This window comes from Sarcophilus harrisii, chromosome 2, assembly GCF_902635505.1.
Source record: "Sarcophilus harrisii chromosome 2, mSarHar1.11, whole genome shotgun sequence".
NCBI lineage: Eukaryota > Metazoa > Chordata > Mammalia > Dasyuromorphia > Dasyuridae > Sarcophilus > Sarcophilus harrisii.
In genome coordinates, this window is record NC_045427.1 from 479,574,118 (window position 1) to 479,633,284 (window position 59,167).

Here is a 59,167-nt window from a genome sequence, read left to right on the forward strand (position 1 = left end):
CTTCCTCCCTTTTTCTTTCCCATCTCCCTCCTTCCCCTCTCAAGAGACAGCTGGGATGGAGGGCGGCCATGTGAGTACCCCAACAATCTCATCCCTCCTGAGGAGGGCTGGAGCTAGGTCTTACTCTCCAGAAACCACCTCCCCCAGATCTGCCTCCTCTCCTCCCCCTTTCCAGCCTCTTTCCTGTCCAGCAGCTGCCAGGAAAAAACCTCAGGAAGAACAAATACCGTCTGGGGCCAGGTGGCAGCCCGGGCTGACAGGAATCAGGGAGGGAAATCAGTCTGTGGCAGTGAAGATCCCCTTATTCCCCTACCAACCCCCAGCTGAAGAGGCCCCGGAGCCAGCCCCCAGAGAATCTCTGGCCTGGGGTGAGTGGCTGTTCTGACAAGGGAGGTGGGAGGGCAGGGTTGGAGCAGTGGTCAGGGTTCAGTGGCAGAAAGGAAATATGTTTGTATGGGTGCCTTCTGGATTCCAGGAGCAAGTAGACAGCCTCCGAGATCCTTTTGCCCAAGGACAGTTACAGAGGAAAAACAGAGGCGTAATTGACTCTGGGATGATAGCTCTGGCTGGACTTGACAATGATCTCCTTTACATTTAAAGGAATTATTTCCGCAGATTTTGAAGATGAAGCCCCCCAAATGGAAAAGGAATCCTCTTTTCCTCTTCTCTTTCTCAAGTCTCCCTATCTTTCCATTTCTCATTCATCCCTCCTGGGGTTTTGCCTCTCTTTATCTTTCTTTATGCATGGCCTATATCAGACAGGTAGAAAGAAGCCTTAGTCAGGCCACAATCATGTAGGTAATGGGAGGGAATGAAGGAGAGCCCAGAAGTGAAATCTAGAGAGAAAGAAAGGCAGGAATCTGGTGGCCTGGGGCCAGGATGTTTAGGTTTTATAGCATCTTTGTCATACAAATCATAACATTACAAAAAAAATTAAAGCTAAGACAAGTAGCTAGGCAAGGTGGAAAAGTGATGATTTGGGAGCCACAAAGCTAACTTTCTTACTTATGAAACTTCCCTTGGTCTCAGTTTTCCCATATTTAAAAGGAAGGGGTCAGACCAAATGGCTTCTGAGTCAGCTCCAGATCCATGATCTGATTCTATAGAAAGGATCTTAAATATCATGTGATCCAACCCCGATATTCTACAACCAAGGAAACAGAGGACCAAAGAGATAAAGTCGTTTGCTCAAAGCCACACAAAGAATTAGTGACTGAAGAGGTTCTAAATTCAGAAAGTCTTTTCACTTCTAGTCTGATGCTGTTTCTTCTCTATGTAACTTCTATGACTTTGACCTTTTCTTCATATGAATCTCACCTTCCCTTTGGGAAGAAATTGATAATATTAATGACTATCATTTATATGGCATTTTAAAGTTTACAAAGAATTTACACATTTTACCTCATTTTATCCTCAAAACAACCCTGAAAGGTAGGTGCTATCACTCTTCCCCACTCTACAGGGTCACACAATTAGTGTTTGAAGGAAGATTTGAACTTAGGCCTTTCTTTCTGATTTTAGGTCTAACACTATTCACTGTCACCTACTGTAAATAATTTTTTAAAAATTTCATAATGTCTATGCTGGGACACAAGTATTGGTAGGAGCTTTCTCCCAGCTCCTAACTTTCCTTTTGAGAGGTATCAGGAATTCAGATTGGGAGGTGGGATTAGGGATAAAAGAATGAGAAAGAAAGACAGTGAGACACATACACACACAAAGAGAGAAAAAAATACACAAAGAAACAGAGAGAGAGAGAGAGAGAGATTCTCAATCCTTGCTATTTTTTGGATCATGCTTATATGAAATCAAATTTGCAGGGATACTGAGAAATTATCTTTCACTTGTGTCTCTCCCCCTCCACCCCAAAGAAAAGTCTATTTATTCCTATGCTTTCTACTGTGTTTTTTTTTTTTTTTTTTTTTTTTTTTTGAAACAGAAATGGGTGCTGGATTTTGTCAAAAGCTTTTTCTATACAGGTCGATGTAATAATATCATGTTTGCTATTACTATTCTCCTATGTTGATCATTTTTATATGTTGATAATGTTGATAATTTTTAAATATTTAAAAATCCATTTTTTTTCACTGAACAAAAATCTCTCCCTCTCACCTCCTTTTCTTATTGACAAAAAGAAAAAAGAATCAGAAAAGCTTGTTACAAACCTGCAGAATCAAGCAAAACAAATTCCAACATTGGCCATGTACCAAAATGTCTTAATCTGCACTCTTAAGTCCATCACTTCTCTGTCAGGACACGGGGTGGGCATGATGAAACTCATTGTGGAATTGTGATTGGTCATTGTGTTGATTTCAGTTCTTTAAGTTTTTGGATAAATTGTTCTTGTTCTTCATTCTGAATCAGTTTGTACACATCTCAGGTTTCTCTGACACCTTGCCCTTTGTCACTTCTTAAAGCACAATAATATTCCATTTCATCCTTTTATCATAATTTGTTTAGCCTTTTCCCACTAGCTAGACAACTCTTTAGTTTCCGGTTGTTTGCCACCACAGTTACTATAAACATTTTCATACATATGGATCCTTTTTTCCCCTTTGATCTATTTGGGGGTATAGGTCTAGTAATAGTATCACTGGGTCAGTTTGATAACCTTGGCTGCATAATACCAGATTCCATGCCTCTTCTGTTAAATTAATCTTTAAATCAATCTCTTTCCTTACAAATCTCTTGAAGAGGGAATTTTCCCAAAGTCCCAAATTTCTCTATGGAAACTGAGACCATCTATTCTCACTCAATGTTCTTAGTTTAGTTATATCTTGAGCTTAGGGCAGGTAGCTTTGGGAGCTTGCTTTTTCAGCCTTAGGTGAATTCTTCCAGGGCATCAGAATCTTTGGTCTAGATCTCTGCCAGACTCAGGGCTTCCCTATCCAGCCCCAACCTCATTTGCCAGCATTAGGCAGCGACCTCCATCTATTAGCGTTGGGGTAGAAGCAATGCTAGGATAATTGTGTTCATTCATAGGATCAGAGAAGTTTCTGGATGGAAAAGGCTTTGAAAGGTCATCCTGTCCATCCTTCTGTCTCTACTCTCAGATGGATAATAGAGATGGAATTAAGCTTTGGTTTTGTTTTAAGTGCAAGGGAATGAGCCTTTTCTCATAAGGCAATAAAACATTTGTTTCATGATCTGAGAGAACCTGTTCTTTTCAGAATAAGGGAGGAAGTAGCCCTGCCTTTATCCCTGAGGTCTTTTCCTAAACTCCCTGGGGGGGATCCTGCCCCAGATTTCCTCCCCAGGTGTCTAATCTGCCTTTCTTGCAGTAAGGCATAGGGACTCAAATCTCATAATATGAATATCTGAATCCTTTGTACTGTAGAGGTACCCTGCCCGCACCCTCATCCCAACTGCATCTTTGCCTTCATCTTCTCCTTCTCAATCAGGGGTCTGGGACATTGGAACTGGGCCCTGGGAGCTGGCCTGGTAGTGAGCAGGGGCCTCCGGCAGCTCGGGAGTTCTCCAGGCCTCCCTCCCTCCCTCTCCCCCACCCCCCACCCCTTCCCCTTTGTCTCCTGCTTTGTGATGGTAAGAGTTACTCCTAAATCTGCTCCATGACACTGTTATTGTTCCGCTAGGCACAGAGTTTCTAAACTTTTCCCCCGGGGTCAAGAATGTGGCCAGTTCTCGGTTCCCGGCAGCTCCTCTGCGACTCTGGGTGGCTGGAGGTGGGGCCGGGGCCTCACCCCTGGCTGAGGTGGGGGGCGGGGGTCAGCCAGGGAACAAAACCCTTTGAAATGCCTCCCCTCCATCACTGCCAACATTGTCTGCTGCCCGCGGGGGGCCTGGCACGGCCCCTCCGGGGCTCCGGCCCCCAGCTTGGACCGGGCCTGCAGGCCAGCATCTGGGAATGGACAGAAGGTTATTGTCCTGCCCTCAGGCCCTTTGTGCTGCCCAGTTCCAGCTGTCTAGATTGGGACTGGGAGACTGACCCAAGGGAGGGGGAAGGGGAGGACAGCTAACTGGGGAAAGAACATGGATCGTTGCATCCTGTGGGGTCGTTCCTAGACCCTGTGATTCCACCCCGCGCTGGGATCACAGGCCTGGCCCTCGCCCTCCTCCCCAAAGGAGCTGGGGGATCGAGTGGGACACAATCCTGGGCAGTTCTGAGTATAGTTCTGAAACGGGCGGACTACTCTAGCTTTTGGGTGATAGCCAAAAGGACCCCAGAGTTTAGACTCCCTTGTCTCCTCGATTCATTCCACTGTAGGCAGGACCCTAGTTCTTGGCGGCCTTGAGACCTTCTTAGCTCTATTTCCCTTGGTGTTTCCCCAGGTTCTGACCTGCCTTTCCCCAGCAACTATGGGGCATGTGCCCTGGAGGTGGGAGACGGTTCTTGGGACCTTCCCTCATGGAGAGCGCCTCCCTGTGTTCCAGGACACCATCTAACAGCCTCTACTCTTGGGGCTGGCCTGGCTTGACCCAGAGGAGAGGCCTGTGCTCTCTAACTCTGGATCTCTTCCAACTGTTGGCTCTGCTCCCTGGACCTGCTCCTGAGCCCCTCTTGACAGTCCGGGCATTTCTCCAACTGATTCAGGGTGGTGCCGTGTTGGGTAATCCAACATCTTCTGTCTCTTTAAGGGCACTGGGTAGTTTCCACCACTTCTCCCTCCTGCCCATTAGTGCCACCTGTGATGGTCTCTTTGCTCTGCCAGGCAGGGTTTTGTGGAGAAAAAGTGTATTTTGCCTCTGCCGGTCACTCTCAGCACTGCCCGCTGCTGGGGGAAAGGGGAGAGGCGCCAGGGTCCCCTGAGGACAATCCCTCTGATAGAGGAGAGAACACTTGGGGGGCAGCCTGGAGCGGTGCCCCCATCACCTTTGTTACTGCCAGGTTGGGGGAGGTGTAGAGACAGGGAGCAACTCTTCTTAGAGGAGCTAAAACAGTCCCTGGGGATGTGTTTGCAGACCCAGAGGATGGAGGTAGAGTTGGGGGAGTGGATTTTGGAACTGGAGGAGTTAACACTGCTACTGGGCCGGGCACTGAATGGGGCTGCCACGCTGCAGCAGCGAGAAAATGACTTTAGCAGAGTTGGACCCGGCAGGGCTGGCCAGAACTGCTTCCTAATGGGCAAAACAGCTGGCTTCCCAGGGAAAACAGCTGGCTGAATCCCAGTCTCCTGAGAACAGAGGCTCAACTTCTCCCTCAGAGTTCTCTGTTGCTAGGGTCCCTAAAAGATGAGGGGGAACAGAGTGCAGGGGTAAGAGAAAAGTGAGGAAAACCCGGGAAATAGGGGGCAGGAGCAATGGGACATTTCTGGAACAGGTGCCCAGATGTCCAGGGCTTTGGTGCAAGAATGAACCTGGCTGGGATTCCAGGGTGTTGGTCTCCCTTCAGGCAGGGGAGGAGATGGGAGCGAGTGGGCTCTGCCTCCACCCTGCCTTGGGTCCTCCCAGGACAGAACAGAACAGATTTCTAGTTGCCATCTCTTGATCAAATCCAACTCACTTAGGGTTGGCTGGGATGCATGGGCTGAAGCTTAAGGACATGAGAGGGAGCCCAGCATTGATCCTCAGGGCAGAGCCTGGGTCCCCTTGTCTGAGAGGAAATTGGAGGAGATCAAGGAGATCAGAAAGGCCTTGGGGAGGGAAGAAAAGGAAAACAGAGAAGGAGAAAGAAGAGACAACTGCCTGGTAAGAATGTATTTTCTTCATCTCCGTCCCTCTCTCCAGAGAGACCCCTAGCTTGGCCTTGTTCTTTTTCTGGATTCACTAAGGAGGTGCCCCCCCCACCTCTGGCCCAGCTGGTACCCCTGCACGGAGGTGCTCTTGTCCCTTGGCAAAATCCCAGTGTTCAATAGGCAGCAAAGCAGAAGCGAGAGGGGGACCAACTCTCCCCTCACCCAGATATCTAGTTCCAGAGTAAAACGAGGCTGTATTTGACTGGATGGGGCAGGTGGTCCAGATTTGGGGCAAGAACCACCCTCCCCAGCTTGTAGCCATCAAACCAGGGGTCTGAATTTGGGGTCCATTGCATGTGCTTGTGGTAGGTATTTTCTAAATGATCTTTTCCTCAGGTATCCCCGAAGCTGCAGCCTCCCCAACTCGATCACCACATTGCTGGCCTCCTGGGCCCTGCTCCATCTGCCTCACTCTTCCTCTCCCTCCCAGGCTTCAGAATACACACACACACAAACGAACAAAGCAAGCAAACAGACAAAAAAGCACCACTTTGATTGGGTCCTGGCCGTACCCAGAGCTCTACTACCTGAAAAAAAAAGGGCAGCCTCAGCCTGGGTCATCGGAACCTGTATCTGGTAGCGGGGAAAAAGGAGCCTGAGCTTGGGAAGAGCCCGGGCCTGAGACCCGAGGGCCCGACAAGCTATCTTATTTTTCCCAGTGGCTTCTGCTCCTTCCTAGGCTCCCGGGATGCAGTCCCGGGTGGGAGGGATGGAAGGAGCCTGGGCTGGCCAAGTTGTGGACACTACCGCCACCTCCTGGTCGCTGTGGAAACAGCTTTCCAGGGATGGTGGAGATATACCAAAGAGGAATGGGTCCTTGGTTCTTGGCTTTCTCAAATCAGGTCAGGGGGAGTTAATTTCCAAGGCTTGACTTGCCTAATTTGGCCTCCCTACACTTGGGGGTCCCTAAGGAAAATATGCATGAATTGGGAAATGTTGGTTACTTATCAGTTGTATGATATTGGGCAATTATCCCACCAATTTGCATTTATGAAGAACCTACCTTGTGCTAGACGCAGAGACAAAAGTGGAACAATTCTCCAACATTAAGGAGATCATAAATCTATATAGAATATAGAGAAGTAGATGATACAAAACATGTAAATATAACTGTGACAGTAGTTCTCAAACTTTTGTTCTCAGTATCTTAATACTATTAAAAATTATTGAAGAGCTGTCCAAAGAGCTTTTGTTTATGTGGGTCATATTATTTATAGATATTCACAATATTAGAAATAAGAACTAATTTTGAACTTGTAGACTCTGAAAAGCTTTCAGAGACCCCCAGGATTCTTTGGATCACACTGAGAAACCCTGGTTGTAGGATGAAGAAGCACTCTAAGGCCGGTGATCAAGGAAGGCCTGACTGGGGATGAAGCAAAAGTAAGGCTGAAGGTCAGGAGGAGGCTTGCAATGAGCCTTGAAAAAAGCTAGAAGTTCTAAGAGGTGGAAGTGAGGAGGGAGAGCATATTTCAGGGATAGAATCCAGCTAAAGCAAATGGATGGTTTGGTGAAACGGTGTACCTGGTGAAGGGGAGCCTTGGCCAATAAGTCTGGAAATATAGGTTGGATTCAGCTGGTGAAGAGCTCTACATGCCAAAAAGGAGCCTAAATTTTATCCTAGAGGCAATAGGGAGACTCTGCGAGCAAGGGAATGACACGATCAGCCTCTCTGGACTTCAGTGTCTTCAAGTTTAAATGAAGGAAGTTGAACTAAATAGCTTCTGTGGTCTTTTCCAGTTCTAAATCTGTGATCCTCTGACAAAATGTAAGCCTTCTGTTAGCTTACTGACTCAAGTTCCAATGCTTTGAAATGTGTTTGGATTGGACCTTGGTAGAACTATGTTTATTTCTGCAACCTTAGTTTGCTGAATTAGATCAGATTCTAAGCAGTATTGTCTGGCTTTTTTTAATCTTATTTAAGAAAATACATTGTTTTTAAAATGACTTCTGGGCAAACTGTGCCACTGATCACAAATACGCCTACTTTCCTTCCTTTAAATCTCAGGGACAAGAAACATCTTACTGAATAGTTTTCTGGATTTGTGTGAATAACCAAATGGTGTGTTTCTAGAAAATGTTCTCCAATTTTGACACTACTCATATTTAGCTTTGCCTTCCCTTTAGGGATCCAAGGTTCTATCTGTGTATCTACTAGCCTGGATATTTTGCCCAAAGATGATCCTATAGCCCTGGCCAATTCTTTTGGAAGGACTGGGCAGATGGGGGAAGTTGGATATATCTCCAGGAAGCTAACTATTATTTATGGGTCCAAGAATGAAGAGGTAAGGAATAGGAACAATAGATGACTCCAGGTCCACCTTACTGCCTCAAAGAATTAGATTGGTATTAGGGCAATAAGGCTATTTTTCTCAAAAAGAGCATAGGATGGTGAGACTTTAATCTCAACCAGTCTAACACCATTTTTCAGTTGAGGAAGCTCATAAATGAAATAAGTGGTTTAGTTGGAATTTTAACCTAGGTTCTCTGACTTCCAATCCTGTACTTTTTCCATTGACCCATAATGCCTTACAACAGTACACCTAAAAACTGATGTCATAAGTAAGTTGATTGACTAGATTAGATGGCCTTGTCTGGCTCCTGAAGTGGAACAAATGATAGAGGCTATTATTGACAGGATGAGGACTCTTCAGGCAGCATTTTATAGGATTAACACCAAATGATTCCCTAATTGTTTAGATTGTAAGTCATGTTTCTCTATATTAAACAATGAGCTTCCTGAAGGCAAGGATCAATTTTTTTTCAGAGAATGGTTTGGCTATAGGAGAAAGAAAATTGGATTCACAAGCAAGAGTGGAAGATTTAAATTCCCAAACTTTTTTTTTTTTTGGTTATTGTCGATGCCAATAAAAATTTCTTTTTTCTTATATTTAAAATAATTTCATTGGTATATTTTATTTTTATTTTTTAAATGTATTTCTGAATATATGCCTCCTCCTTCCCCCATTCAGCTAGCTATTCTTTATAACCAGAGAGCCATTTCCAGTCATCCTGATTTATATCTTGCACTGGACCCAGATGATTCTGGAGGAGAAAGTGAGATGGTGACTTTGTGTAGCCTTCCTGGCTTAAATCCAACTCACTTAAATGTCATGGCATTACCTCCCTGATGCCATGGTCCTCTTTGAGAACAAAGGACAAACAACCACCATTACTACTTTTTAACTAAAAATTCAAAAGGATGAGGGGAAGCAGCCACTATTTGATAGTATGTGCAATATTCTACTCTGAATGTTCCCACTCTGCCAATACATACCCAAAGGGGGAATGTGCATTTTATTAATTCTAATCAAGATTGATCATAATTACAGTGTCAGTTTCAGATTTGTTGTTGTTTCATTTGTTGTGATTGTCAGATCATGAAATCATGTCTAACTCTTTGTGACCCTATAGATCACAGCAAGCCTTTCTATACTCTGCTTCTAATCCATACATTTACATTATTGTAATCATTGTCTATTTTTTTATCAGTTCTACTTATTTCACTTTGCATTTGTTGATTAAATCTTCTAATACTTTTCCAGCTCTGACACTTAATAGCTGTGTGACTGTGGGCAAGTCAGTACATCTTTGAGTCCCACTTTCTTCATTTATAAAATAAGGATAATACCATAGTATCTGCCTCACAGGGAGATTGTTGGAAAATTCAATTTAACATATACTTATTAAGTACTTACGATGTGCAGGGCACTGTCATAAACAAACAAAACCTGCCCTCAAGGAGCTTACATTCTACAGAAATCTGGTAGTATGCCAATTAACTGGGACAAAGTAAAATAAATTTATGGATGCACTGTATGGTAAGCTTTGCAACTTTTTATATCTTAAAATAAAAACTTTGAATATACTATATCTCTTTTTGTGTAATTACTTGCTTTATTATTGCATTCACAGGATTTTGACATATAATCTTTAATTCTTCATCATGAAACCACATTTTTCCTGAGGCCCATAGGTTTTCAATGGTGTTTAAATGAGGTGAGTTCCCAGACCACTGAAATACTGATCTCCATATCATCTTATGATATATCACATTGTGTAAGTCTATATTCCAATATTCCATTTCCATTTGGGAATTTCTGTAATTTGGGAACATTTTTGGTTATACATGCATGCATATATATATATATAAATACATACATGCATGTGTGTATGCATCAGAGCTCATCATTTCCCCAAGAGAAACAAGATTTACAGACTGAAAATTTAAAAAAAAATCTCCCAAACATTTTTTGATGAAGATATCCTGATCTTACTGCCTCATATGGATGTCTTCTAACAAGAATTCTGGAATAGTCTTGAATAAAAAAGTGAGTTTCAATAGTAAAAATTGTCTTTTTCTAATCTTCAGTGTTCCAGAGTTCATACTGTCTTGCCCACAACTAGTATTTTTATCTTCACAGCAACAATTAGCAACTATATTTTATTGGTTATATCACTATTTTTCCAATTTTAAGAAAACTATTATCATTGTAGAGTTATCTATAACAATCCCTCAAGCTGCCAGCTCCTTCTAAAATTGGCTTATTTTCTAGGAATTAATTAGGCTGCTTTGCTGCTATAATTTGTCTGTTATTAATATGTTATTCATTTTCAACAGCCTCCCACTCTTTTTGTACTTTGGTGTGATTGACTTGCTTCTACATGGGGTTGAATGATCCTTGAAATGACTTCCCCAGACTATTGTCAGCAAGATGGTGCAGCTAATAGAGTACTGAATCTGAATTCAGGAAGACCTGAATTCAAATTTTAACTCAGACATTTATAGGCTGGGTAACTGGACAACTGCTATTTCTCTCAGTTTCCACTTCTCAGGGGTTGTTGTGAAGAATAAGTAAGAAAATATATACCAAATGCTTGTGCAGTACCTGACATATAGTAGCTGCTATATAAAAATACTTAATCGCTGTTATACTAATGTGTGCTCTTCAAGATCTAAAACTTTTGTATGTTTCTTTTTAGTAATATGTGTGTGTACATATTTATATATATATATGTATATTCTTGATCCACAAAATTAAAAAATGCAATGAAAGAGAGGAATGAAACACCTATGTATAACATGAAATCTAACACTTAACTGTCATACAATTAAAGTGGGGAAACCAGTTCAAAACAGTTTAATCTAGTCAGTATCAGACATTCTGAGTCAATGAAAGCATTTAATACAATACAGTATAATTACTAAATGAAACTATATCAAAATCTTGTTTGTTGTAATTAGTACCTTGCTCCACAGATCAGTAGGTTTTTGGGTCATGTTTGTGAAGAAGAGGATAAGGAATAAAGCCAAATTGGTTTCATTTAGTACAATGTATTAAATGCTTTCACTGACTCTTTGGAGATATTAAGACCAATTTCTTCATTTTTCTAGATGAGGAAACTGCACCAGACACAGGTTAAATGAATCATCCAGGATCATACAACTGGTATTTATCTGAGGAAGAATTTTAACTCATATCTTCCTCACTCCACGTCTAGCACTTTGCCAAATTGTTCTGCTTGTCTCCAAAGAGTAGAACAGGGAGCAACAAGTAGAAATTTCAGAGGTAACTTTAGATTCTGTGTCAGGAGGAACTCTGGAACAATTAGAGCTGTCCAAAAAGGAAAGGGGGAGTTTCTCAAGGAAGTGGTTTTCCTTTCTTTGAAGGGATTCAGGCAGAAGCTTGGAAATACTTGATAGGTATGTTATAAACAGGGATCCCCTTGTATAGATTGGACTAGTGGCTAAGTTCTCTTCCATCTCTCAAATTCTATGACTCTGCGGATTGTGATTTTGTGCTCTCCAAACATTCCCCACCTGTTTCCACTTGGCAGTCTCTCTTCCCATCTTTGTTCATTTATTTCTTGCCTCTCTTTCCAGTCCTGCTCCTCCTTGGAGCTCCCTTTGCTCTGTTGTGATTCTTTGATCATACTTATGACAGATTGCCTTCTATTATAGAGATTTGTGGTTTTGTCCCCAAGTTAGTTCAACAAATATGCATTGAGAACTCAAGAAAATCCCTGTCCTTAAGGGGTTTATAATCTAAAGAACACAGCTAGTTTTTGAGGACTAGGTGATTTGTCATTATGTTCCTGGATAGCATTTAGTACAGTGTCATACACACAGTAGATTAGTAAATATTTGATGAATATAGAGAATGATGCTAAATAGGACAAGGAGGAAAAATTATTTTTTAAAAGAAGGACTTTTTTTTAAATAACTTTTTATTGACAGAACACATACATGGGTAATTTTTTGTTTTGTTTTATTTAATAGCCTTTTATTTACAGGTTAAATGCATGGGTAACTTTACAGCTTTAACAATTGCCAAACCTCTTGTTCCAATTTTTCATCTCTTACCCCCCACCCCCTCCCCTAGATGGCAGGATGACCAGTAGATGTTAAATATATTAAAATATAAATTAGATACACAATAAGTATACATGACCAAAACGTTATTTTGCTGTATAAAAAGAATCAGACTCTGAAATATTGTACAATTAGCTTGCGAAGGAAATCAAAAATGCAGGTGGGCATAAATATAGGGATTGGGAATTCAATGTAATGGTTTTTAGTCATCTCCCAGAGTTCTTTCTCTGGGGGTAGCTGGTTCAGTTCATTCCTGCTCCATTGGAAATGATTTGGTTGATCTCATTGCTGAGGATGGCCAGGTCCATCAGAACTGGTCATCATATAGTATTGTTGTTGAAGTATATAATGATCTCCCTGGTCCTGCTCATTTCACTCAGCATCAGTTCGTGTAAGTCTCTCCAGGCCTTTCTGAAATCATCCTGTTGGTCATTTCTTTTTTGTTTTGTTTTATTTAATAGCCTTTTATTTACAGGTTAAATGCATGGGTAACTTTACAGCTTTAACAATTGCCAAACCTCTTGTTCCAATTTTTCATCTCTTACCCCCCACCCCCTCCCCTAGATGGCAGGATGACCAGTAGATGTTAAATATATTAAAATATAAATTAGATACACAATAAGTATACATGACCAAAACGTTATTTTGCTGTATAAAAAGAATCAGACTCTGAAATATTGTACAATTAGCTTGCGAAGGAAATCAAAAATGCAGGTGGGCATAAATATAGGGATTGGGAATTCAATGTAATGGTTTTTAGTCATCTCCCAGAGTTCTTTCTCTGGGGGTAGCTGGTTCAGTTCATTCCTGCTCCATTGGAAATGATTTGGTTGATCTCATTGCTGAGGATGGCCAGGTCCATCAGAACTGGTCATCATATAGTATTGTTGTTGAAGTATATAATGATCTCCCTGGTCCTGCTCATTTCACTCAGCATCAGTTCGTGTAAGTCTCTCCAGGCCTTTCTGAAATCATCCTGTTGGTCATTTCTTACAGAACAGTAATATTCCATAATATTCATATACCACAATTTATTCAGCCATTCTCCAACTGATGGACATCCATTCAGTTTCCAGTTTCTAGCCACTACAAAAAGGGCTGCCACAAACATTCGTGCACATACAGGTCCCTTTCCCTTCTTTATAATCTCTTTGGGATATAATCCCAGTAGTAACACTGCTGGATCAAAGGGTATGCACAGTTTGATAACTTTTTGAGCATAGTTCCAAACTACTCTCCAAAATGGTTGGATTCGTTCACAACTCCACCAACAATGCATCAATGTCCCAGTTTTCCCGCATCCCCTCCAACAATCATCATTATTTTTTCCTGTCATCTTAGCCAATCTGACAGGTGTGTAGTGGTATCTTAGAGTTGTCTTAATTTGCATTTCTCTGATTAATAATGACTTGGAGCATCTTTTCATATGACTAGAAATAGTTTCAATTTCTTCATCTGAGAATTGTCTGTTCATATCCTTTGACCATTTTTCAATTGGAGAATGGCACATGGGTAATTTTTTTACAAAATTATCCTTTGCATTCCCTTCTGTTCCAACTTTTCCCTTCTCTCCCTCCACCCCCTCCCCTAGATGGCAGGCAGTCTTATACATGTTGAATATGTTATAGTATATCCTAGATACAATATATGTGTGCAGAACCAAATAGTTCTCTTGTTGCACAAGAAGAATTGGATTTAGAAGGTTAAAAATAAACTGAGAAGAAAAACAAAAATGCATGTAGTCCACATTCATTTCCCAGTGTTCCTTCTCTGGGTGTAGCTGATTCTGTCCATCATTGATCAGTTGGAACTGAATTAGATCTTCTCTTTGTCGAAGAAATCCACTTCCATCAGAATACATCCTCATACAGTATTGTTGTTAAAGTGTATAATGATCTCCTCGTTCTGCTCATTTCACTCAGCATCAGTTCATGTAAGTCTTTCCAAACCTCTCTGTATTCATCCTGTTGCTCGTTTCTTATAGAACAATAATATTCCATAACATTCATATACCATAATTTATTCAGCCATTTTCCAATTGATGGGCATCCATTTATTTTCCAGTTTTTAGCCACTACAAACAGGGCTGCCACAAACATTTTGGCACATACAGGTCTCTTTCCCTTCTTTAGTGTCTCTTTGAGATATAAGCCCAGTAGTAGTACTGCTGGATCAATAACTTTTTGGGCATAATTCCAGATTGCTCTCCAGAATGGTTGGATTCGTTCACAACTCCACCAACAATGCATCTGTATCCCAGTTTTCCCGCATCCCCTCCAACATAAGAAGGAAAACTTAAATAAGAGTGTTTGACAGCTCGGAAGCTGCATTTAGGAGTAGAGTCCTTACAAGAGAATAATAAAGACTCTCTCTCCTAGTACTTTACCTTGGAAAGAGCGGGCTCAATTCTTAAGCAGTATCGAAGTCCCTTTTAGCTCTAGGCTCCCTTACTTTTGGTACCACAATTTGTATGTTTATTTCCCAGTAGGAGGACACTCTTGCAGATCTTTGCTATCATCAAAAGAGCTGCTATCAATATTTTTGTACATTCTCCTCTTCTTTGATTTCTTTGAGGATAAGGATCTAGCAGTGGCATTGCTAGGTCAAAGAGTATGCCCACTTTAGTAATTTTCTGGGCATAGTTCCAAATGGCTTCTAGGTCTGTGCATTTTAAATGGATCCACTGGAGGATTGAGTCTAATGGTATGTGAATTGTGTTTGTTAGGTATTATATGTAGATAAATTTCTTCCTGGAAAGCCAGTGCTTAGCATAGTACCTGGCACAAAATAGGTGCTTAATCAATGTTTATTGATTGATTGATCAAAAATTAATATATGTGTCTCAACCTTTCTTAGATAAAGTGAGTTTAGAAGAAAGATTGAGATCTTTTGGCAGTGAGTGATAAAACAGAGCACAGATGACTTAATGTCCCTTATTAGTTTCGGGGGGGGAGAAGAGGGAAGAAAACTGAAGAAACAGGTTTAGGGGGCAAAATAAACAGATAGCTGATCTTCTGATCAGAAAAGATTCAGACTGGGCTTATTGGTGAGTTACTTTATGACTACCCATCTAGCTTGTATCCCAACCATTCTACTGAATCTTTTTTTAAAGATCATTAATAGTCTTCTCAATACCACATTCTCCTCTCTCTGATTCTTCTTGACCTTGCTACAACATTGGACACTGTGGACCACTCCATCCTGGATAAATTTTCTTCCTTTTGACTCTGTCACTTTATTCTAAAGGTGATATAGTGGATAGATCCAGAGTCATAAAGACCTGAGTTCAAATTTATTCTCAGATACTTATTAGCTATGTGACTTCAGGCAAGTCACATAATATGTTTGCTTCAGTTTCCTCAACTGCAAAATGGTGATAATGACCTCGCTACTCTATGAGGTAATGCTGTTGTAAAGTTCAAATGAGATAATATTTGGAAAAAGCACTGGCATATTAATAATAATAATGATAAACTAACATTTACATAGTTCTTACTATGTATGGTCTAAGTGCTATATAAATGCTTATTCCCTACCCATTCATAGGTTTCCTTCTGAATCCTCCTTCTCAGTCTCTTTTTGCTGGCTCCTCATGCTCCTCTCATCCCTTAAACATGGGTGTTTTCCAAGCCTGTTGCAGGTACCTCCTTTTTTTCTCTCTCTCTATTATTTTCTCTCTATTCTCTCTATTTTCTCTCTATTATTTTCTCTCTCTCTATGGCTCCTATTATCACCTCTGTGAAATTGCCTCCCAAATCTATATTTCTATCCCAACCTCCCTCAAAGACTTTATTCTTTAATTTCCAGTTGCCCTATGGATATCCCTATTTCAATGTCGGTCTGGACCCTATACACATCTAAACATCTAAAACTGAGTTCATGATTCCATTCTCTCCCTCATCTCATCTCCCTGAATCTGTCCCTTCCCTCTAACTTCTTTATTTCTGTTAATGATATTACCATTTCTTAGCATTTCAGGCTTGTAACCTTAGAGTCATATTTCACTCTTCCCTCTCCATCACCCCACACATATGTAGATCTGCCAAAGCCTTTGCTCTAAAATATATCTTGAGACCCAGCCCCTTCCCTCCACTCCTACTGAAACCATCCTAGTCTGGATCATTTTTTCTTTCTAACTTGCTGTAATAGGTTTTGAACTGGTCTCCCTTCCCTCAGTCCTTTCTCCAATCATTCCTTAAGCTGCAATTTTCCTAATGCATTCCTATAAATTATGCTACTCCAAATCTTCAGTAGGTCCTTTTGGGGGTATACAGGATATATGGGATGTTCAGAGAGAACTAGCCCTTTTGCTGTGAGGGCTTGCTGAGCCCTTCTGAGGGCTTCTCATCTACCTGTCACCCAGTTCTTACCTGTGGCTCCAAAAAAACAGTATGCCCAGGAGCCACATCTCATTAACCATCTCAGCACACAGGCTAAACCAGATTGAGAGTAACCAACTGGCCTCAAACCTATTAGTTAATTAAAGGGATGTCTATCCCAAGGAAGAAGACTTCCCTAGTGGAATGGGTGGACCAGAACAATTCGTCCAATGTCCAGAGAGACAGTTGAACTCTCAAGTCCTGTGGAGGGTTTAGAGCTTGGTCAAACACAGAAGATGCCAAATTCATCTACTACATCCTGGAGCTTTGCTGGTCAGTTTGACTTTACCACCGGACTTCAATAACTCTGGAAGAAAGAATTATTAGGCTGAAAACTTTGTGCAACTCTGCCTCACTTAAATACAAGTCACAGACAAGTCAAGATATCATCCATGATGTCATTGCTCCTCTTCAAAAATGAAGGGGGAACAACAGCTACTTTTGCTTTGTCAAAGAAAATGTAAGCTACTGAATTTCTTTCAATGTCTTTCAAAGTCAACAACAATCAGTTTATCTATGTGACTTTCTTATGTTACTCTCTGAGTATCAACCAGCCAACTAACCAACATTTATTTAAGGCAGCTAAGTGGCACAGTGGATAGAATGCCAGGAAGACCTGAATTCAAATTTGACCTCAGATATTTACTAGCAGTGTGATCTTGGACAAGTTTGCTTCAGTTTCTTAATCTGTAAAAGGAATTGGAGAAAGAAATGACAAACCATTCTATTATCTTTGCCAAGAAAACCCCCAACAGAGTCATAAAGAGTCAGACAAGATTGAACAACAACAACAACAACAACAACAATGTGCCATTTATTGTTTTAAGTATGAGGAATAAAAATAAAAGCCTGACATTAAGGAACTCCCATTCTAATGGGGGAAATAATATGGAAATAATGAGGGACCTATAAGAAAAACTTTCTATTGCTGACCTGAACTCTTCTCCATGCCCCTTTCTTGTTTTCATTTTCCCACTCCTATCTTCAGTCCCTTTCATAATTCTTTTCATTTTAGGGCTTCAGTCAAGCAATATGACCTCACCTGATCCTCTCCTAGACCCATCAAAATTGAACAGGAGAACATAAGAAGCAGGATGGATGGAACAAACAACTGGAAACCAGAATTCCTGGACCTGCCACCACCTCCCCAAAGCCTCAGACCTTATGACTGGGTAAGTCCGTTTCCAGGCAGCCACATGTCTATCACATTTTCTTCTCTCTACCTCCCTGCAGTGACCAAGAATGACAAGAGATAAAGGTACTTGGAGCCAGATGGTGTGGGGGAGTAAATCTTGAAGTATGGGGCTTTAATGAGTCTGCTCTGTCTCCATTCCTCTTCACTTTCCACCAACCAATGGCCTTCATTTACTTCCCTCTGTTCAGCCTTCCTGCACCATGTCCCCAAAATTCCATAAAGGAGAATCTGAATGCAGTATTCCTTGAAGTAGAAAAAAGATTTGCGGAAGACAAAAGAGGGAGATCTTTCTTTTTTGGAAGGCAGAGAGTATCCCAGTCAGAACTTTCCTTCAGAAACCAGATCTCCGGGGAAATGGGTACTCAATTGTGGGGGAAATTTTCACATCCTGGCTCTCTCCTAATGTGGAGAATTTAGAGCAAGATATTTTAAGGATTTTAGACGTCCCTCCTTGAATTTTAAATGTAGCATAGGGGAGTGGGGGGAAAAACAGCACTGAATTTAGAACCAAAGATGTAGGTTCAGATGGGACCTCTGATATCTGTTGCCAGTGTGACCTTAAGTCACTTGACCTCACTAGCCTTCAATTTCCTCATCTGTAAAATATCTGTAAGATAATGCCTAATATACCCTTTTAGTTCTAAATACTGGGATCTTTTGCCTTGAGTAGCATCGAGGCTACTGTTTTCCTTTAAAAGAGCAATAGTATTGATCATGAAATCAATAAAAATTATTGACTATTACAGCAGGAAATTCAATTCAATTAAATCTAACAAGCATTTATTAAATACCTTACTACTATGTGCCAGGCACTTCACTGGAAGCTGGGGGACAAAGAAACAAAAGTGAAAAGACACCCTGTCCTCAAGGAATTTATATTCTAGTGGGGGAAATGGATATACAGATAAATACTGAACATATACAAAGTAAATACAAAATTATTTGGGGGTAGGGATTTAGCAATTGAGAAAAGCAGGAAGGATTTTGGTAGAAGCTAAGCCTTTAAGGAAGCTAGGGATGACATGAGACAGAAAATGAGGAGCCTAAGCCTTCAAGAAAGATGAATCAGCACATCCAAAACCCTGGAGATAGATAGGAGATGGAATCTTGTGCATAGGACACAATTAGTAGAGCTGTTTGGCTGGAACTAAGTGTGTAGAAAGAGGAGTAGTATGAAAAAAAATCTGACAAAAAAAGAATATGAAGGGGTTTACATCCAAAATAAAAGAATTAATATGGTTAATGGAACCATCTGAAGCTTTTTGAGCAGGGAAGCAACGCGATTAGAACTGTACTTTAAAACATTTAAATTTTTTTCAATTACATATAAAAATAAATTTTAACATTAATTTAAAAACTTTTGAGTTCTAAATTCTCTTCTTCCCTCCCCTTCTCCTTCATTGATAAAACAAGCAATTTGATATAGAGATATATGGGTTGCTCAGGGAGATCAAGCACCTCTGATATGAAGGCTGCTGAACCTTTTCCAGGCTTTCCATTTTTGGTATCTTCCTGCCACCATTCTCATCTGTGGCTCCAAGATACTGTAATATACTCAGTGGTCACACCCTGGTAAATCTTTTTGAAAAGATGTACAGCATCTGGGTTAAAGCAGGTTGAGGGTAACCATTGGTGAGTTAGGGAGGTGTCTACCCGCAAGCAAGTAAAGACTTCCATCAGCAAATGTGAAAAATTTGTTCCAATGAGCCATGAAAGCAGAAACAAGAGCTATGGAGCTCTTAGAGCTCGGTTAGCCATTCAAGATAATAAGGTCATCCAGTGCATCTCCAGTCATTGCCAGCCCTCTTGACTTTTGTCTTGCCTCTGGACTAATTAGGAAATGAGAGCTAATAAGGGTCTGAAGTAGGGGAAGTGGCTAGTGAGACATATTGAAAAAATAAAGTTCACAAAATTTGACAGTGGATTGGATAGGGAGGGAGAGGAAAGGAGAAGGAATAATATAGAATGACCCCAGGGTTTCCAAGCTGGGTAGTTGGAGGATAGTTGTGGGTTCAACAGATGCAGGGAAAATAGGAAGAAGTTTGAGGAGAAAGATAATGATTGAGAAAATTTGGAGATCATTTAATCCAATCTTTTCTCCTCCCTGCCCTCAAATAAGAAAACTGAGACTCAGAAGATCTGAGTTCAAATTCTAGCTCATCTACATGATGTCAACTTGGGTAAGTTTCCTCATCTGTGAAATGCAGATAATAAGGATAATCATTTAAACTATTTTAAATTAACACAAGACTTATTACCCACCTCATAGGCTTGTGATCAAAAGCCATTTATACATTTAAAAATTATTCTATATCAACGTGAGGTGTCACTATTTACAATGAGTCTAGAACAAAACCAGGCCTAGAAAAACCAAGATTTCCTAACTCCCAGACCAAGGTTCTTTCCCAACCTGTTGGTAAGGCACCAATGCAATTGAGCAAGTATTCATTAAATACCTATTATATACTAGGCATTAGGAATATTTTTTTAAATGGTAAACAATTTATTTTCAAAACATATACATAATTTTCAACATTCATCCTTGCAAAACCTTGTGTTCCAAATTTTTTCCCTTCCCTTCTCCCCGCTCTGTCCCCTAGATGGCAAGTAATCCAATATATTTTAAACATGTGCAATTCTTCTATATGTACTTCCACAATTATCATGTTGCACAAGAAAAATCAGATCAAAAAAGGAAAAAAATGAGAAAGAAAACAAAATGCAAGCAAACAACAACAAAAGAGGTGAAAAAACTATGTTGTGATCCATACTCAGTCCCCAAAGTTCTCTGTTTGGGTGCAGATGGTTCTCTTCATCACAAGACCATTGCATCTGGCCTGAATCACTTCATTCAAACAATTCATTTTTTAAAATTTATAAATAGCTCTCTATTTTTTCCAAATACATGCCGACACAGTTTTCAACACTGTTCTTTGTGTTCCAAGTTTTTCTCCCTCTTTCTTCCCTCCCTTTTCCCTTGATAGTAAGCAATCTAGTAATATAGGCCCAGTAATGAAACTGTTTAGATTAAAGGGTATGCACAGTTTGACAGCCCTTTGGGCATAGCTCCAAATTGCTCTCCAGAATGGTTAGATCAGTTCACAACTCCATCAACAATGTATTAATGTCCCAATTCCCGTATGTCCCTCCAACATTTATCATTATCTTTTTCCTGTCACCTTAGCTAATCTGAGAGTTATATATTGGTACCTTAGAGTTATATTAATTTGCATTTCTCTAATCAATACAGATTTAGAGCATTTTTTCACATGACTAAAAATGGCTTTCATTTCTTCATCTGAAAATTGTCTGTTCATATTCTTTGACCATTTATCAACTGGAGAATGGAAGCCAGAAATTCTAATGTTGGCAGTGAGGAAGATGGGCATTCTAGGCATGGGGGACAGCTTGTGCAAAGGAATAAAGTAGAAGGTAGAAGAGAATGCCAAATCTGGGGAATAGCAAACAACCCAGTTTGGCTGCAATTCAGAGTATAAAGGGGAATAATTTGAAATAAGTCTAGAAAAGTATAAGCTGGAGCCTGATAACAAAGGATTTAAAATAGCAAGGGAGAGACTTCTAGAGATAATAGGGAGCCATTATAGGTTATTGAACAGGAGAATTATATGGTTAAACTTGTGCTCTAGGAATATTATGTTGTATCTATGCAGAGGATATATTGTAGAAAGACTGGAGGGCAGGAATTCAATTGGCAAGTTGTTACAGTGGTTAAGGGAGAGAAGTTAGGATATCCTGAATCAGAGCGGTAGCCTTATGAACAGAAAAGGTGTGAGGATGGCAGTAATGACCATAGATGACACAGGAGTGTATTCAGGAGGAGGCACAAGCCTGAATACCAGGACCATTGCATGTGCAGTTTATGGTGATGATGATGATAAAAGTGACATCCATCAATTAATACATGTTTATTAAATGCCTGCAGTGTACAAAGTATTTTGTTAGTTTCTGGAGAAGATCTAGAGTTTAGTAGACTCAGTCCTTATCCTGAACAAGTTTAATCCAAGTGGGGTGATAAAACACAGATTACCAGAATATACTCTAATCCATGAACAATATATTAGATAGCGATAGGGACAGGACCTGTGATTTTATGAGTGTAAGGTTACAAAATAAAGTGATAAATAATAAAATTGTATGGAGGAAAGTCACTACCAATTATGTTTATCTATCAAAGAAGGTTTCCTGGAGGTGATGCTGTTTAAGCTGAATTTTAAAGAATGGAAGATTACTTCATGGAGACATAAGAAACAGGCATAGAATATCATTCAGTTCAATTTACTTGTAATGAGAATTGAGTAGATAAGACTTATGTGAGCCATGTCTATCTATAGGGTGCTGGATGCAGAATAGAGTGCTGGGGTGGGAGTAGGGAGTAGGGAGGCTTGCCTAGGTCTCCTACTAGCTGTAAGGTTCTTTAAAGCTGCTTTATTTCTCTGAGCCTCAGTTTCCTTATCTGTTAACTGGAGAGAATAGTATCAGTTACTGCACAGGGTTGTCCTGAGGATCAAGAGATAATATATGCACAGTTTAGCTATTATTATTAATAGTATTGTAAAAAATTATATTATGATTACATATTATTAATTATATAATGCAATATATTAAATATTATTATTATAAAGGTAAGCTGGAGGGTTTTGAATATAAGGCTCAAAAAACCCTCCAAACTTTGAATTTTCCTTAGTAGGCACCAAAGGCTATTTAGTAGGAAAATGCCAACACCTGATCCATGCATGAGAAAGATCCTTCTGCCATGGGGGTGGAGAGGAGAGCATAGAAGCAGCATAACCTGTTAGAACAAGAGATTGGGAAGAGAATTTAAAAGATCATTGAGTCGAAGCTCCTCCTTTTACAATCAGAACAAGAGAGATTGTGAGGCCTAGAGGTACACAGCTATTAGCAAGTGTCTGAAGTGGGATTTAAACCTAAAACTTCCCTGACTCTCTCCTCTAGCGGTCAGCCCCCGGCATTGGGATACGTCACCAAATTATTGCAATAAACCAGACTGGTGTAACCAGGGCCCATCTATCTATGGCCCACGGAGGGAGTGGTGGTGGCAAGAAGGAGAGAGAAGAAAGGGCAGAGATGGAATTAACGGGACGTGCTGAATGTGTGAGAAGTGAGGAAAAGGGGGGAAATCAAAGGTAATTCCAAGGTTACAAATACCGGAGAATTTGTGAGTTAAGGAAACGAAGAAAGAATAGGTTTGGGGAAAAGATAAAGTTTGGTTTTGAATTGTTGCAGGTTGAAGGACTGTGGGACATCACAATCGGTGTGTTCTTATCCTTGGTGGAGATGCTGGCCTGAAGCTCAGAAGGACCACAATGAGGAAGAAAGAACGGGTAATCCTCCGGACATCGCCATCCCATCTGAGGACCACAGACTTTGGGGGGGAGAAGGATTAGAGGAATAAAAAGGTGAGATTTACCTTGCCAACCCTTTATTCCCTTCCCTTTAGTCTCCTCGCCTGCCACTTCCTTTACGGCCCCCCTCCTTTCAAGATCCTCCTGCCTCGAACTGGTGGGGGAATCCCCTGTCTGCCCCAGGGGCAAGCCTCTTTTCCTGCCTCCCCCCACGCCCCTTCTCATTACGGGAGGAAGGAGAGCCTGGGAGCCCCGCAGCTGCCAAATTCCACTCTCTCATTTCCTGCCTTTTTAGTCTTTAACCAGGAGATGGCGTGAAGAGGGCTGAGGAAGAGGGGCTGGGGAGAATTCTGGCAAAGTTTGCTCAGGATGCCCGCGTAGCAGCTGGCGTTTTCCTTCTCCAGGGGATCAGAAGGAAGTTGCCTCAGTTTCTCTCATCTGTAACAAACAGCTAGCTGTTCTCCAAGGCTCTCTCACGCTGCCCTCGGTCCCACAGCCTCTGCCTCTAACGCCCCATGCCTGAGAATCGCCCACTCCCGCTCCCCCTCCGCACCGCTCCATCAGCTCACGCCCTGGCTCCCCGCCGGACCCAGCGTCTGCAGCCCGGAGGCCGGGCAAGGAGGGGCCTGGCGGGGCGGCTCAGCGAGAGCCACATCCCCGAGACCGGCTCTGCCACGCCCCAAGGTCAAGGCCCAGGGCGGGGCCTCTGAGCCCCGGCTGCGCGAAGGCTTAGGTTCTCTGGGACATTTAGGTCCAAGAAAGGCCAGAGATGCTTTGGAGGCGGGAGGGGCTGGGAAACCCGTTCCCTCTAGACCGGTCTTCCCAGCCCCGGGACTCGCCCCTCCCCCAGACGCTCCTCCCCTGATCCCGCCCCCGGGTTCCCCCTTGCTTCCAGCCGCGGTTTCCCCCCTTTCCCCGGCTCTGCTCGGCCCCCAGCCTGGCTCGGCTCCCCGAGCCCCGGGGGCCAACGCTGCTCTTGTGGCCGGTTTTGCCATGCGCCCGCCGCCCTCTGCTCTCCTGTTTCTGCTGCTGCAGCTGCTCGGGGGCAGGCCCTCCTGGGGGTCCTCGGAGCCCCCGCTTCCAGCCGTGGTCATCGCCGTGCTGGCTCGCAACGCCGGATACTCCCTGCCATACTACCTCGGGGCTCTGGAGCGGCTGGACTACCCCCGGGCCCGCCTTGCCCTCTGGTGAGAGACCCCGGGGAGCCTCCCTGCCCCCAACTCACAGTCCCTCCTTTAGCTCTCCTCCAGAGCTTGTTTTCTCAGGACACTATCGCCCGTGTCGTGGAACCGTCGCTCTGTGCCCCATCCCCAGTCCTGGAGGTTCTTCAGACCACGGGGCTCCCCACCATTCCCCACTTCCCACCCCAGTTGGGCCTGGGCCCCGGGACCCTGCGCCTGAGCTGGCGTCTCCACCATCTTCTTGGCCGCCTCTCTTCCCCCTTTCTGGGAATTTTCTCCTTCACCCTCACCCCTTTCCTTTCCCCCTCACTCTCGTGGCGTTCCCTACCTACTCATTAAAGCCCTTTCTTTATATCCACCCAGATGTGGATCCATCCTCTCTTCTTTTCCCTTACAAGCACTTCCATTCCCTCCTTTCTCATTCCAGCCTTATTTGCTCTCCCAGGACCTGTGGTTGGATCTGGTCGAGTAGAGGGGGTACAGCTGACTGCTTGCTGTCTTTCCCCAACTGGACTTGGTTAGACTTGTGGAAAAGAAGCTATGGGATTTCCTCAGGCTGCTGGCATCTTGAGCTCTAGACAACTCTGGTGGAGAATTTTACCCCTTTTCCACATCTTCTCTGAATATGGGATCTGATCAAGTCCAATGCCATTTTTACCACACCTTCTCGTCTCATACAATTTCTCCTTTTGGGGATGGCGCGAGATACCTGCCCTTACTTTAAAGATCTGGGTCAAAAGGAAGGGGATCAAAGGATATCCCAGTTAGGTTAGGTTAATTTCTCAGGCTCTCCCATAGAGAAATACTCTGAGCCCTGAAACAGCCGAGGGAGGGTAGCAGAGGACACACCCTGGAACCCAGAGGGCCTCCCCTCCCCCTTCTATGGAAATCGGTGAAGGGACAAGACCTGGTGGGGAAGGGAGGGCTGGATTGGACAGGGTGAAATGACTGACTCCCCCTGTAACCTCCTGCCCTTGGCCGGTGAGGGGTGGTGTGGACTGGTGACCAAGTGAGGTCTCCCACAATTCCCACAATTTTGGGCCCAGAGAGTTGGTCCCCACCCCTAGCTTAGAATGACACGTTTGCTCTCAAGTCTGCTCTTTAAAGGAACAGGAACATTTATAACCCGGGGTTTTGTTTAAATTTGCCCCATTCCCCTCAGTAGAGAGAAGCTAAAGTCTTCCCTAACTCTAATGCCATCTTTAACTTACCACAGTGCTTTTATTGTTAATTGTTTAAAACTGCTTTGTCCTCTTTCCCTATGAGTTTGGGAGCTTGTGACAAGGGGATCCGTGGAAGTGGTCATTCTTCCCTGTTTCTAGATCTGGAGACTGTGACCCAAGTTACCACTGAATCAGGGGCCAGCTCTCTGTCTCACTGCTCAAGAATCTCTCCCTTGCCTCCCCACATCTCCCACTCCTTGAACTTCTGGAAATCTTTCACTAAGTATGAGATCATTTAAAACTCATCAACCAAGGAGAGCAATACTGTCCCTTTTGTAGCAGATAGGGAAACTGAGTCCCAGAGAGGGAAAGTGATATGATTACTTTTTAAGTTTGTGAAAGAGTTGTGAAAGAGCTGATGCCCAAACTCATTTCTTTCCACTGTATCTCTAGATGGAGGCAGTGTTTTACTTGGGAGAGAGTCCAAGGTTTGGACTTAGATGACTTGGGGTCACATTTAGGCTTTACCATGTAATACCTCTATAATTAGGGCTAGTCAATAGTTCTCTCTGAGCTGTTTCCTTAATTGCAAACAGGATTCTATATATATGTTTATTCCCCCCCCCCCAGACACAATTTAGTTAGCTCAGATGACTTAACTTCTGAGCCAGAATTTGCAATTTTTTTGTGCCCAAGATAAACTGCATGAAACTTTGTTTCAAGTGAGGGAAGTTGAAGCAGAGGCTCTGGAGGCATCGTGAAGCAGCTGCTGAGGAAGTCACTTTGGGGATGGAATAAAGATCAAAGCAGCTAGCTTAAGGATACCTCTAAAGGTGTCATCATCTCATGGCTTTCTATTTTGTTATTTTATTTTATATCACCTATATTTCCCAATAGAGGGTTTCCTGAAAGTCTTGGTGCAGATTTAAACTAGTAGAGCTTAAGTTATTAGGATTTGTACCTACACTAAGATTTTTGGGATAGGCTCTATATTCCTCCTTCCAGAAAGCTCAATCATATACCCAAAAATAAAAAGTTCATCAAAACTAACCAAAGTATCACAAAAGTTTGATGTTATATACAGTGCTCCACATCCATAGCCTTCTACCTCTACAACCTCTACAAATCAGGGGAGGAGGTACATAGTTTTATGTCTTTTTAGTGGCAAAACTTGGGTTTTGTATAGCATTCAGTTCTGATTATTTTGTTGTTCTTTTTATATACATTACACATATAGTTTTCCTGGTTCTATTTATTTCACTTTGCAGTTTATATATAGCTTTCCCCCTATAAATTGAAATATTTTCAATGCAGCTACGTGGCCCAAAAGATAAGAGCATCAGCCCAAGAGTCAGGAGGACCTAAATTCAAATCCAGCATCAGACAATTCCTAGCTAGGTAATCTGGGGCAAGTCACTATTTGCCTCAGTTTACTCTTCTGTAAATAAGCTGGAGAAGGAAATGGCAAATCATTCCAGTATCATTAGTAAGAAAACCCAAAATGGTCTTATGGAAAACTGAATATGAATGAACAGCAATGATTATTTTACAAATTAGATGATAAGCTGAATTTTTTTAACTATTGCTGAAGGACTGAAAGTTTTGTCAGTGCCCTTGAACAAAGTGTCTCTAGCTGTGCCTTGGTTAGAGCTCTTCTCAGATATCCTTGCCTTGAAAACAGTCAGTCCTTGTGTGGAATATAACTGGACAGGTCTGGCACAGGATATGGGATTCAGTCCTCATTTGAGGAGTTCGGGTTGCTGTCTAATCTTTCTCACCGAGCCAGCTCTATACCTGTGCCCAGATCACAGGTCACTCAGTCTTTTCCCTTCCTCATGACGACTCTGACCACAGGTGTGCCACAGATCATAATGTGGACAATACGACAGAGATACTTCAAGAGTGGCTGACTGCTGTGGGTAAGGACTATGCAGAAGTGGTGTGGCGACCTGAAGGCGAGCCAAGGTAGGTGGAGTTGGGGATCAGAGATTCAGTTCAAATTAATTGAATTTAACTTTGTGCTAGGTTAGGAATACAAAGACAAAATAGGAATACAAAGACAAATACAAAAATGAAACTCTTGTACCTGCTTATTTTACTGGTGGATACAACTGGTATTCAAGAATCAGCAAAACAATTTAGGGAAAGAGCATTCATAAATGAAAAAAAAAAACAGAAAAAGATTATATAGAAAAACCTATGGCCAAGCCCCATGGTGTGCTGTATCTGAACTAAGGAACTAAGAGGAAGCTCAGGATTCTAAGAGGCAGAGAGGTAAGAAGGGAGAACATTCCAGATATGGAGAGCAAGCCTGTGTGAAGATGTAGTCGTGGGAGGTAGAATATCCATTGTAAGGAAAACATTAAGTCAAGGGAATGGCTGTTAGAAAGCTTAACTGGAATGTAAGCATGTATGAAGGGAAGTAATATAGAATGAATTTGCAAACATGGAATATGGAATGGGAATTAATATGGACCCAGGGGAAGGGATGTAAGACAATGTCATTTGTAGTTCACAGGAAGAGTCTGAGAGCTCTTTCTGTATGAAAGCCTATTCTGAACTAAAGACAGTTGTGAAAGGAGCTGGGCTTTAGGATAGGTCAGCCCTAACAAAAATATAAGTTGAAAAGCTTAACTTTTCCATCCCCAGCCTTGGTTATAGGTCTTTTCCCCACTCCATCTACCTCTAATTAATAAAAAGTATTTCCTTTTAGCAAGCTTATGGTCCATTAAGGTCCCTGAATCATTTCTCCAGGAATTTTAGTTTACTTACCTCTCCCTAGTGTCCAAGTTTTCTTCATTTTTCTTCTAAAACTGATGGGCTTGGACTTGATGATCCTAAGTCCTTTTTTAGTTATGATAATTTGAAATTCCTTCCTATTTTTATTATCAGGGACTTTCCAGGTGGTACAGTCAATAGAGCTCCTGGGTCTGAAATAAGGAGGATCTGAATTCCAATCCAGCCTCAGACACTAGCTATATGATCCTGGGCAAGTCACTTAACCCTATTTGTTTCAATTTCTATTCTATAAAATGAGATGGAGAAAGAAATGGCAAGCTATTCTAATTTTGCCAAGAAAACCCCAAATGGGATCAACAACAACCAAATAAGGAGACAGTAGTGTTGAGTGTAATTCATCCCAGAAGACAGATGGTTTAGAGGTTAGTAGGCTGGACTTAATCTGGGGACTCTGTTCCTTACCTAACTTTTTATCTTACCAAGCTCTCATATATTAGGCACTGTTTAATGAATGAATGATTTCTCTTCCTAACCCAAACTCAGGGCATGGAAGGGCATGACAGGCTCCAGTGAATTTATTTGTACTAATCTACCAATGACTTCTAGAAAGTAAAGTGAGTCTCTTACAAATTAAAATTTGCATTTTAATACAATTCCAAATCTTAAACTAAAGGGATGAGAGACAACTCTCTTGCTCAAGGTCATATAGTTGGTAAGTAGGAAAATTATAACTCTAGACCCCAGGTCCTTGGACTCCCAGATCAGCAATCCCAAGGAGTGATAAGGCCACTTTCCCTGAGGCAGTGTTCTGGTTTTTGATCTTTGACCTGATTTGATCTTTGGTACAGGTTGTACCCAGATGAAGAGAGTCCCAAACAGTGGACCAAGGAACGCCACCAGTTCCTCATGGAGCTGAAACAAGAAGCTTTGGACTTTGCACGAGCTTGGGGAGCTGATTATATCCTGGTAAGAGAGTCTCCATCATTTATCCTGACCATTTGGCCTACAAAATTTCAGGGATGCCACTCAGTTTCAATGGGTCATATCCCTGATCCAGTCACTCTATCACTTCCCCAGAGCATACCAGAAACTCCAAGAAAGGTCCTGTATCTACTCTGGGCCCCAGAGGAACTGGTAGGGATATTCCTTGGTTGGCCCTGCCAGAGACTGACTGGTCCATGACTAATCCTGTCTTGTTCACCCCTAGTTTGCAGACACGGACAATATCCTAACCAACAATCAAACCTTGAAGTTCCTGATTGGGGAGGGTCTACCAGTTGTAGCCCCTATGCTGGACTCCCAGACTTATTACTCCAACTTCTGGTGTGGGATCACCCCACAGGTGAGGTCCTAAACCTAATATGTTTTGAGACTCAGGAGCAAACTTCTAACCTGATTTGAATGGAGTTGGGGTATTGAGACTGGAGTAGATTCTTCCAAGAAAGTGTCTAGTCATAATGGCAAGGGTGGATGATATGGAAATGTAGAACCTGATGGGGGAAAGGGGAAGAGCCTGGCAACCCCCCAACATTCCTGGTCCCCCTTTTCCCCCTTAGGGTTATTACCGAAGAACAACAGATTACTTTCCTACCAAAAATCGACAGCGTCAGGGCTGTTTCCAAGTGCCCATGGTACACTCTGCCTTCTTGCTAGCCCTTCGGGGCAAGGGAGTTGACCAACTGGCCTTCCATCCTCCCCATCCCAACTATACATGGCCCTTTGATGACATTATCGTTTTTGCTTATTCTTGCCAGGCTGCAGGTGAGTGATTGGGCTTGGAATCATGGAATGTTAGATCTAGATGAGAACCTAGAACAGAATGTCAAAGCTAGAAGGAGCCTAGAATATAGAGTATTACAGATAGAAGATACATTAGAACCTAGAGTGTTAGAGCTGAAAGGGACCTTAGAATATAAAGTATTAGAGTAGGAAGAGATCTTAGAACACAGAATGTTAGAGCTAGAATGAAGTTTAGAACATTGAATATAAAAGCTGGGAGGGACTTGAGACCACAAAATATTAGAATATAGATTCATGGAATGGGGAGGCCATAAAGGAATTTGAAGTCTTCCCTGGGAAGCTGGGATGGGAGTATGAGGAGGACTTTTACTTACTTTTTGCATCCTGCTAGTAGGGAAGAGATCAAGCTAAAGGGTAGGTAGAGCTGAAGAAGGGAGATACCTTTAGTACTTTGAGATTCTTTGATTCTCTTCCCCTCTACTTTGCCTCATCCTTCCAGGTGTCTCAGTCCATGTTTGCAACCAACATCGATTCGGTTACATGAATGTTCCAGTCAAATCACACCAGGGGTTGGAGGATGAGAAAATCAACTTTGTCCATCTAATCTTGGAAGCCCTAGGTGAATAAGTATTGGGCTATGGGAGGCAGCACCTTCTCTGTCAGTGAAGGAAACTTCACTGACAATGCATTTCTTCTCCACATTTATCCATGCTTTGTCTTTCCTCTCCCCTTCCTGTCTTCCTTCCCTGGATTTTAGTGCTAGCCCTTTCCCAGTCTCTACATACTCTTGTTCTTGGTATAGGACCCAGGACTGTAGGATAGTAGTTCACAACTAGAAGGAATTTCAGAGGTCACCTTGTTTAAGCCCCCATTTTACAGATAAAAAAACTGAGACTCAGAGAGATTTAATTATTTATCCATGATAGCTGGTTCTCTACTTGTAGCTTTACTGTAATATCTCAGACCTTCTACACTATTTCAGAATTCTGCTCTCTCTTCATTCCAGTAAATCCAGAGCCCTGGGCCAAGCAGCCAGTGCCACCCAGCAAGCATCTTGGGCTGTCAGAATTGGAATAATCTTAGAAACCTTTCATGCCAACTCCCTCATTTTACAGTTAAAGAAAATAAGGTCCAGACAGAGGAAGTAGAACCAGAGCCCAGACTTACTGTTGCCCAGTCCTGAACTCTTTCTGAAATAGAAGAGAAGATAGTGGGTCTCTAACTTACCCTTAAAATCTCTCCCCCCATGTCTCAGTTGCCCTGGTTTCAGTTTGAGACCCTACTTTACTGTGACACGAATTCAGTCATTTACCATTATAAAATAATAGGGTTGGATTAGATGATCTCTAAGGTTTCTTCTAATTTATCCTATGGAATGGGAGGTTTAGAGGGAAGGAAGTAAAGTGACTAAGGACCAGAAGGAACTAAGGCTAAATTCATGACCTGATTCTGGGGGTGGATTTTTTCATCACAGTGGATGGCCCACCTATGCAGCCTTCAGCCCATGTGTTCCTGTCCCCCAAAAGACCCAACAAGATGGGGTTTGATGAGGTATGTGTCCTACAGGTCCCGGGGTGGAGAGGGAGGGAGGGGCTTGGATGAATTTCCTTCCTTGAGCCTTCATTCCTGAGTACATTTGGTTTTTCTTTGTTTTTTGGCCAGGCAGGGTTAAATGACTTTCTTAGGATCACAGAGCTAGTTAGTGTCAAGTGTCTGAGGCCACATTTGAATTCAGGTCCTCCTGGATCCAGGGTCTGTACTCTATCCATTGTACTACTTAACTATACCTCCTGAGTGCCCTTGCAGACAGAAATAGATTAGATTAGATTGTAAGTCCTTGAGAATAAATACTATTTTTTGCCTCTCTTTGTATCTCTAAATTTAGCACATAGTAGGCACTTAATAAATGTTTATTGATTGATTAATATTGAAAAAGAGAGATTAAAGATGCATGAGACAGAGAGATGATGCTCACTAGTTCTGTTTCCTAAGGTTTTTGTCATTAGCCTAGCCCGTCGGCCCGAACGCCGAGAACGGATGCTGAGCTCCCTGTGGGAGATGGAGATTGCTGGACGGGTACTGGAAGCTGTAGATGGCAGGTGAGAACCCTGACTTGGTTGGTCTCCAGAAAAAGGGCTATAACTGACCTCTGAGTCGTTGATGAAAGGGGAGAGGAACTTGTTTCAGATGTGAGGACCCGGATGGATGTTCAGGGAGGGGATGACTTGAAACCCAAGCCAGTCCCCTCCATATCTTCCTACAGAGCACTCAATAGCAGCTCCATCAAAAGCCTGGGTGTGGACCTTCTTCCTGGATACTATGACCCCTATTCTGGCCGCACATTGACCAAGGGAGAGGTGGGCTGTTTCCTCAGCCACTACTCCATCTGGGAGGAGGTGAGGACATAGGCCTAGAGAAACCAGGACAGGGAGAAGTGTTCAACTCTACAAATGTTAACTAAATGTACAATGTTCTTTTCTCTAGTCATAGGGAAAACATCCCTGGGATTATCTCTCCATCACTGCCTTTGATCTTTCACTACCTTTGGCCTTCTGTAATACCTTGTTCTAGTAGCCACCAATTTCCTCTCTTATATCTTCAATCTTTCTGTCTCCTGTCTACATATAAGTCCAGGTTTCTTCAATTCCCCCAAAGCTATCCCTCCATTCTTCTGTTCTATCCAGCCACCCTCCCATTTCCTCCCTTTCTCTGCCACTTTTCAAACTAGTCTATGCTGGAAGTTTCTTTGCTGTTCCTAATCAATCTAATCCCATCCCTTTGTGATCTGGTTTCTGGCCCCATTTCTTTATCAAAATTGCTGCCTCTGAGCTTAGTAGTCTACCAGTCCCCCAAATGAATAGTCTATTAAGCTCTCTAGCCTCCTTTTAGTATTTCATATCATTTACCATACCCTCTAGATATTTTTCCTCACTCACTTTGAGAGTCATCATGGCCTTGGTTATCCCTCTCCAATTATTTTTTTTTCCTTTAGAAAGCCTTCCTCTGGCTCCTTATCCTCTCCTCGGCCTTTTAAAGCATGTTTCCTCCTCCCAACAGTCTATTCTTATTCTTCTTTGCTGTATTGAGTCTGTCTCCTTTGCCAGTCCAATTCCTAGTTTCAGCTATATAGAGTACTCTCTAACCTCTATTGTGAGGATTGATTTCCCTTCTGAGCTTCAGACTTTTATCTCCAAACTGCCTGCTAAATATCTCCACTTGGATATCCCACTAGCAGCTCAGAGGCAACCTGTCTAAAACCGTGCTCATTGCCTTTCCCTCTAACTGTGCTCTTACTTTTGACTTGTGGCTCTCATCTTTTATCAGTTTCTTTTGTTTGGGCTTGCAGGTACTCTTAGATCTCTCCTCCCCATCTCTGTCCCTTCTGTCCATTCTGTTACCACGTGTGTCAATTCTGCCTTCATGTTGTTGTTTAGCCATTTCAATAATGTCCAACTCTTGGTGACCCATTTGGGGTTTTCTTCGAAAAAATGCTGGAGTGATCTACCATTTCCTTGTCCAGCTCACTGAACTGAAGCAAATAGGTTTAAGTTACTTGCTCAGGGTCACACAGTTAGGAAGTGTCTGATTTGAACTGGACTCCAGGCCTGGCACGCTATTCATGGAGTTAATTAGCTTCTCCTGATTTTCTTTGAGAAATGAATTGATTTCCTGCCAAGGATGACCCAGGAAATGGTACCTAATTGCCAAATATTTCCAAATTTTATAACATAAAGCTTCTAATATAAATTAGGACACAAAACAACTTAAAAAACTAAACATACAAGATGATTAAGTCACTCACTTTTCTTGGAGAAGATCTGACTGTTATGACTAGGAAGAGTCAATCCACAACCATAGATCCCTCAACAGGAAGCTCTCCTCTTATGAGAGTTTTTCTACTTGGGCCCTATAAAATCAGAAGGAGGTTTTTAGTAAAGATCTGGGGTATGGAGCTCTTCTTTCCTGTCCCACCACTGCCACTAATTGTCACAGGGGAAATTTAAACAATAAATAAAAAGAATTTGTTTTCTAAGTATAATGTAATTTATTAATAGGGCATACCACCAAAAGGGCATATCTTTAGTGATATGCCTTTGTTTGTGCCAAAGACTGTCTCTGTAACATCTGCTGAATCTGTCCCTTTCTCTCTATTCCCACTGATGCCTAATTCACCTAACAAGGTTTCCTGCCTCTACTCTCTCAAGCTCCTTTTTCAAGTTTCCTCATCAAGCTGCAGCCAGACTGGACCCTCTTAGTTTCTCAGACTCATTCTAGACTTTCTCATCTCCGTTCTCTTTGATCAGTCTCTTCCTCATGCCACAAGCCTATTTATTATCTTACGGGCCTGTGGATGCCTTCCTGCTTTGCAGCCTTTGAAGTCCAACTCAGATGGTTTCTCCTTCAACCAAGCTTTCCCTGAATCCCCTTGTGCAAGTCAGTAATTCCAGAACTCTCGGAAATAGGAATCATAGTGATTCATGTGTGTTTCATGGTCCTCTATTTTCAGTCAGTCAGCAAGCACTTATGATGTGCTCTCTATGTGCCAGGTACTGTGCTAGTCATTGTGGGTACAAAGATTTAAAGAGAAGAGTCAGAGAAAGAGGGAGACAGAGAGAGGCAGAGAGACAGAGACAGACAGACAGACAGAGGCAGAAAGAACAATTCCTGCTCTTGAGGAGCTGATGTTTTATTGGAAGAAGAGAGGTTATCCCAAGTCTCGAAACTGTGCTAAGACTTTTGGGACACTTTGTATCCCTACAGTTTCATAAAGATGGGAATTTGTCTTACCTCAATTTTGTATCTGCTGGCACATGCTCTGCATACAAAGTTGCTTAAGGAATGATTGTCCTGGGGGGAGAGCACCTTTGGGACTTCTGTTAACGAAAATCTGTCTGGCCTTAGATGGTACCCCCCAAAATACGAGGTAGAGGATTTAAGAGATGGACAAACGAGGTAGAATGTGTTACATCTGTGAGGAGGAATAAAATGTTTTAAGATTTCAGAGAAGGAAGAGATTGTGTTCTATCTGGGAGGATCAGGGAAGGCTTTTTGTAGGTTTGAATTGGTTTTTGGAGTTCTTGAGTGGGGAAGCCGAGGTACAGGGGAGACAATGCCTCTAGAAGCTCGAGGCGATGAGTGTGCGGGAGAAGGTGGGGGGTCCTCAGGCTTTGAAGGTGGACCCCTCCTTCCCTGTATGTACAGATGGTCACCCGGGGCCTGGAGCGGGTGGTGGTGTTTGAGGACGACGTGCGCTTTGAGTCCGGCTTCAGGCAGCGGCTGGAGCGGCTGATGGAGGAGGTGGCTCAGGAGCAGCTGCAGTGGGACCTGATGTAAATTTTGGGGCCGGGGACGAGGTGAGGTGGGGAGGGGAGGACCTTTCCTGGCAGAAAACTGCTGGGGCCAAGTTGGAACAAGGCCCTTTAACCAGCCAGGCTCCTTCCTTTCCAGGCAGCCCTCTGAGCTTGCCCTGGATAGCGCTGGGAAGACTTAGCCAGAGTGGGGAGGCGATGCTTGGAGGGGGAACTTTCTGTGATTATCTGGGTCTCTCTAGTTACCTGGGGCGCAAGCAAGTTACCTGGGAGGAGGAGCCGGCTGTGGAGGGAGTGCGCCACCTCGTGGTGGCCAACTACTCCTACTGGACTCTGGCCTACGCGCTGTCCCTCAGCGGTGCTCGGAAGCTGCTGGAGGCCCAGCCTCTGGGCAGGATGCTGCCGGTGGATGAGTTCCTGCCCATCATGTACGACCGACACCCAAAGTGAGACTCAGGAGTGGGGGCTGGGCTGGAGACGGAGGAACACCCTTTGCTCGGGGGCTCTCCTCTGCGTGCTAGGCGGCTGGCTTTTCCTTCCTGGGCTCAGAGCAGGGCCTGGCTGCACAGGAGGGAAGCCTCACCAGGGTCCATGCCACCTCTCTCCTGCAGTGAAGACTACAAGAAGCACTTCTCCCCCCGGGATCTGAGAGCTTTTGCTGTGAGGCCCCTGCTTGCTTTTCCCACCCATTACGCGGGGGACGCCCAGTGGCTGAGCGACACAGAGACATCCACCATCTGGGACGATGACACTCAGGTCACGGGTTGGAATGGCTCTCGGAAGACCCTGAGGGACCCGAGGCTGGACAGGGTGGGCAGCAGTGGACACAGCCTCCATTCCACTTCTCACGATGAGCTCTAGTGCTGGGGGTAAGCAAGAGGGAGAACTGGAGGGGAGGCTCTGGGGCACTACATTCTCTGTTCCTGTAGCCAAAACTCTCCTGCCTTCTTGGGCATCAGGGCTTTTATACGTGACTTTTTGTCTTTCACTTCCTCTGTCTGTCTCTCTCTCTCTGGTTTTGTATTTGTCTCTTTTTCCTTTTGGTTTTTCCTCTCTCATCTCTTAGGTTTTATCTGTGGATCAAAGAATGAACCTCCAGAGGAGACATGGGGATCTCCAACCAGGAGCCAGGGAGAGCTGGAAGAAACTGGTTTCCCTAAGTCCATTGGAGAGATCGTTGCTGTTCATTTTGGCGTTTCTTTACCTGCAAAAACCAGGACCATTACCACTGTGATTCCCCACTCCTATTCCCCCAAACTACAGCAAACCATTTCCCTTCTCCACAAAGGTGCTAAGGCAAGGGGTCTATCAGTCAGCTCATTTTATACAGAGGGTAGGTGGGAACTGAAGGCCTGGGAGTCTCTCTCAAGGTAACATATACACTAATTTAGTTACAATGATCTAGGATTTCCCTAACAGTGTGTGTCTATGGCAGGAAGGGAGAGACCCTAGAATTCTTGGCTGACCTGCTAGAACCTATGTCCTATTGTCTGTTTTACCTCTCTTACCCTACCTCCATCCTGCATCCCTTTTCCTCTGAAGTTAGGGCTAAGGAAAGGAATGAAATTTGGAAATCTTCCAGGCTGAAGAGGGAAAAAAAGGACTAGGAATCTCAGGTTGGCAACTGAGCCCCCCATTATCACTAGGCAGCAGGAGGAAATCTTTACTGAGGCTGTCACCCCTGATCAGGAGGTTATTAACAGTAGCAAGACTGAATGAACTCTTTGCAGCTTTCTGATTATACCAGCAGCCAAGATGAGAGGACAAATTCCTGGAATATAGAGGAGGATCCAGGCCAGACCTGGTGGCTTGCAATAAATAAATATTTGTTTTGCACTTTAAACTTTGCCCCTGCCTCATCATATGTATATTGGATCTGTGACTCTAAAAGAAGAATAATAATGCTTAACTCCATTTAGCAGATGAGGAAACTGAGGTCCAAGGAAGTCATGGTCACCCTAAGAGTTGGTAGCAAAGCTAGAAGTAAAACCCAGATATCTTAACCTTCTGTCCCAGGCCCTTTCCATATCTCAGGCTACTTGTCCAGACAAGCCAGTCCTTTTCTTCAGAGAAATTACTAACTAAAGGTTGTGTGTGGGTTTCATTGCACCAGCTCAGAAACTCTGGCTGACAATTGTCTTAAAAGCTAGGGACATAGGGGTAGCTAGGTAATGCAGCGGACAAAGTACCAGCCCTAAAGACAGGAGGACCTGAGGTCAAATCTGACTTCAGACATTTAACACTTCCTAGCTGTGTGACCCTGGGAAAGTCACAACCCCAATTGTCTCAGAAAAAAAAAAGTTGGGGAGTGTTATTTACACATTTGACCCTAGCAGAAGGAGGCAAGGGGTGGTCTCTGGCACCAACTAATGGTGTTGGGCGTTACCAACACCTTTGGCATCTGAAAAGCAAGAAAGAATTTTGGGATGGTGCTGAAGCATGAAGGTACCTTGGAGTTCACTAATGTAGAAGCTAAGGAAGAGAAAGCTTGCCCAATGTCACAGTCAAGGCAGTAGCTGAATGGAGCGCAGTAATTTTTTAAAAATAGTATATAATTAAGCAGCATGACCATTCCAGCCCGAGCTCCAAGTCCTCTTGGTTGTATGATTAATTACGAGGGGAAAGCTCTACTCATCCATTCAGCTCTGTGGAGAAAAGACTCAAACATGGAGAAAAAGAGGTATGGAGCCCCTATTTAGTAATGAAACCATAGTTACCTGTCAAAAAGAGCTCTCTCAGATGAATGGGGAGAGAAAGCTGTGGGGTGGCTCTTCCCATCACCCAAGAGACTGAAATTCAGTCAGAGTACAAGAGACCTCCTGCTGCTCTGTACTTTAAGGGCCTGGGAGAGGGCAGGCTGAGTTCGTGACAGGCCAGGTCCTGAGTGACAGAGAGTCCTTTATCCCAGGACCAGTATCTGATACTTGCTGACCTGCATAACAGCTGACTGGAGCATCACACATAGCCAATTTCTCTACCCTACGTACTACATTATTATACATGTTGAAACCTTTGGTGAGGATTTGTGGGATGAAATTTTGCCTTCAGAAAGGGTAGCAAAGGTTATGCTATTGTAGTTAAGGGAACAAAATCTGTGACAAGGTTTGATATTGCAGTCTAGAGTTAGGTGAGAGTCATTCACTTTAAAATTTATTTTATATATGTGTATATACACACAATAAACTTACATAGTGTGTACATATATGTACACATATAAAGTAAAATGCAAAAAAAAAAAAGGATTTCTATGTTTATGTCAGAAGACAAAAAGCCCCCATCTTCGGAAAGAGTAGCTAAGGTCACACTATTGTAGTTAAGGGAACAAAATCTGACAAGGTTTGATATTGTAGTCTAGAATTAGGTAAGAATCATATTCACTTTAAAACTTTATTATATATATATATACATACATATATATACACACACATATACAATACACTTACATATATGTACATGTACAAACTAAAATGCAAAACATTTGTATGTCAGAAGACAAAAAGTGGATTGTAATAGACTGTAAATCTCCATTTTTTACCATTTGATTAAAAAAAAAAAGTATATAATTTCCATTACTTTCAAAATGGTACTACTTGCCTGTGCTTCCTCTTGAATTGTATTCTGTTCATTTAAAAAATGTTTCAATGGCCCTCTTTTTTCATCATCATTATTAATTCCCCCCAATTAAAACAAAGAGGAAAAACAAACTTATAACAAGAAAGCATAATTAAGTAATATAAATGCCCATTTAACAGTGTTCAAAAATGTATGTCCCATGTATACATATATTGTATTTAACTTATACCTTAACATATTTAACATGTATTGGTCAACCTGCTATCTGGGGGAAGGGATGGAGGAAAGGAGGGAAAAAGTTGGAACAAAAAGATTTGCAACTGTCAATGCTGAAAATTTACCCATGCATATATCTTATAAATAAAAAACTATAATAAAAATGTATGTCACATTCTGTATCGTAAGTTCTATCGCATGTCAAATAGATAATGTACTCCATCATTGATCTTTAGGAGTTGATAATTGTAATTAGAGGTTTGGCTTTTTTTTAAAGTTTTTCAAAGTGCTTTCTCTTTATGATTTTGTTGTTCTTTATCATAACTAAATTAGAAATGTTTAGAAGAAATTACCCAGGAGATCTATAAAGACCAAATGAGATAGAGAAGTTTCTAAGAGGTGCAAAAATTTCGATTACAAAAAAATTTAAAAGTCTTAAGTTTAAATTGTTAATTTAACAATTGTTTTTGTTTAACAAATAAAACCAGTGCATCTAAAATGAGAAGAGAAATAAGAAACCAGGGAGAAAATATTTGCAGCGAGTTTCTCTGATAAAAGTTTCATTTCTAAGATCTTAGGGAACTGTCAAATTTATAAGAAAAAGAACCATTCCATAATTAATAAAGGATCAACAGATATGAATAGTCACTTTTCAGAGAAGAAATAAAGGCTATTAATAATAGCCTTATGAAAAAATGCTCTAAATTACTAATAAATAGAAAGCACAAATTAAAGTAACTTGAAGTATCTTCAATGAATATTAATTAAGGTGACAAAAAAGGAAAATGATACATCCTGGAGGAAATATGGAAAAACTTTAATATGAACTAGTCTAACCATTCTGAAAAATAATACAGAATTATGCCCTAAAAGCTATTAAACTATGCCCATTCAGTGATCAAGGATTAGTGCTGCTAAGTTTAACATCATCTCTCCTTCCCTCCCAGTTCCCCCCCAAAAGACTCATACAAAAATATAATGTCTTTTTTTTATGCTAGCAAAGAATTGTAAACTGATGAGAAGCATGTCATAATGGTTAATGGTATATGTGTTAGAATCCTATTGTACTGTAAGAAATGATGTAGGGAATAGTTTTTAGAAAAACCTGGGAAGACTTGTATTAACTGATGCAAAATAAAGTAATTAGAATCAGAAGAATAACTTATACAAACAATATTGTGAAGATAATCATCTTTGAAAGATTTAAGAACCCTGATCAACTCATTGACCAAATATGATTCCAAGGCACTCATGATGAAACATGTTATCTACTTCCAGATAGAGAGAGCTGATGGACTCAGAGTGCAGACTGAAGGATATTTTCTTTTCTTTCTTTTGTTTTCTTCTTATATATATATAATTGACATGGAAATTTGTTTTGCATGATTACACATATTTGAAATTTTTTTCTTTACTTTTTCAAGAGGTAGCAGAAGGGGAGGAGAGAGGGAAAGAATTTGAAACTGAAAATTGAGTTTAAAAAAGAGGAAAATCCTTTTGTTATAAGGGATGGCTCTCAAGGAAGAGAAAAGAGGGATACAGGGAGAAATCTAAGCAATGCAGTAACAAAAGATCAATAAAAATTTATTTAAAAAATAATCTCCTCATAAACTCTTTTCCTGGTACTGTTAACTTTACTTACTGTATAAATTTATTACATTGGTTCCTACAACCTTGGATTAACTGAAATTTTCTTTTTTAGCTTAAATTTTTATCTTTGAATAATAACCATTTTTTATCTTAAAATTTTTAATATATTATTTTGTCAAATGTTTCTTTTCTTTTTAATTTTTAAATCTTTTAAAATATATTTGATTTATTTTGTTAAATACACCTCACAATTATCTAGTAGAAAGGGAGCACTCCATAAGATTGGGGCATGTCCTTAGCTAGCGGGCTAAATCCTGAAAGGGACTTAGTACCCTAAAAGTGTTAGCTATAAGGCAGAAAAGTGGGGTTGAGAAACTTAATGGAGTTAGAAGAGACACCACTACAGTATTGTAGGAGAGAGTGTCATGGTGGACTGACCCAAAGGAAAGCAGTAGCCAAGGATTTAATCCAGAAGTAGATTTTATAGGGAAAATTTAACCCCAGGGACATGACTGAGGATTTCTTACAGGACATGGAAAGGTGAGATTGTTCAAGATCCCTACAACTGAAGGTCAGGTCTCAGAGGTTTAACATAACTTGGATTTCTGACTGGGTGACCTCCCAAGAGGGTGAACTATGGAGCTAAACTTATCTTTATAAAGACCAGATTCTCCTTGTTTGCCTCGGGGATCAATTCTTTAGTTTTGATCTGTTCAAAACATCATTCAGGACTTCATCATCCAGAATTACTGTGTTGTAGAGTATGTAGAAAGGAGCAGAGTAAGAAAAGACCAGATTGTGAAGAAACTTAAAAGCCAAACAGAAGGTTTAAAACTTGATGTTGGAGGTAATAGGAAGCCTCTTTATTGAATTGAATGGTGTTTATTGGGGGGGTGTGTGTGTGTGTGTGTGTGTGTGTGAATGGCATTTATTGAAAAGGATTGTGACATGGTCAAATCTGAGCTTTAGGACAATCAGTATGACAGCTGAGTAGGAAAGATCTTTGGAAGAGATATCTACCAGAAAACTATTGCAACAGACTAGGAATGTGGTGATGAGGTTTTATAACACAGTGTACCAGTGTCAGATGATAGAAGAGATGCTTTAGATCGGAGACAAACATAGAACTGATTGGACTCGACAACAGATTGGATGTGAGAGGGTGGGAGAATGAAGAATTGAAGAGGACAATTGTGTTTTGAGGCTGGGTAGTTGATGCTACTCTTAACAGTAATAGAGAGAATAGTTAGGAATAGGAAGGAATAATGAGTTTGATTCTAAACACATTAAGATTAAGATATTTATAAGGCAGCTAGCTCAAGAGGTCCAATATCTTTTATTTTTTGCCTTTTAGAGTATTGTATCCCAAAGTCTCTTACATGCTAGAAGTTGTTGGATCTTGTGTGATTTTGTGTGCTGATCCCCTTGGTACTTAAACAGTTTTTATTTATTTATTTTTTTAAAATTCTGGATGCTTACCGTATATATATTTAATACTAGAGGTCTGGATTTTGATTCTGACCTTCCTAGGACTTTCTTTAGGACTGATCTGTAGATCATTTCTTCTTTACTTTTCCATCTGGTTCTCAAAGATCTAAGCAATTGTCATTTTTGATTTCTTGAAGCATAATTTCAAGAACTTTTGGGGGGAGGTAAATGGGAATGGGTCTTTTTAGGGAGTACAATGATTCTTTAATTGTCTCTCTTTGACCTGTTTTTCAAATCAGTTTTTTTAAGATATCAGAGATCTCACATTTTCTTTTATTTTTTCAATCTTTTGATTTTGTTCTAATTTTTTTTTTTGCCTTTTTTTCAGGAGTCATTGATTTCTGTTTAGTATTTTTAAATGTTCACAGACTATTACTTAACTCAAATTATCTATTATTTATTCTCCTTCCAGTTATTTCCTTCAAAGCTTTTATTTCATTTTTTCTTGTTTTATTTTTTATATATTTGTGTAATTCTTGGGGAAAGTCTTTAGTCACTTTTGCAGTTGTTACATAATTATTCCCTCTTTATTTGGGGATTTCTAGATCTACGATAAATTTTGTTTATACTGATTGGTGTTTTTTAATTTGCTTTTCTCTCCAGCAGCCATAATTCCATAGTTTAGGTTTTGTATTAGGGCTGTACTCTGTGCTTTGATGCACTTTCCCCCACATTTAATAGCATTTAATTTTTTTCCAATTACATGTAAAGATAGTTTTCAACATTCATTTTTTAAAAAGACTTTTAGTTCCAAATCCCCCCCTTTTTTCCCTTCCCCAGGAGAGCAATCTGATATAGATTATATATGTGCAATCATTTTAAACATATTTTCATGTTAGTCATATGATGAAAGAAAAATCAGAACAAAAAGGAAAAAACTGAAAAAGAAAAAAAAAGCGAAAATGGTATGCTTTGATCTGCATTCAGTCTCCACAGTTCTTTCTCTGGATGTGAATGGGTGTAATTGTCTTGGATCACTATTGCTGAGAAGAGCTAAATTATGCATAGTTGATCATCACATAATGTTGCTGTTTCTGTATATGATGCTCTCTTGGTTCTGCTCACTTCACTCAGCATCAGTTCAATAGAGGTCTTTCCAGATTTTTCTAAAATCTGCCTGCTCATCCTTTCTTATACCACGCTAGTATTCCATTATATTCATATATCACAATTTACTCAACTATTCCCCAGTTGATGGGCATCCCCTTAACCTCCAGTTCCTTGTTATCACAAAAAGAGCTGCTGTAGAGAGCCACAACTCTGGGGAAATATACTTGAAAGAAGGTGTTAACTCAGAGGAATTGATGAGACAATGGTTCTCTAGTTTACATATACTTAGTACTTTGCATGATGATGTAACGGTTCTCTAGTTCACACTATGCTGTAATGATGTAATTGTAATAGGGTATTTAAACTGGGGACAGGAAGTCAGACCAAAGGCAGACTGGCAGACCGCTGGAGGAGACTGGGTCAGACTATGACAGACACAGACTGTGTAAGAGACAATAAAGCCTTTAGACTCTATTCTTGTCCATTCTTGTGGTGTCTGTCCTGCTGAGAGCAAGACCCTTCTGGAGGACCTCCAGAGAGCTAGCCCGAACATTACAAGCTGCTGTAAACATTTTTGCACATGTGGGTCCCTTTCCCTTTTTATCCTCTCTCTGGGATACAGATGGAATAGTGGCACTGCTGGATCAAAGGGTATACTCAAGTTTTATAGCCCTTTGGGCATAGTTCCAAATTCTTTGTTGCACTTTTGAATGGGATTATCTGCTCTCTTTATTCCTACTTGGATCACCTCCTTGAATTAGGCTCCTCTGCATCTCTGAGATTCACAGCAATGGATTTTTAGCACCTTTATGTCTTTTCTAGGCAAGATGCTAGGGAGCCTCTGGTTTCCTCAGGTGTCCCAGAACACCTTTCACTTTCCTTTGAGAGTAGAAGCTGGGCTTGTTTGACTGTTAGCTCTAGCTTTGCTGATGACACACTCTCCAATTACAGGTAGGCTTTTGCCTGACTTTCTATACAGTTCTGGGATGGCGGACATTTACTATAATTTCTCATTATAATAATAAGTTTATTTAGTTTATGAATTAATTTCAGGTTTTTCCTGGAGTAGATATGTGAGAAATTGAGTCCATTTAGACAGCCATATTGGACAGTTAGTCCATGGTCATATCCATTGTCATAAGTCCCCCCTTCTATTTAATAATCCATTATTTACTTGATAAAACTGCACCAAGAAAGACATACATGCATACTAATGTTATTATAGATAAGGAAAATAGATATCAGTTTTGAAGGATGATGAAAAGATGACTTGGGGATTTCTATAACTAGTGTTCTCAGCACAGTGGTTTCTCTTGGAAATGTTCATGGAAATGATTCTTTTTGGGGTACAAGATTATGAACCGAATTAGAGGACTAGAGTAGACACCCCGAGGGATATGTGAATTTCTGGGAAATCTGCAATAAATTCTCCTGATAGTATTTTCTTTCAATGGACCATGAAGTTCAGAGTTGTGGGAAAATCCAGTAATTGTATTCCTTTGATTGAAAATTGAGTTGGACTACAGAGATAGCACCGACTTTCTGATTTTATTTAGTATCCACAATTCATCTTGTTACTTGTCTGGGAAGCTAACATTTCAGTGGTCCAACCCAGTGCTGCTCCTTTGTGGCCACAGTTCATATTGATATAAACCAAGCTATAAATTCTACAGTAGGGTTGGTTATCTCATGTCCCACCTAATTAGGCAAATTCCTCAATTAGGATTCCTGCGCAAGTGCAAAGTCCAGTTTGCTGGTCTCTATACTTAGTTGGTCCTCAAGATTTGAGATCTCACCTATTCAGAGGTTTTTCAGGATCCTTATAGACCTAAATTCTAATAGTCCTCCGTTAGGCCATGTCAATATCCAATTAACATTTTCCAAAATTGCACTCTACAATTCATACTCTTCTTTTTTTGTAAGCAGTGTTTTATTTTTTCTCCAATTACATATACAGATAATTTTTAACATTCATTTTTTTCCCCCCAGGGCACTCAGAGTAAAATGATTTGCCTAAGGTCACACAGCTAAGAAGTGTTAAGTATCTGAGGCTGGATTTGAACCCAGGTCCTCCTGATAGGGCCAGTACTTTGTCCACTGTGCCATCTAGCTGTCCCAGTTTATATTTTTCCTATAGAAGATCCTATTATGGTAACTTTGGACAATCAGCTGAAACAATACCTACTTCTATGCCTACTTGTATTTTTATTTTCCCTTGATACTTCTTAAAAACACAAGGAGGGGAGAGGGGAAGGGAAATTCCCCTATTGACCAAAATTAATTTCCATTTCCACCTTTGCTATTAATATGACAAAAGTCCTAGAATATAGTCAGTGTAGAGAAGAAGATTCTGTCACATCTCAATGTCTATTTCTATCATCATACTTTAAATATCAACCCACTCTTTCCAAGACCCATGTGTACATTAGGAAGACTGGGACCTAGGTTTTGAGGGGAATGTTTTTATTATACTATCGAATGCCTTTGATAAAAGACAACTAAGTCTAGTAGTTGACTGTTAATGGGAAGTAGATGAGTTGGGATTCATGAGTAAGAATAGGAGGAATAACTCATAGGATTATCTTTAGGACCAAGGTAGCAACCATTGGGGTCTGGGAACCCAAATTATGAGTTAGGGTACAGGTTGACGCAATGCCTCAGAAGTAGTATTACATTTACAAAACACAGCAGCAGCAGAATGTTTATGATAAATTGAATATCACAAAAAACTTTACCTAATATAATCTGCCCCTTATCATATCAAGCACAATACATCTTTAAAAAGCCCTTAAGAGAAAATAATAAGATATTATACATATTATGTAGCAATTCCATCAGCCTTTAATATTTCAGACTTCATAAATTTGACTTTCAAATAGCAAGTAATTGCTGTGGATATAGATATTGTTCATTTTCTCCCTTTTCTTTGACATTACTGTTTTTAAACATTATAGATATTTGTAATAACCCTTGAACTTTTGCATCTTCTACAAGAGTACCTATGAAACACTCCAATTGTACAACATAAAATGTCAAAACTGTTAATACCTCCCCTTACCTTTATCAACGTAGCAAAAGTCTTATCTCTATTGGGAGCTGAGGGGCCTCTCGAAGTTCTGATCTGGGAAATTTAGACGAAAAAGAGTTAAGAGAGAAAAAAGTTTTTTTTTCCAAAACATATATAATGGATAATTTGACAACATTGACCCTTGCGTAGCCTTGTGTTTCAGATTTTCTCCCTCTTCCCCTGACTCTCTCCCCTAGATGGCAGGCAATCCAGTATATGTTAAACATGTTAAAATATATGTTAAATCCAATATGTATAAACATTTATACAATTCTCTTGCTACACAAGAAAAATCAGATCAAAAAGAGAAAATAAATGAGCATAAAAACAAAATGAAAGCAAATAAAAACAAAAAGAATGAGAATGCTATGTTGTGATCCACATTCAGTTCCCACAGTCCTCTGGGTGTAGATGGCTCCCTTTATCACAAGATCATTGGAACTGGCATCAATCATCTTATTGTTAGAAAGAGTCACGATCATCAGAATTGATCATTATATAATATTGATGTTGCCATGTACAGTGATCTCCTGGTTCTGCTCATTTCACTTAGCATCAGTCACGTAAGTGAGAGTGAAAAAAGTTTAAGAGACCCTGTTTTAAACTATGAGGTCCAGCTCTAATACTCTGGACACACATTCCACTTATTTCTTTTCCATGATCAGTGAGCGCTTTGGATCCTTTTTCTATTCACTTCAAAAAAGGGCAGAGGGCTCCATGTGATGACATTCTTAATCATTTTCTTTTTATTTTCACTTTGCCTAATAAATAATGAGGCTACACTCTGTTGATTGTGTTGCGTATTTAAAAGCTGTTTGATAGAAGAAAATGCAGCTTCAGGTTGAGAATAGAGCCATACATTTTCCTATTTTATAAGTGCCAATAATAGCTATTATTGTAATATAAAATTATGTAGCTAGATGGCTAATACAGAATAGCTTTTATAAAACAAAAGCTAACATTTGTATGTTGCTTACTATGTGCCAGGCACTGTGCTAAGTGCCTTACAATTATCTTATTTGATTTCCTATTTTCAAAAATAATTCTGAGCAATATTTCATCATCCTTTGTGCTAAATCCAAAACACAGCGTTTCTTTTTATTTGCTTAGAACAATGTGACTTGGCGGTGTGAAAAGCTTTAAAAACACGAGTGCCAAATTCTGATTAACTAGAAGTTTGAGCATAGCACCACCTCATGGACAAGTCAAATATTGGACTACTTTGCAGAGTAAAGTAACATTAAAATAATAAACTATGTTAAATATGTCCTCTCTCTGCAGACATAAAAATGCAGACTAGCATTTACATAGCACTTTAAGGTGCTATGTTAAGGCAAAACACTTTACAGATATTATCTCATTTGATCCTCACAACAACTCTAAGAAGTAAGTGCTATTATTATTATCAATTTCTTTTTTTTTTGCTGAGGAAATTGGGGTTAAGTTAATGTTGCGCAGGGTCACACAGCTAGGAAGTGTTAAGTATCTGAGGCCAGAGTTGAGGTAAGTGCTATTATTATCTCCACTTTATAGATGTGGAAACTGAGGCAGACAGAAGTTAAGTGATGTCCCAAAGGTTACAGAGTGCCTAAGTCTTTCCAGTTCCAGTGCTGTACCTGTTGTAGCAGCTACCTACTTGACAATCTATGAGCATATATGAACTGTTATAACTGCCCCTGCAGTCTTCCAAGTGTAATATATGTAATGCAAAGCGGAAAAAGCACGCGACTGTCACAGCAGATAAAGGGATCCCTGCCGTCATCCCCACAGGTAATGTATCCCATATGGCCAGCTGGCCACCATCCATGGCAGATAGATGACATGGGAGAGCCCCACAACTAAGGTTACCATTGCGAGATACAAGGTAGGCTAGACCACCGTAGACAGAGGCAGGGGAAGGAAAAATTTTTGAAGCGTTTATGAAACTTTAACATTCACACTAATTACAGTTATTTTTCCTCTATCCTCCATTCGTTGATTGTTCATTGTAATCAAAAGAGAGACTGGGTCATGTGATTGAGGGAATTTTCTGCCTCTGCCTATTTAATATACAGCCCTAGGCTTGGAGAAGTTGGCTTTTTAGAAGCTATTTTATTTAACGGTCCATTCAAGCATCCTCTATCAGCCGCCTAAAGGTGATATGGTGTTCAGAAAGATGATTTCAATCTGCGTTAATGGGCTTGCTCTTGGGACTTCCTTAATGGTCAAGTGGGATCTCGCATCAGAAATTATAGACTATGAAATACCATGGCAGCATATCAAAGCTGCAAACCATTTAAAGGTTGTTTCTGCTGTTGCTTAGCAACCTTAGAATACAAAGCCAAACAACAGAGCATATGTCAACACACAACAGCAAATCTCCCCCTCTCTCCATCTCAACAATCTGCCATATAATGGCAGGTTTCTCTCAGGGAATGTTGTCATGCAACATGATGGACAATTTTAAGTGGTACCTTTTCATATGGAAGAGGCAGCAGTAGAGGAAAGTTCTTTATTTTTTTTCTCCTTTTTCCTTTTAAAAAAATTTATTAAAGCTTTTTATTTTCAAAACATATGCATGGGTAATTTTTCAACATTGATCCTTGCATAGCCTTGTGTTCCAAGTTTTCCCCTCCTTTCCCCCACCCTCTCCCCTAGATGGCAAGCCATCCAATATATGTTATACATGTTAAAATATATGTTAAATCCAATTTATGTAAACATATTTGTACAATTAGAGGAAAGTTCTTTAAACTAGTTTAAATGAAGCTTAGCAAGATATATCCAGCTAAGCAAAGTCATTCCAAGGACGAAATGGAAAGAGGTCAACAAATGAAAGATGAAAAGATTTGTAAAAAATTATTATAACAAACTATTTTTCCTATCCAGGACAGTGGAACCACCATATTTGTGCCCTAACATCAGTCCCAGATGTGTTTCTACTACCTAGGGATGGTAGAATGGATACTGAAGAGATAAAACATAGGAAAAGCTGCCTAGTATATATAGAGGAAATAGACTGAAGTCACTTAATTGTGGCAGTAGTGAAAGATATAAAGTATTTGAAAGAAGGGAAAAAGCCAAAGGCATGGGAGAAAAAAATCTCAGCTATTAGTAATAAAAAAGTTGACCCTTTTTATATCAAGACTAATATGGAAATATGTTTTGCATAATTACACATGTATAACCTATATCAAATTGCTTACTATTTCAGAGACAGGAGACATAAGTGAAGGAGAGAGAAAATTTGGAACTCAAAATTTTTTTAAACTTTTAAAAACATTTTTAAAAATTATTTAAATTGTTAAATTGTTATAAAAAATTGTCCTTATATGTAATTGGGGGAAAATAAAATATCTTTTTAAAAAGATTCTTATTGAGGCAATTGGGGTTAAGTGACTTGCCCAGAATCACACAGCTAGGAAGTGCTAAGTGTCTGAGGTCAGATTTGAACTCAGGTCCTCCTGACTTCAGGGTTAGTGCTCTATCTACTGTGCCACCTAGCTACCCTAATATTTTTTTAAAAGGGGACTGAGAGAATACCAAAAGCTGCTGACTTGTATGCTCACTCTCCAATTTTTTTTTTATTAAAGCTTTTTATTTACACAACATATGCATGGGTAATTTTTCAACATTGACCCTTGTAAAAAATTTCCAAATTTTTCCCTCCTTCTCCTCTCCCCCTTGCCTAGAAGGCAGGTAGTCCAATACATGTTAAATATGTCAAAATATATAATACATGTTAAATCCAATATCTATATACATATTTATACAGTTATCTTATTGCACAAGAAAAATCAGATCTAGAAAGTAAAAAAAAACCTGAGAAGGAAAATAAAATGCAAGCAAACAATAATAGGAGTGGAAATGCTATGCTGTGGTCCACATACTGTTCCCACGATTCTCTCTCTGGGTGTAGATGGCTCTCTTTATCACTGAATAACTAGAATTGTTTCAATCATCTCATTGTTGAAGAGAGCCACATCCATCAAAATTGATCATTGTATAGTCTTCTTGTGCTGTGTATAATGATCTCCTGGTTCTGCTCACTTCACTTAGGATCAGTTCATGTAAGTCTCTTCAGGTATCTCTGAAATCATCCTCTTGATCATTTCTTACAGAACAATAATATTTCATAACATTCATATACCATAATTTATTCAGCCATTATCAGTTTGATAACTTTTTGCTGAATTTGTTCATAGTTCCATGAACAATGTCCCAGTTTTCCCTCATGCCTTCCAACATTCATTATTTTTTCCTTTCATCTTAGCCAATCTGATAGGTGTGTAGTGATATCTCAGAGTTGTCTTAATTTGCATTCCTCTGATCAATAGTGATTTGGAACACTCTTTCATATGAGTGGAAATAGTTTCAATTTCATCATCTGAAAATTGTCTGTTCATATCCTTTGATCATTTATCAATTGGAGAATGGCTTGATTTCTTATAAATCTGTCACTGTCCAATTTATATGAAATTTATGATCATTGTATTGTCTTTCAGTTATATGTACATGAATCAAGGGATTTTTGATAAGGAGAATATCATAGAACATTGTTGGTAGAACTGTGAACGAATCTAATCATTCTGGAGAGCAATTTGGAACTATGCTCAAAGAGTTATCAAATTGTGCATACCCCTTTGACTCAGCAGTGTTTCTACTGGGCTCATATCTCAAAGAGATCTTAAAGGAAGGAAAGGGACCCATATGTGCAAAAATGTTTGTGGCAGCCCTTTTTGTATTGGCAAGAAACTGGAAATTGAGTGGATGCCCATCAATTGGAGAATGGCTGAATAAATTGTGGTATATGAATGTCATGGAATATTATTGTTCTTTAAGAAATGATCAGGAGGATGATTTTAGAAAGGCCTGGAGAGACTTACATGAGTGAAGTGAGCAGAACCAGGAGATCATTATTCACGGCAACAAGAAGACTATCCGATGATCAATTCTGATGGATGTGGCTCTCTTCAACAATGAATTGATTCAGACCAGTTCCACTTGTTCAGTAATGAAGAGAGCCATCTTCACCCAGAGAGAGAGAGAGCTATGGGACCTGAGTGTGGACCACAACATAGCATTTTCATACTTTCTGTTACTGTTTGTTTGCATTTTTGTTTTCCTTCTCAGGTTTTTTTTTTCCTTTCTGGATCTGATTTTTCTTGTGCAGCAAGATATGTATACATATATTGGATTTAATATGTATTTTAACATATTTAACATGTATTGGACTACCTGCTGTGTAGGGGAGAAAGTGGGGGAAAGGAGGGAAATTTGGAACAGAAGCAAGAGTCAGTGTTAAAAAAATTACTCATGCATATGTTTTGTAAATAAAAAACTGTAACAATTTAAAAAAAAAAGGATAGTATCATGGAGAACAAGTATAGGCTTTCATATGCAGTATCCCACAATGACCACATCTTTGCCATTAATGAACTCAAAGATGTAGAGTATTTAAAATTTCATTCTCATCATTTGACTCAGTAAAAAACAAAATGCCACAGATAAGAGTGCTTAATCTTTTTTGGTTCATAGACCTCTATGTTAATCTGCCTATGAACCCTTCTCAGAAAAATATTCTTAAATTGATAAACTAAAATACATATAGGATTACAAGGGAAACCAAACTAATGAAAATAAAGATGTGGATTTTTTTTCCCAACCAAGTTCACAGACCCTGAAATCTCTCCATAGAACTGGTTTAAAAAAAATCCTGTCATATAGGTTCTTTAACAAAAAGGAGTCTGTCATTTATTCATCAAACATCAAAATCATTTAAGATTCTTTGCATGATATTACAACAGAAATAACCTCATTCAATTACCCCCTGTTTATAAACATGAGGAAAAGCATTTTAAAAATATGTGTGCTCATCAAAGGTGTTTGCCACAAAATCCAAATTGAATGTGAAATTTCTTTGGATAGTGAGATTCTGTAGATGGTCCAGATAAATGTAAATGACAATGTGTCAATTGTATCAACTTTCAAAACATTGCATTTCTAGAAGAGAGCTATAATCTCTCTAAGAAATTAAATAAACACATAAATATTGTGGATGAAGAATATCTCTTGCCTAAATTATAACATGTCTTTAGATGGACAAATTATAAAGAATGTCCATATATATCCAGAACAGACAGCAAAATGAACAATAGGTAGGACCCAAAGTTAAACAGGAATAAGAGAGTGGGTTGGAATACTTTTAGGAAACTGAAAAGGTCTTTTAATGATTTATCTTTTTTAATATCAATATTCACCCAGCATTGTTGTATGGCAGGATGACATGGAACACAACAGTATTTGTTTATTTGTTTTTTAATTAAAGCTTTTTCTTTCTTTCTTTCTTTCTTTCTTTCTTTCTTTCTTTCTTTCTTCTGAGGCAATTGGGGTTAAGTGACTTACCCAGGGTCACACAGCTAGAAAGTGTGAAGTGTCTGAGACCAGACTTGAACTCAGGTTCTCCTGACTTTAGGGTTAGTGCTCTATCCACTGTGCCACCTAGCTGCTTCAAAGCTTTTTATTTTAATATATATGTATATATATGGATAATTTTCAACATTCACCTTACAAAAGCTTGTGTTCTAATTTTTTCCCCTACCTTCCTCCTATCCTTTTCCCTAGACAGCAAGTGATCCAACATATGTTAAACATAGTATTTGAAGAATTACAAATGAACATCACAGCTGACATAAAGAGGTACATGATAGATATAACAGGCTGCAACATTTAACGTGGAACTTGGAAGAACAGGAGTAAAGAATTGGATGATGGAAAGAAAAATGGACTGATGATGTATTACGAGTGAGGGATGATAAATGGACAACTAAAGTGCCCCAATGGAACCCCTGAGATGTCAAAAGAAAGTGAAGAAGGCCTCCAGTTATACTGGCTACAGGATTGTGGTGGTAAACATTTTAACTATCAGCTTCTGAGAGCTGGTTTGAGTTGGCTCCAGCACACCCATGTCTAGATGGTCCTTCTCTGATGAACTTATGGGAAGACAGGGAGAAGAGTCTTCCAGCAAAGACAGGCATGGATGATTTGTGCTCTAAATCCCTGGAAGGAATTTGCAAATCATTGAGATCATTTAAGAATGGACTTTAGAGTTCAAGGTAGGTCATGGTGCTGACACCTGAGGGAGCTGGCCACTGAAATCCAGGTTGGAATTAAAGGCTTCTGGAGCTGTCCAACCTAGGCATCTCCCCCATTTCCTTCTCCATCTCTGCTTTGCTTATGTCCCCATTGTGTGTGGGCAACCTCGTATTAGAGATTATTTTAGTCTGTTGACTTCATCATTATGCCCCTTTGATGATGGAGATATTTTTAATGGGACTTAACATACAACATATACAGAGCTAAATGGCAAACATATCCATAAAGTCTTTCCCAAAGGGCACCCTTCTTTTCTTTCTAATCTTTTGGCTTTGTGCCTACTATCCCCCACATCATTTGACTATGGCATGAAACTGTGGGTACTACTTGGTTGAGGTGCCATTAATAAACAATTCATCATGAAGCATTCCTTGCCTTCCACATTGGCCAAACAAGATATGCATAGCCAAGTGATAGGCATTACCTTCCCTTTCTCCCTGAAATTCTTTATTAATTGCTGTTATTTCTTACTATTCCAGTAAGAAAATACTGCATTGATTTGACCATTTTAGAGAACAGTAGAAGTTCCATCAGCTTCTACTTCACCTGGCCAGTCAGGATGATGTATCTACCACTAGACTGGAGAGACCAAAATCAGTATTTTACCTGTGATTCAAGATATCTATTTCTGCAATAAATCAGGGAAGTATGAGACTCCTATAAGATTCTAAATGAAGTCTATTGATCCTGTGGTGATATAAACCCTCCCTGTTATTCTTTCAGTTTTTTTGTCTTTTGTACAATTCTAGTCTAACAAGAGGACTGAGGATCCATGTAGGTCTTTTAACATTCCAGAAAGCAACCTAAAATTATGCCTAAGAGGTTATAAAACTTGCATCCTCCTTGATTCAACAATACCACTATTAGGTTGGTATTCCAGTGATTAAAAAAAAAAAAGGAAAAAAAAATTATTTGTACAAGAATAGAAAATTGAAGGGATGCCCATCATTTGGAGAATGCTTAACCAGGTTGTGGTGTATGATTGTAATGGAGTGCTATTGCTCTTTATAAGAAAAGATGAGCAGGATGATTTCAGAAAAGCCTGAAAAAATTTGCATGAACTAACACAAAGTGAAGTAAGCAAAACCAGGAGAACATTGTATACAGTAACAGCGACATAGCACGATAATCAATTGTGAATGACTTAGTTATTCTCAGCAGGACAATGATCCAAGATAATTTCGAAAGAACTCAGGATGAAAAATGTTATCCACGTCCAGAAAAAGAACTGGTCAAATCTGAATGCCAATTATAGCATAGATTTTAAAATTTCTTTATTTTTTCATGGTGTTTTTTTTATCTGTGTTTTCTTTTACAATGAGACCATTATGGAAATATGTTTTTCATGATTGCACATGTATTATCTTCTCAGGGAAGAGGAGAAGATAAGAGAAGTAGTGAGAGAATTTAGAATTCAAAATTTTAAAAAAATGCTAAAAATTGCTTTTTGCATATTATTAGGAAAAAATTAAATATTATTAAGTAAATTCAATGTCAATAAGACCTTAAATACCTGGTCATTTCCCTTAATAAATTATATCATAGGTAAATTGCTTCAGGAACTGAGTAGGGTGAACAATAGGTACAAATTAGGAAGGGGGAGCTCTTGTTCTTCACCAAGCCTTGACCAGGATGTCAGTTAAGGGACCTTGGGGGCTGTGAAACTGCATATCCTTTGATTCAGCAATACCACTACTAGGCCTGTATCCCAAAGAAATTTTTTAAAAAGGAAAATGTTTTATATGTACACAATATTTAAAGTAGGGTTTTTTTGTGTGTGTTTTTTTTGTTAGCAAAGAATTGGAAATTGAAGGGATGCCCATCATTTGGGTAACTGCTAAACAAATTGTGGTATATGATTGTGATAGAATAATGTTTTGTTATAAAAAATGACAAGCAGGATGGTTTCAAGAAAACCTGTGAAGACATATATGAACTAATGCAAACCTGTGAAGACATATATGAACTAATGCAAAGAACGCAGGCAAGTAGGTAGCACAGTGGAAAACACCAGTCCTGAAGTCAGGAAGATCTGAGTTAAAATATGACCTCACTAACTAGCTGTGTGACTCTAAGCAGAGTAAGCAGAGCCAAGAGATTATTGTACATAATAAAAACACTACTGTATGATAAACAACTGTGAATGACTTAGCTACTCTTAGCAATACAGCAATTTAAGACATTTCTGAAGGACATATAATGAAAAATGTTATCCTCCTCTAGAGAAAGAACTGATATGAGTCTGAATACAGATTGAAGTATATTATTTTTTTACTTTTTTCTTTATATGAATGCAAAAAAATTAAAAATTAAGGGACTTTGGATTTTTGAATTGGTTAAAATCAGGGTATAAATTGGGCTCAGAAAGACATGAAACCAGCTGTCTGAAGCTTTCTCTCTCACTATCGGCCTTCTTTGTAAGTTTTCTGCTTATGAAGATATAGAATATGGAAGCACTTTTCTTGGTTATATTGATTTTTCTTCTTAGGAACTCTGTGGTTAAAGAACCAAATTCACAATATCTAGCTCCTTTCCTGATTTCAGGGAATTGAAAGAATTTACTCTCCCTCTTGAAGTCTCTAATCTTTCACCCACTTAAAAATCAGATGATCTAATGTTATATTATTTCCTTTTGATTAATTGGCCATATTTTATTGTTTTTAATCTATAAAAACCTATCTCCTGTGTTCAGAGTCCAGCCCTAAAATGAGGAAGTCTGGTCCTGATTTGTTAGTTAATTGGCATGCATTGTTTAATAAATCAATATACTTAGAAGATGGAACTTTTTTTTTCCTCAGTCATTTCATCTTTTACCTACTACCATTTCCACTCATTTGCTACTACAAAAATTGCTGCAACTAATAATTAGGTATAGATGGAATCTTTTTAGTTGTATTCTGGTAATGTTTAACAATTAGCTCTTTTTTTTAAAAAAGTATAAACACAGCACATTTTAAAATTTAATATGGATTATTAACATTTTCTTCATCACTTTGTTAAGCCAAGAAATGAAGAAAACAATAAAAAAAAATCAAAACCTGAGCTTCACAGTGAATATATTCACAATGAAAAAATTTTTTATTATAGATTTTTATTGACAGAACATATGCATGGGTAATTTTTCAACATTGTCCCTTGCAATCACTTCTGTTCTAGCTTTTCCCTCCTTCCTTCCACCCCCTCCCCTAGATGGCAGGCAGACTCATACATATTAAACCTGTTAAAGTATATCTTAAATACAATATATGTGTACATATTTATACAGTTCTCTTGTTGCACACACAAAAAAAATCGGATTTAGAAAGGTAAAAATATCCTGGGAAGAAAAACAAAAATGCAAGTAGTCCACATTCATTTCCTAGTATTCTTTTTCTGGGTGTAATTGGTTCTGTTCATCACTGATCAATTGGAACTGAATTGAAACCTCTCATTGCTGAAGACAGACACTTCCATCAGAATTGATCCTCATATAGTATTGTTGTTGAAGTATATAATGATCTCCTGGTTCTGCTCATTTCATTCAGCATCAGTTCATGTAAGTCTCTCCAGGCCTCTCTGAAATCATTCTGCTGGCTGTTTCTTATAGAACAATAATATTCCATAACATCCATATATCACAATTTACTCAGCCATTCTCCAATTGATGGGCATCCACTCAATTTCCAGTTTCTAGCCACTATGAAAAAGGCTGCCTCAAACACACAATGAAAATTTAACAAACAGCTTTTGAGAGTAAGTACAAACTGTCTCTAGCACCTCCTTGAAACTTTCCTTTTCTCTTTAACCTCTTTGGGGATATATGATTAATAATAGTTTTGCTAGATTTAAGGGTATATATTACAAGTTAGTAACTTTTGGACTATATTTACAAATTGGTTAGCAAAGTAATGGGATAAATGCATAGTTTCACCTATAGTATACAAATATATTTGTCTTTCCACAGTCCTTTTAATATTTGTCACATTCATCTTCTGTCATATTTTCCATTATGATAGGTAAGAGTCATCTTTATTCATAATTCTTCTATTTCTTATTTTTTGGAGCATTCTTTCAAATGGTTATCGATAGCTTGCTTCTTATTCTCTTTTGAAACTATATCTTTTTGTGACTCTCTCTTTCTTTCTTTCTTTCTTTTTTTTTTTTTTAATGCAATTGGGATTAAGTGACTTGCCCAGGGTTCACACAGCTAGGGAGTGTTAAATGCCTGAGGTCAGATTTGAACTCAGGTCCTATTGACTTCAGGGCTGATGCTCTAACCACTGACCCACCTAGCTGCCCCCCTTTTGTGACTCTTTTCAACAGTGAGGTGATTCAGGCCAATTCCAATAGACTTATGGAAAGCCAAATGCACCCAGAAAGAGAACTTTTTTGTAGTTTGCTTGCTTTTTTTTCCTTTTTCATTCATTTTTCCTTTTTAATCTGATTTTCCTTGTGCATCATGATAAATGTGGAGATATGTGTAAAAGAACTGCACATGTTTAACATATATTGGATTATTTACTGTCTAAGGAAGCTTGAGAGGCAGGAAGAAAAATTTGAAACACAAGGTTTTGTAAAGGTGAATGCTGAAAACTATCTTTGCATGTATTTTGAAAATAAAAAGCTCATTATTTAAAAAAAATAAATTGAAAAAAATGTGCATATCCTTTGATTCAGCAGTGTTTCTACTGTGCTTGTATCCCAAAGAGATCTTAAAGGAGGGAAAGAGACCCAAGTTATGCAAAAATGTTTCTGGCAACCCTTTTTGTAGTGACGAGAAACTGGAAAATGAATGGATGCCTCTCAGTTGGAGAATGGCTGAATAAGTCATGGTATTTGAATGTTATGGAATATTATTCTTTTATAAGAAATGACCAGCAGGATGATTTCAGAGAGGCCTAGAGAGACTTACATGAACTGATGCTGAGTGAAATGAGCAGGACCAGATCATTGTACACAGCAACAAGATTATTTGATGATAAGTTCTTATTGACATGGTTCTTTTCAATAATAAGACTGAGGCCAGTTCCAATGGTCTTATGATAAAGAGAGTCATCTACACCTGAGATAAGACTGTGGGAATTGAGGGTAGATCACAACATGGTATTGTCACTCTTTTTGTTGTTGTTTGCTTGCATTTTATTTTCTTTCTCACTTTTTTTCCTTTTTAATCTGATTTTTCTTGTTCAGCAAGATAATTGTATAAATATGTATGCATATGTTGGATTTAATATATCTTTACCATGTTTAACATATATTGGATTATTTGTCATCTAGGGGAGGGGGTAGGGAAAGGGAGGGGAAAATTTGAACACAAGGTTTTGCAAGGGTCAATATTGAAAAATATCTATGCATATGTTTTGAAAATAAAAAGCTTTAATAAAAATAAAAATTAAAAAATTGAAAAAAGAAAACTATGTCCTTTAATGATTTCTAAATTAAGAATAGATCTCTTTAATATATTTTATCAGTTCATATCTTGGATAACAGACCTTTGTAAAAAATATTTACTAAGGTATTTATAAAAGAAACTGCTTCTCTAATTTTTGCCAAATTGATCTTGTTTGTGCACAAGACATTCAACTTTATGAGATCAAAAGGATACCTTTTATTTTCTATGACTTGTATCTCTTATTAGAAATTTTCACCATAGTCATAGTTTTGGTAGCTATTATCCTTCACTTTCCTTTTTTTTTTTTTTGGTAATGATAGGACCTTTTATATTTAAGTCATGAATCCAAATCCATTTGGAGCTTATTATGCCACATATGAATTGTAAAATATTGGTCTAATTCTAATTTCTGCCACATTACCCTTGTTTTCCCAGAAATTTTTAAAATAGGGTTTCTTTATCACAGTAATCAGTGTCCATGGATTTATCGAATACTAGGATACCATGTCTGAATGTATACAT

General features: G+C 39.8%; 1 protein-coding gene across 2 annotated transcripts; it reads left to right on the plus strand.

The window, feature by feature from the left end:
* Positions 1 to 249: 249 nt before the first annotated feature.
* CERCAM (cerebral endothelial cell adhesion molecule) lies at positions 250 to 38,735 on the plus strand. 2 transcript variants are annotated; one of them, XM_031954742.1, is made up of 18 exons: positions 250 to 368; positions 7,821 to 7,978; positions 9,609 to 9,692; positions 17,461 to 17,617; positions 22,615 to 22,805; positions 22,906 to 24,211; positions 27,223 to 27,333; positions 28,956 to 29,073; positions 29,315 to 29,449; positions 29,664 to 29,868; positions 30,347 to 30,466; positions 31,322 to 31,398; positions 31,840 to 31,946; positions 32,111 to 32,243; positions 35,050 to 35,177; positions 35,399 to 35,602; positions 35,768 to 36,025; positions 36,223 to 38,735. In XM_031954742.1, exons 6-17 carry the CDS (start codon positions 24,018 to 24,020, stop codon positions 36,015 to 36,017), a joined length of 1,782 nt encoding a protein of 593 aa, XP_031810602.1. In that variant the 5' UTR covers positions 250 to 368; positions 7,821 to 7,978; positions 9,609 to 9,692; positions 17,461 to 17,617; positions 22,615 to 22,805; positions 22,906 to 24,017; the 3' UTR covers positions 36,018 to 36,025; positions 36,223 to 38,735. The 2 variants fall into 2 exon arrangements, with proteins under 2 accessions (XP_031810602.1, XP_031810603.1); XM_031954743.1 differs by lacking the exons at positions 7,821 to 7,978; positions 9,609 to 9,692; positions 22,615 to 22,805.
* The last annotated feature ends 20,432 nt before the right edge of the window (positions 38,736 to 59,167 follow it).

Bases quoted from the DNA above. Each gene is read 5' to 3' on its own strand.
- CERCAM (XM_031954742.1), top strand. From the start codon at position 24,018: ATGCGCCCGCCGCCCTCTGCTCTCCTGTTTCTGCTGCTGCAGCTGCTC. The intron at 29,869-30,346 runs GTGAGTGATTGG...TCATCCTTCCAG, and splicing joins TTATTCTTGCCAGGCTGCAG to GTGTCTCAGTCCATGTTTGC. The intron at 35,603-35,767 runs GTGAGACTCAGG...TCTCTCCTGCAG, and splicing joins ATGTACGACCGACACCCAAA to TGAAGACTACAAGAAGCACT.